The sequence below is a fragment of the Palaemon carinicauda genome, chromosome 16 (assembly GCF_036898095.1).
Source record: "Palaemon carinicauda isolate YSFRI2023 chromosome 16, ASM3689809v2, whole genome shotgun sequence".
Classification (NCBI taxonomy): Eukaryota; Metazoa; Arthropoda; class Malacostraca; order Decapoda; family Palaemonidae; genus Palaemon; species Palaemon carinicauda.
In genome coordinates this window covers 3,154,982-3,208,053 of record NC_090740.1, presented here as the reverse complement: position 1 = coordinate 3,208,053, position 53,072 = coordinate 3,154,982, and the positions used below count along the sequence as shown (strand labels likewise).

The 53,072-nt window shown below is 39.4% G+C and overlaps 1 protein-coding gene across 1 annotated transcript; it reads left to right on the top strand.

Annotated features, from left to right (window-relative positions):
- The first annotated feature begins 7,804 nt into the window (after positions 1-7,804).
- On the top strand, positions 7,805-45,133 carry Hmt4-20 (Histone methyltransferase 4-20). Its single transcript, XM_068389534.1, has 7 exons — positions 7,805-7,983; positions 28,077-28,250; positions 34,473-34,635; positions 37,476-37,594; positions 37,891-38,077; positions 38,299-38,435; positions 42,325-45,133. Exons 2-7 carry the CDS (start codon positions 28,093-28,095, stop codon positions 44,213-44,215), a joined length of 2,655 nt encoding a protein of 884 aa, XP_068245635.1. The 5' UTR covers positions 7,805-7,983; positions 28,077-28,092; the 3' UTR covers positions 44,216-45,133.
- Positions 45,134-53,072: the final 7,939 nt, after the last annotated feature.

The window sequence follows — 53,072 nt, the reverse complement described above, 5'->3', positions numbered from 1 at the left end:
TGACCAAGTTGTGGAATGATCTTACTAATCGGGTAGTTAAATTGGTAAAATTTCAAAAGTTCAAATTTGCAGCAAATGTTATTATGTTGAACAGGCTGATATAAGTATTTTTATAGTTTATATAGGAAATTTCTATTTTAATGTTGTTACTGTTTTTAAAATATTTTATTTTGTTTCATATTGTATATTTATTTCCTTATATCCTTTTCTCACTGGGTTATTTTTCCTAGTTGGGGCTCTTGGGCTTATGGCATCTTGCTTTTCCAACTAGGGTTATAGCTTAGCTAGTAATAATGATGATAATATAAGAAAGGATATTGGCCAAATGGAAGAAAAATCACATGGTAGAGTAGATGTTATTAATATCAGCTGTAATGAAACGGCCATGGACATAAAAAGAATTATATAGGTCTATAATGTATCGCCAACAAGGGCCTTGGATAGACTTTAAGGTAAGCTCTTATAGGCCTAGTACGTGTAAGCTTATTATTATTATCATTATTACTATCAAAGCTACAACCCTAGTTGGAAAAGCAAGATGCTATAAGCCCAGGGGCTCCAACAGGGAAAAATAGCCCAGTAAGGAAAGGAAATAAGGAAATAAATAAATGAAGAGAACAAATTAACAATAAATCATTCTAAAATAAGTAACAACGTCAAAACAGACATGTCATATATAAACTATTAACAACATCAAAAACAAATATGTCATAAATAAACTATAAAAAGGCATAAATAATATTTCCATGTATATTCATCATCATCATCCTCATCACCATCATCTCCTTCTACGCCTATTGACGCGACGGGCCTCGGTGAGATTTTACCAGCCGTCTCTATCTTGAGCTTTTAATTCAATACTTCTCCATTCGTCATCTCCTACTACACGTTTCATAGTCCTCATTCATGTAGGCCTGGGTCTTCTAACTCTTTTAGTGCCTTGTGGAGCCCAGTTGAAACTTTGATTAACTAATCTCTCTTTGGGAGTGCGGAGAGCATGCCCAAACCATCTCCATCTACCCCGCATCATAATCTCATCCACATATGGCACTCGAGTAATCTCTTACAATTTCTGGGCAAATAATAATTCCATCTACGTTAAATGTCATTATTTTAAGTTACCACTGATATGAGTATGCGTTTTAAATTAGAAAAATATATACGATAACAATAACCTTCTTATGCAGAGGGTGCACTATGATAGTGTGAATTATGTGAGTTTCCCCTTTTAGTTATGAATCCGTTTTCTTTGACGATAATCAAGATTAAAGTCTCAGAATTAAGTTTATTTTCATATCTCCGCTTAAAATCAAGTTACATAACCATAAATGAAATAACTGAGCATATGATTTTGGAAGTCTCAGCCTATTCTTTTTTACTATTTGATTATTTTGTTCTATAGGCCTATCATTTGCATCATTGCCAATATTTTGAAATTGAATCCTATTTTTTTTTTAATTTCTAATGTGGCTCAAATTTGATAAGTATGTCAGTTCATATCTTTAATTCTGGATGTATAAATAATACATATATCTTTTGGGAGAACTCTTCAAAACTGTGAAAAATGAAGATGTATAAGATTAATTTATAGCATTGAAAGTCTTCTACGTCGGAAGAGAGAGAGAGAGAGAGAGAGAGAGAGAGAGAGAGAGAGAGAGAGAGAGAGAGAGAGATAAGAGAAGACGATGGGTTTACGAACAAAGAAAGTCTGCGAGTGTGGACTGGCATAGAGACTCTAAAAATCGTAAGTGGAAGATGTCTGAGGCCTATGTCCTGCAGTGAACTAGAAACAGCTGATAATATGTTATTATTATTATTATTATTATTATTATTATTATTATTACTTGCTAAGCTATAATCCCAGTTGGAAAAGCAAGATGCTATAAGCCCAGGGGCCCCAACAGGGAAAATAGCCCAGTGAGGAAAGATAAAAAGGAAAAATTAAATATTTTGAGAACAGTAACATTAAAATAAATATCTCATGTAAACTATAAAAACTTCAACAAAACAAGAGGAAGAGAAAATAGATAGAATGGTATACCCGAGTGTATCCTCAAACACAAGAACTCTACCCCATGCCAGTGGTACAGAGGCGATGGTACTACCCAAGACTAGAGAACAATGGTTTGATTTTGGAGTGGCGTTCTCCTAGAAGAGCTGCTCACCATAGCTAAAAGAGTCTCTTCTAAACTTACCAAGAGGAAAGTAGCCACTGAACAATTATTATTATTAAATGCTAAGCTACAACCCTAGTTGGAAAAGCAGGATGCTATAAGCCCAGGGGCCCCAACAGGGAAAATAGCCCAGTGAGGAAAGGAAATAAAGAAAAGTAAGATATTTTAAGTATAGTAACATTAAAGAAAAATAATACATTGGATATGGAATTTTCAATTACGTTTTTAAAGTGGTGATTGTGAGACTAGGCCCTTTGCGTCAATATGCGTAGGAGATGATGATCATTATGAGTCTAACACTTTTATCCATAAATGTTGATAGGAATGTGTATAAGTACTTTCTCTTAGCGTCTTTCAACCTGATTACGTGACCAAAGAGGCTAATATAAGCTTAATCTACCTCCTTCATAAACAGCAGGAAGAGTGATGTAGTGATGCTGTTTCTTGCGCTTCATATAACTGTTATTATTATTATTATCATTATTATTATTATTATTATTATTATTATTATTAGTTGCCAAGCTACAACTCTAGTTGGAAAAGCAGGATGCTATAAACCCAGGGGGTTCCAACAAGGAAAATAGCCCAGCGAGGAGTGAAAACCAGGAAATAAAAGAAGTAATTAAGATAAAATATTGATAAAAATATTTTAAGAACAGTAACAACATTGAAATGAATATTTCATATATAAACTTTAAAAAAAAAAAAAACTTTAACAAAATAAGAGGGAGACGAATAGATAGAATGGTGTGCACGAGTGCACCCTCAAGCAAGAGAACTCTAATCCAAGAGTATAGAAGACCATGGTACAGAGGCTATAACACTACCCAAGATTAGAGATCAGTGGTTTGATTTTGGAATGGCCTTTAGTTGACATGGTTAGACAAAGTAAACTAGTCTACTAATTTCATGGCTATTTATGTTTCTATACTCATTTTTTTTAATGAGGCGCACTTGCACTGACTCCCAGGGTGGTGCCCTTTTAGCTCGGAAAAGTTTCCTGATCGCTGATTGGTTAGAATTATCTTGTCCAACCAATCAGCGATCAGGAAACTTTCCCGAGCTAAAAGGGCACCGCTGGGAGTCTGAGCAACTGCCCCATTAAAGAGAATTGAGTATAGTTATCCAATTCCGCACATATTCATTCATATTGGTAACAAAACAATTAAAATCAGAGAATTGATAAATGAGAAATATCTTGTTTGGGAAGAAACTCTTTAATGTTCGATAATGTGGATTTAACAATCAACACCAGTTATGCTGTGTGATATGCAAAATACACAAGAATGCATTATTGAAAATAATCCTATGGTGAGTAGGGGCCCCCTGCTCTCTGGTTACGGCTCATTTTAGCTTTGCCTACACATACAGCGAATAGTCTGGCCTATTCTTTACATATTCTCCTCTGTCCTCATACACCTGACAACACTCAGATTACCAAACAATTCATCTTCATACAAGGGGCTAACCACTGCAATGCAATTGTTCAATGGCTACTTTCCTCTTGGTAAGAGTAAAAGAGACTCTTTAGCTATGGTAAACAACTCCTCAAGGAGAAGGACACTTCAAAAGGAAACCATTGTTCCCCAGTCTTGAGTAGTGCCATAGCCTCTGTACCACTGTCTTCGGGTAAAGTTTTCTTGCTTGCAGGTACACTCAGGTACAATATTCTATCTTATTTCTCTTCCTCTTGTTTTTTTCTAGTGTTTATAGTTTACATATGAAGAATTTATTTCAATGTTGTTGCTGGTCTTAAAATATTTTATTTTAATTGTTATTTGCTTCACATGTAGTTTACTTATTTCTTATTTCCTTTCCTCACTAGGCTATTTTCCTGTTGGAGCCCTTGGACTTATAGTATCCTGTTTTTCCAAATAGGGTTGTAGCTTAGGAAATGGAAATCAGACGTACGTGCACACAAATCCACCCAGTGAAATTTGATGGCCATATTTTCTTACAAAAGAAAGTTTATTAATCTGCAACATTTCTTTTGGATACTATGGCATGCATACCATTCTCTTACAAATAAGACTATATACAGTAATTGATGTATAATATTTCCGTAACACAGATAAAGCTAGTGATTTTAACAATTGGAAAGTACCGTAAAATAAGACTATATACAGTAATTGTTGTATAATATTTCCGTAACACAGATAAAGCTAGTGATTTTAACAATTGGAAAGTACCGTAAAATAAGACTATATACAGTAATTGATGTATAATATTTCCGTAACACAGATAAAGCTAGTGATTTTAACAATTGGAAAGTACCGTAAAATAAGACTATATACAGTAATTGATGTATAATATTTCCGTAACACAGATAAAGCTAGTGATTTTAACAATTGGAAAGTACCGTAAAATAAGACTATATACAGTAATTGATGTATAATATTTCCGTAACACAGATAAAGCTAGTGATTTTAACAATTGGAAAGTACCGTAAAATAAGACTATATACAGTAATTGATGTATAATATTTCCGTAACACAGATAAAGCTAGTGATTTTAACAATTGGAAAGTACCGTAAAATAAGACTATATACAGTAATTGATGTATAATATTTCCGTAACACAGATAAAGCCAGTGATTTTAACAATTGGAAAGTACCGTAAAATAAGACTATATACAGTAATTGTTGTATAATATTTCCGTAACACAGATAAAGCCAGTGATTTTAACAATTGGAAAGTACCGTAAAATAAGACTATATACAGTAATTGATGTATAATATTTCCGTAACACAGATAAAACTAGGGATTTTAACAATTAGAAAGTACCGTAAAATAAGACTATATACAGTAATTGCTGTATAATATTTCCGTAACACAGATAAAGCTAGTGATTTTAACAATTGGAAAGTACCGTAAAATAAGACTATATACAGTAATTGCTGTATAATATTTCCGTAACACAGATAAAGCTAGTGATTTTAACAATTGGAAAGTACCGTAAAATAAGACTATATACAGTAATTGTTGTATAATATTTCCGTAACACAGATAAAGCCAGTGATTTTAACAATTGGAAAGTACCGTAAAATAAGACTATATACAGTAATTGTTGTATAATATTTCCGTAACACAGATAAAGCCAGTGATTTTAACAATTGGAAAGTACCGTAAAATAAGACTATATACAGTAATTGATGTATAATATTTCCGTAACACAGATAAAACTAGGGATTTTAACAATTAGAAAGTACCGTAAAATAAGACTATATACAGTAATTGCTGTATAATATTTCCGTAACACAGATAAAGCTAGTGATTTTAACAATTGGAAAGTACCGTAAAATAAGACTATATACAGTAATTGCTGTATAATATTTCCGTAACACAGATAAAGCTAGTGATTTTAACAATTGGAAAGTACCGTAAAATAAGACTATATACAGTAATTGCTGTATAATATTTCCGTAACACAGATAAAGCCAGTGATTTTAACAATTGGAAAGTACCGTAAAATAAGACTATATACAGTAATTGATGTATAGTATTTCCGTAACACAGATAAAGCTAGTGATTTTAACAATTGGAAAGTACCGTAAAATAAGACTATATACAGTAATTGTTGTATAATATTTCCGTAACACAGATAAAGCCAGTGATTTTAACAATTGGAAAGTACCGTAAAATAAGACTATATACAGTAATTGTTGTATAATATTTCCGTAACACAGATAAAGCTAGTGATTTTAACAATTGGAAAGTACCGTAAAATAAGACTATATACAGTAATTGATGTATAGTATTTCCGTAACACAGATAAAGCTAGTGATTTTAACAATTGGAAAGTACCGTAAAATAAGACTATATACAGTAATTGTTGTATAATATTTCCGTTACACAGATAAAGCTAGTGATTTTAACAATTGGAAAGTACCGTAAAATAAGACTATATACAGTAATTGATGTATAATATTTCCGTAACAGATAAAGCTAGTGATTTTAACAATTGGAAAGTACCGTAAAATAAGACTATATACAGTAATTGCTGTATAATATTTCCGTAACACAGATAAAGCTCGTGATTTTAACAATTGGAAAGTACCGTAAAATAAGACTATATACAGTAATTGCTGTACAATATTTCCGTAACACAGATAAAGCTAGTGATTTTAACAATTGGAAAGTACCGTAAAATAAGACTATATACAGTAATTGATGTACAATATTTCCGTAACACAGATAAAGCTAGTGATTTTAACAATTGGAAAGTACCGTAAAATAAGACTATATACAGTAATTGATGTACAATATTTCCGTTACACAGATAAAGCTAGTGATTTTAACAATTGGAAAGTACCGTAAAATAAGACTATATACAGTAATTGCTGTATAGTATTTCCGTAACACAGATAAAGCTAGTGATTTTAACAATTGGAAAGTACCGTAAAATAAGACTATATACAGTAATTGATGTATAATATTTCCGTAACACAGATAAAGCTAGTGATTTTAACAATTGGAAAGTACCGTAAAATAAGACTATATACAGTAATTGTTGTATAATATTTCCGTAACACAGATAAAGCTAGTGATTTTAACAATTGGAAAGTACCGTAAAATAAGACTATATACAGTAATTGTTATATAATATTTCCGTAACACAGATAAAGCTAGTGATTTTAACAATTGGAAAGTACCGTATTGTGTTTAGCTCGGAAACAAAGTCAGTCACAAAATTCTACCTTTCTCCCATCTATGTCATTACGCAATCCTCTTATAATACTTTTTTTTCCTGTCTAATTTTATCAATCTCTAACCAATCATCGAGTAACTTTTATTCTTCTACGTCTCAATATCTTAAAAGAAGTGATTTTTAAATGTTTCGATATGCACAGACCCATTGTCAAACGTCAAACCCATTTTGTTCGTTAGAAAGGCAGACAATCTAGAACATCTATCCTTCACAAAGTATGCTAGAATTTAGTGTCATTTGATGGTTTTAATTATTCACGATTTCAATATAATATAATATAATATAATATAATATGATCTCTTGTTCCGGAAAATTCATTTGTTTATTACAACCTATGGCTATCCGCCAATGAAAGTAGTGCGGTCATCTACCTTACGTCACTGGTAATCCCAGTTCTGTTCATGACAAAATTGACATTCACTACTCATTAGTAGTATATATTTATGATAGATTGTAGGAAATGGAAACATACATTCGTTCAAAATATGAAATTCTAATTTTCCATGTAAAACAGGGGTTTAAGCCTCGGAGTAATCGCGCAGCAATACTGCGTAGTGCGGTTTCGTCTCCTCAGACATGCCAACCTAAGGGAGTTCTTCATTTGTGAATAATGATGAATGAGATTTTTTCCAGCATTTCATGTAAATCTTTAAAATAACAGTATTTGTAACTTATATATGAATACTAATAGAATAGCCTTTTTATTTCTATTGATTCGTGCACCTGCTTCCAGGTGATACTTCATAAACAGGTGAAAATCCTTAGAGACGAATTGCCATAATTAGATAATGTATTAGATCGCCCTTTCGGTTGTAAATTACAATTAGTATAATATTATCTATAAAAAATCTATGATTTTTCTATAAATAAGAAAAAAATGTCTAGGATCAGAGCTAGGATTTCCGATGACGGTTGGTACCCCTGCTACATCAAATAGTCAGCCATGATGTCTCTATAGATTCACTTTTCGCTGTGGGTGAAAAATGTAAATTCTCGGAAATAACTCTCTGTGCTGCCATTATGGAAGATTAAAAGTGCATGAACGCGTTCGCAAGTGACCCATCGGTACTCATTTCGCCCGCAAGAGGATCCAGGAAAGCGGTAAGGCCCTGAAATAAGGAAGATAAAGGGGCCTGGGGGAAAGTTCTTTCCGAATCGGGACGACCATAGAGTTTGTTGCACCCAAAAGATGTCCTTGGCCTTTAAAAATTTATAGTTTTTGGCAGGACCGGTGCGAAGTGGGCGTGGGGGGCGTGCGGGCGTTGCAGAAAATGTGAAAATGTGGGATTTTGTTCTGTCTTGAGCCCACCCAAGGGAAAGGAGTGGGTGTGTGGTCATCAGCTGATGTGAAAATGGACGATTTAGGTTTTAATCATTTTTTTGTGATGTTATTTCTATAATTTATATTCCAAATTGAGTGAATAATTAAAATTAATAATTAATTGCTCTTACAGACTTACCTAGATACTTGTCTTCATATCTGACGGGCCATAATTTTCCCGACAAAGAAATTACGTTATGTAATTCGTAATTTAATGTAATTATTAAAGGACTAATGGCCAGTGAATTACTGCACAAAGAACCAAATTGAGTGAATAATTGAAATTAATAATTAATTACTCTTACAGACTTACCTCTGTGTCTTTATATCTGACGGGGCATAATTTTCCCGACAAAGAAATTACGTTATGTAATTCGAAATTAAATGTAATTATTAAAGGACTAATGCCGAGTGAATTACTGCACAAAGAAAATAATGGAATATACAAAATTACCGAAAATAATTGTGCCCGACTTCAAATAGTTATAATGCTCATGGGACAACAAACTACCGAGTTCCAAAGGCATACTGTAACAATTTCTTTCGTTTTTAGATAAAATTCTAATTTTAGTTTAATGTAAGGACTGTGCTGGTATATACTATGCGCCATTGAAAGCCCGCCATAGGTCATTTATAAAAGTGTGGTAAATATTTCCCCTTGCACCGTTTGTCGTAACCAATGTGGAATATGATTTTCAGAGATGTTTTCAAGTGATCGAATCGAATGTTTCTGGTATCTATTTGTTTTGGAAATTGATATCTCTAAAATGAAGGCGATTTTTTTTTTTTTTTTTTAATTTTTTTTTTATTTATTAATTTTTTTTTTTTTTTGGTGAAGAGTCCAAAAACCTAAAGGTTGTAGATCGGTGGACGCATGTCTGCTAAGGTATTGAAAACTATGAAGTTCCGTCCATATAGTTGTATCAGAGATGTGGCCTTAATCTGGAATACCCCTACCTAATTTTAAATTGGCATCCCTTTACCTTGGATGAGGTAACGACCCTTAGTTACTTCTATAATAATAATAATAATAATAATAATGTTTATTGGACAAAAACATATTTGCATACAAAATATTTACAAAAAAGACTCGGTCCAAGCCCATGTGGAGCAGAGCTCTTCTACTAAGACCAGTTACTGATTGAATGTGCCGGTAAATGAACTAGCTCCAAAATCTAATTTCCATTTTAAACTTATCAAAATCGTCGAGAACGCGTGAAAATATACCCTGAAAATCATATTTCATTGGCGAAATGTCGTGTCCATGGGATTCTTTTAAGTCCCGATTTCAATGACGTCTACCTTCGGCGTTTTGCTCCAGTCTTACGGTAAGGAAACTAAGGGAATATGCATGAAATTAAGGTACTCGCACCTTATCTGAATTGGATTGCTGTCTCCATTTTTCAGCTGGAGAGGGCGTTGCCTTTCCCTCTCCCCATTCGGCCTCTTCGTACCTTGAGAAAATGCTGTAAAACAACATTAATTACCTTATCATATGAAGGTGCTTTGGGGTAGTTTGTAGCGCTACGGCCAAGCATCCTAATTTATTATCGCTCCGACTGTTATCTTGTATAGAATAAAAACGTTTGGAAATGGTCTACGGATCTTAAATATATTGTGTAATGGGGGGTCTGGGGGGGCGCAGCCCCCTTGGGTAAGGACACGGCTTTTAGCATAGGTTAGGTGGGTTTTTTAAGTTAGCTTCTCCCGCCAAAATCGTTTTTAGAACGACGGCCACAGTTCAGAATATTCCTGTTTTCTACGGGATCTGGCCGTCACCCTACAAAGGCTCCGTGCTTTGTCTAGGTGTTGGGTGATCAACGGACAATTCTTCTGGATTATCAATTATAGTTTTATGATTAAAATTGTAACTGATGAAGTACAGAATGTCCCCAAATTTACAAATATTCGACATGAACATTCAGATACGAATACATCCAACTGAAAATAACAGATAGCTTTAAGGACTATTTTAATAAAATATATTATTAAATGCAGTTAGCAAAGCCCTTGTAGGGTGCCGGCCAGATCCGTTTTCATTCATAGAAAATGGGAATAATATAGTGGGGTGGACTTTGGCCGTCATTCTAAAATCGAGTTCGTAGAAAACTGAAATATTCTGAACTGGCCGTCGTTCTAAAAACTATTTTGGCGGGAGAAGCTAACTTAAAAAACCCACCTAACCTATGCTAAAAGCCGTATCCTTACCTACTACGGGAGCGAGAAGATTCGTGGCCGGAGTAAGAACTCGAGCCACAAATTTTCAGGTAATTTAGGGTTTTCGGCAAAAAACACAAAAGTGTGCGTTTAAGCACATATTTAAGATCCGTAGACCATTTCCAAACGTTTTTATTCTATACAAGATAACAGTCGGAGCGATAATAAGCAATTTAGGACGCTTAGTCGTAGCACTACAAACTACCCTAGCTAAATGCCATTTGTAATAACCTGGTACCTATTTCATATGAAGTCTTATTTGTTGACTTCTGTAGCTGGAAATCATAGGCGTGGGAGATTCATGTTAGTTCTGCACTAGGCCAAAATTCATCTTACAAACAGCAGAGCCTTTGTATATCAGCGGCCAGTTCCTCCCATTTGGATTAAAAATTGACATCAACCATCCTGAATTTTCCCCCCTAACCTAACCTGCAAGCCATCTCCTTAACTACTTACCTAACGGGGGAGCTAACGTCCCTCTGTGACCCCCCTTACACTATCGTATTCTAAGTTAGCCGTTTTCATACATACAGGTGGCCGCTATCGTACATGCAACCCCAAACAACTTCTAGGGACCTATTGAGGACCTTCTGTAGGTGATAGATTATTTATCTAGATAGGTGATTTTTCCCTTTATAGAATACATCCTTGGAATAGAATGAAATACAAGCAATGGTGTCATTTCTTTGTCTTTTGGACAGGAAAGTTTTGTAGGATCTCCAAATAGGTTTTCTTAAAAGTAATAGGGGTGTATGTATGATTACGGTTGCCTAAGGTGGTCGAAGCCCCCCTCCCTGTTAGGTAAGTAGCTAAGGACATGGCTTGTAGGTTAGGTTAGGTAGGAAAATTTAAGTTATGCTGTTTGTTTTTGTAGAAAAAACAATTTTTACTACAGCCAAGTCTTACGACTAATGTGGAAAGAAGATTCCCATTATCTCTGCATGCGGAGGAACTGGCCGCTCATATACAAAGGCTCCAATATTTAATTACTACCATACTTTAGGTATTCTACAGCAATTGAGTTGTTCTCAAGCCTAAAAGTAGCTACTTTGATCTTGATTAAACATCCCAACAAGCGCATGTCAGCTATAAACTACGCTTCGTTGTTGGAAAATTGCCTTTGATAACGAACTAAGTTGAACCATGTCAAATGGCCGCTGACAAGTCTCAAATTTGAAACTAGAGTGTGACTTCCCAAGAGAAGTTAATTTAGAGACTGACGTTGTAAGATGATTACCGTTGGCTAGTTTGATGAAACTTTTGAAATATAGATACAACAATAAGCTAGCCTTGTTTTAGAGGTTGCACGCTTAAGTTAGGTTCTATTTTAAGGGTTGTGTGTTGTTGCTTTTTTTTGGGGGGGGGGTACGGGGGTTGGTTGGGTCACCAAATGTTTGTCTGCCAAAATACTCGGCCAATGCGTGTATTGCTTGTCAGAAAAAATGATGTGTATATGCAAGCGAAGCGAGCTACAGCTGAGCAAAGACCAGTTAGTGAATGGTTCTTATTAGTTCATTGAACAACATCTTAAATACACTATTACTGTGGGTGAAGGAGTCTCATTTTCTATGCAAGCGGCAGGCCTAGTGACCCAACGATCTTCACGTACTGTACCAGTTTTTTTTTATATACAAAAAATGTATGTAAAGGAAATTTGTCTCGAAGAAACTAGATTTATTGGCCGGAACATGTCAATGAAAATGCTTACCAATTCATATTAACCAACCTTGTATGAATACAGTTTATACTGTTAAAAGTGTTAACTGAATTATACTTATGCTAGGCTTGTAACGCTGAGGTTGAAATATAGCGTAAACAACTTATACTTAATGTAATCTATTCAGAGTGCATGTTAGGTCCATCCTATTGATTTTATATTAATTGCTAAACTGTCTGACCTATAGAAGTTTCACATCTGATGGCTGAGCGATCTTGCACTGGCCGTACGACTGACGTGGGCCGAGTTCGGAAAGAAATAAAAAATAATCAATCTGGCCGGGTCGTGGTGGTTTCACTGTGGAACAGTATTTAGGGTGGCAGAGTGTTGGCGTACCATTGACACACTGAATACGTATAGGGGCCACGTAAGGGCTTGTGTGGAAAAAGAAAGTTGATTCTTGAGATAAATTAGATTAACTGCGTACAATCTCAGATAAGTTCTGAGTGGTGACGTAATGGTCTCGTACATGAATACGAACAATTCCTGACTAATTGCGCGTGAATTTGGATTGAATTCGTACCAGACTATGCAAGCCACTCTGCAGCCATAAAATAAACAAGGTAAATTTTTCTGAAATCGGCTTCAGACGGGGTGGGAAAGGCCAGTACCACCACATCGAACCGAATACAAAGCATCTCGTACTCCAGTTCAGATGGCCACGGGCAGCCAAAATTTTCCGTCTGAGCCTGTACGAGGTTGTACGTAGTCTGGTGTTAAACCTCAGTTACCACCACGTGAAGCCACATACAACCTCGTACTGATTTTGTACCATTTTAGACTCCAGTTCGGATGGGTATCAGTGTAATTTAATTTTTGAACTTATGCTTCCCCACTTTGGTTATAGGGAAATATCTAAAGAAAAATTTTAGAGTTCATGTTTTTCATATGTTGATTTAGCAAAGGCTCCTTTGTCTTATCAGATATGTTCACGCGAATCGTTTTGCTGTTATTGTATGATGCAGTACTTGGATTTCTTGTCAAAACTGAATTCTGCTTAAAAAAAAAAAAAAAAAAATTCTTTTCTTCCCATGCGTCCAGGTTATCACTAAATGTGTATGGCTCAATAATGGTTACCTTTTGTAATGTAATTCAGGCTTCGAGTCTTTCACCTGACAAATGTCTCGTAGTAAAAAATGAAATTGATTTGACTAAATACCAGGATTCTCCCTCTAGTCAGACTTCACAAACATTAAGGAAATTGTTAACCTGTGTAATGCAAAAAGGTATACAGTGTTTTATATTGGGTCTCCCTTCCAGTAAGTGGACTCTGCTCAGGGCAGTTTCATTATAGAATAGTGCAGTATTAGTTAGGGCATTGAAATACGCATAATTGAATAGATCTTTGCAAATACACTATTTTGAACCCCATATACTAGTGGCGGAAACTGTTATTAACAAAGTTATAGCTTTTAATGAAAAATTTCCAATTTGCTCCTTTAGTCTAAATTCATACCGTAGTAGCCTTCATCCTCCAGGTAGTTCAGAAAAAAATCTGATGGTGCTTCGGTACTCAGTTACTTGTCAAATACTATGGTAGAAATGTGATTTATTTTGTACCGCCTACCAGGACAGTGCTGCAGTGAAATAATTTTAAATCGTGATTGAAGCGAGCCAAGGCTGAGCTAAAACCAGTTTGAAATTAGTGATCAAGTAGGTGATTAAAGTACTAGCCTATGGGGCTAACGCGAGTAACAAAACGTGTTCCGTTAGCCATAACATACGAATGGTGAGATAATGTTAAGTTGCAAGCTACTGCTGAACAAAACCAGTAAATATTTATTGTTCATTCGCCGTATCAGTGTACACGCCTAATTAACCCTTTTACCCCCAAGGGACGTACTGGTACGTTTCACAAAACTCATCCCTTTACCCCCATGGACGTACCGGTACGTCCTTGCAAAAAAATGCTATAAATTTTTTTTTTCATATTTTTGATAATTTTTTGAGAAAATTCAGGCATTTTCCAAGAGAATGAGACCAACCTGACCTCTCTATGACAAAAATTAAGGCTGTTAGAGCAATTTAAAAAAAATATACTGCAAAATGTGCTGGGGAAAAAATAACCCCATGGGGGTTAAGGGTTGGAAATTTCCAAATAGCCTAGGGGTAAAAGGGTTAAGTAGGTAATTAAAGTACTATCCTATGGGGCTAACGTGAGTAACAAAACATGTTCCGTTAGCCATAACATACGAATGGTGAGATAATGTTAGGTTGCAAGCTACTGTTGAACAAAACCAGTAAATATTTATTGGTCATTCGCCGTATCAGTATACACGCCTAATTAATCAGAGGTTTTAGTAGTACTGTAAAATGAACATGGCTACGACTGACTCCACGGAAGATGGAATTCAAGTCACGTTTTCTACGCGTCTGAAACCCCTTGTAAAGAAAAGTTATGGGGGTTTGTTTACAGTAACTGGTTTTTTAATACAATGTCTTGTTACTTATGATGATGACTAGTGGGAAACAAAGTTTTAATATAATTTATACAATGAGACTAGTACATGGTGTTTAAGGTGTTTCAAACTTTATTGATGACGATACCTATTGCAAATCCATAGCTTGTCAGTTATGGTAGTCAACCCACCATAACTCATAAACTATAGATTTCCGCCAGAAATCATTATCAAAACCGTTCAAGACATTGCATAAAACACGACGTTTGTTGTACTATTTTTTAATTTTCCAATAAGGGCTATTGCTTGCTATAGCTGTGAATGCCGTACGAGACCAACTACTTACTTATGCAAATGTCATTGTACTGTTGCAGTTTTACTTTGTAAAGTTAACCCTTTTACCCCTAAAGGACGTACTGGTACGTTTCACAAAAGCCATCCCTTTAACCCCATGGACGTACCGGTACGTCCTTACAAAAATATGCAATACAAAATTTTTTTTTCATATTTTAAATATTTTTTTTGAAAAAATTCAGGCATTTTCCAATAGTATGAGACCAACCTGACCTCTCTATGACAAAAATTAAGGATGTTAGAGCAATTTAAAAAAAAATATACTGCAAAATATGCTGGGAAAAAAATAACCCCCTGGGGGTTAAGGGTTGGAAATTTCCAAATAGCCTGGGGGGAAAAGGGATAAGTCTTGTGCTTTAGTTTTCAAGTGTATTTTTTGGTAATCGATGTTTGCCTGCTTCCCGTCTTACTTCCCACTCATTGGTTTCTATCCAGTCCGCTATGCTACTATCAACTACCTTGCGTGCCCAGTTTGCTCTTAATTTAAGCCGATTCAAGTCGATCAATAGGCGCATATACACAACAGGATGATCCTAATCTGACCGGGCACAATATACTTTCATCTGAATCATGACAGGTGCTATGGTACATTGTAAGGGCATGGCACCTTGAGTTGGACAAGGTTGGGGTACAGTACTTTAGGTTATGGTGTATCCTGTGATATGCGGTCTGTACATTAGAATTAGCTCTGATTGCACCAAACGTTTGATTTTTAATATATATTTGTTAACCCTTTTACCCCCAGGCTATTTGGAAATTCCCAACCCTTAACCCCTATGGGGTTATTTTTTTCCCAGCACATTTTGCAGTATATATATTTTTTTAAATTGCTCTAACAGCCTTAATTTTTGTCATAGAGAGGTCAGGTTGGTCTCATTCTCTTGGAAAATGCCTGAATTTTCTCAAAAAATTATCAAAAATATGAAAAAAATAATTTTTATAGCATTTTTTTTGCAAGGACGTACCGGTACGTCCATGGGGGTAAAGGGATGGCTTTTGTGAGACGTACCAGTACGTTCTTTTGGGGGTAAAAGGGTTAATTGAATCTTGAAAAATGGTAGCCATGTGCAACTATTTACTGGGATTCGAAAATAGCCCGGTTTTCTATTGCTTCTACCGCAGCGCATTAAGTTGGGTAACGATTCCAGGGTGATAAAACCCACCACCTTATCAGTTAGATAAGGACTCATGATAGTTAATTATGTTTGGGCATATCCATGTATTTTCTTTGACTTTGGCCAACCAGGTTAGGATTCTACACTACCCTCTTTTGTCAAGGAATTTGAGCACTAGGTTAGGTTACTTTAGAAGACATCCTTGTAATTGCTCTCTCTCATTGCTACATTTGTGTGTTGTATGTACAGTACTATGTTAGCAGGGTAGTGTTTAACTTCACTCTCCACTTTAGAAAGTTACTAAGGTGGTTGGGGGAGTAATAAAACGACATCTTATGTCTTTTTCAATTTCTAGTTAGTTTTGTGGTGCTGGATGTTAATCCAATACAGTGAGCAAAGATACAGCTTTGTAATTTTAGGTTGAGGGGAATGAGGTTTTTAATATATATTAGTGATGGCGAAGGAGTTAAGAGTTACCTAGAATTGTTATTGATGACGCGTATGAATCACTGTATGCATTTGTCCCTACGCAAATAAGAACCTTCCGCCCTTTATACAGTAGTCTGAATGACTCCAGCATAAGGTTGAATGGTTGCTGAATTGGGACCAAGGCAATTTTTACGGGAGGTGATGCAAAGAGGAAGCCCTGCCCCCTGCCCAACTTAGTCAAGACATTTTTGACTGCCCGCTTGGTGCTCATTTCTCACAGGCTCTGTTGGATCTTACTGCGGCTTATAAGCGTGGGTTGTTTTTGACTGCGCACTCAGTTGTGATAACAAAAACTTCATGAAAGTTCATATAGGTTTTAAAAGGGTATACAGTAGTTGTGAATCCCCATATGTTGTGTGCCTTTTGTGTGGGGCAGTCTGTATGCAGTCGCCCTGTAGAGTCGTTCACACTACTGTATTCCTGTCGGGAAGATGATGACCTCAACTCAAAGCACGGGTTGGCATGCGTCTTGAGTACCTCGTGTAGAGGGTTGTGAGGCAGCATAGCAAATTCTTATAACTTCCTCCGGTGTGGGAGTAATCTTGTTAGTCCCTCAGACCATGACGCAAGCACACACCAGGGGAATGGTTATAGGTCTTGGTACGTTCTTGAACCATTGCGTATCCTGGTTTGACAGCCAGCATTGTTTTCAACAGTTGCGAAGTGGTGAGCGGTCCTACCCAGATTAATCACCAGAAATGTACAGTAGGTAATGAAGGTATTGTTCTCTACTTCCTTGATCTGCTATGGATCTCACTCACTGACCAGAACCTTCAGGGTTGGTCTGTGATAGGCAAGTCAGATGTGACAGCTGCCTTTGTTTTCATTGGTTGCAGCAGAGCTTTGTCCCCTGGACTGAACACCAGCACCATAGGTCAATGAGAGCAAGGGTAAGTTACTAATAAATGCTATCCTCCGCGGAAGCAAGAGAAAGACGGTTACTCCTTAACTGGAGTGTGATTTCTGTTTGACAGGTATTGCTGTTGTATTGGTAGCAGTCAAGTGGCTCGTCCTGTCAAGTGGCCCCTCCCAGGACAGGACAAATACCCGACACAGTCCAGCAAGTGAAGGTAATCTTTTGTCCTCCCCCTGTAGAGGACCATGTCTGTCCTATCCCATTGTTGGTGCCGGAGTGCCACTAAGGGAAACAAATATCAGGTCCTGTATAAAAGGGAAAGATAGTCCCGTCCTGTGTTTGATCTTTCCCCTCTCTCGAACTCCTTCCTAACGCTAATGTGGGCCAGACACGTACAACCAATCACCATGCTCTGTCTCCTGATTTCAACAGGGACGAAGAGGCTTGGACATATCTGACCTTGAAGGTTTCTTTAGTCAGTCCACCGAGCCTGAGCAGTTCTAGGCAATTGTGGTGCACGTGGTCTTTTGAAGGATGTGATCAGGTTAGAGTTGGGAATATGGCACTCTTTCAAGCCACTTTCCTCCTACAGAAGGGAGTGACTAAACTCAATTGGTATACAGTAGTTCCCTGTGTGAGCCCAATATGACTGGTGCTTCTTACATACTGGCAATTGGTAACTGTCCTTAAAGGAACCAGGAACATCTAGGTGAGGTGGAATGCATTCTTCCACTTTCCTGATCCCTTCAGGGAGATACTGTGGTGTTTTTTTGGGTAGATTAGTATACTGTGTATCCCTTTCTCCTATGCCTTTGGATCATTGGTTGGTCCTGAGAGAGAGGTATCTTGGTCAATTCTTTCCCCATCCATGAAGTTTCAGTACTTTAGAGATGGAGACTTTCACACATTGAGCTTTGTGAAGAATGTCTGGATATCTGTGCACTCCTCTGTGACTATCTTAATAGGGGAGTGGGCCACTGTCTACAAGGGGGGTCACAGAGGGCATCTCCATCCAAAGAACCTCTAACAGATGGTGCACTTGTTTGTCTTCTACTGCCGAAGAAGCCCTTTGACAGGGTTTTGAGTGCCCTCAGGAGAGTGGTTCATGCTCAAGGGAAGCTTCAAGTAGTCTACCCTGGGACTTCAGTTCTGGAGTGATATGGTCCTTGCCATCATTGCCTTAGGATCACCTCCTGCTAATTTAAGTGCATCATGGGGATCTTTCACTCAAGGCTCTGTTCTGCATTGGAAATGAAATATGAGGGTTTTTAAGCTTTCATCGTATTGTGTGCAGGGAGGTGTGGTTCTGTCAACTACGCTGTCATACTAACTTTGTTAGGAAGACCCAGTACCTGTGAATTTGACAGGAGATGCATGGTTTTGTGTAAAGGCCTTGCAGTGTTAAGTAGGGTCTACACGATCAAACGGTTCGTCGAACCCGGTTGACAAAGCTGCTTGTCAAACGGTTCGAAGAGGTGAAGTCAGCCACAAATGCATAAGGTTTGTGGACAATGAAGCCCCACCCAAAAAAATCAGGCGAGAACAGGCTTTCTGTGAATCATTTGATGAGCGTGTTTGACAAGCGAATACCCCTTTCATACGTTCGAACATCACTTCAAACACTTGTCTGTCGAACCGCGTTCGACTGTGTAAACCCCGCTCTACTTGAATAGGATTCGACTTATGTTCTCAAGTTTACTGTAGTCCCTTTTAATTACCATAGTAGGAACAAGAAGGTGGTGTCTAGACACTTCCTTCTGTCTTTGCGAGACTTTTTTTTTTTTTTTTTTCTGCAGATCCAAACTGCAGTTAGTAAGGACCTCTGCCATTTCAAGGAAGAACTCGCAAGGCTAGACCTATTAGTAGCCTTTTAGTTTACCTGTTGGTGTCCTTGAAGTTGAAGGTTGTGTCTTTGGGCCATCCTCATAAGAAGAAAGTTGGGCCAGTATCTTGCCAAACATTTCTCTTGATAAGCCTGGTTTGACACTTTTCAACATCATATTCCTGTTAGGGAGGTAGGTTTTCTGTGACGTAGGACATTACTGTGCTGACTATTTAAAGCCAGTACAGGCCGAGGCCCTAACGTCCTCTGCATCCCTATGTTGAACTGTCAAAAGGTTGTTTGAATTAAGTTCCTTGCTCTTGTACTGAACCAGGAATTATGACTTATCCAGGAAAGAAAGAAAACTTTCTAGTTTTATTCAAGGAGACTCCCTTTCACCAAGGAACAACTCTTTACTTTAAAGGGTAAAGGGTTAGTCGTTTAAAGAGCTTATGATTTTTTAGATACAAGAAATGAAAATTACTTTTAGGATTTGGTGTTTTCCAACTGGTCGTGGTATAGAGTAATATATTAGTTTGTTCCTACACTAATATAAAAACCAGGGTCCTTTAATAGGGGTGTGACTTGAGCAAAGCTGGAATGTTGGTTTAAACTTTTAATGAGGTAAACATAATTGCTGGTGGGTTAAGCAACCCTCACTCTTAAACTTCAGTCACACTTCAGTACAGATTTAGTTTCCTTCTGCCTTGAGATAATGGAGGCTTAATGCTTTTCTCATTTCATAGTTTCTATCATAGGTTTTTTTTGCTTCAGCGGGAGTCATCGGTATCTGACCTGGGACGATGTCAGGATGCCAGAGAACTTAAGTCATTCATTCATTCTTAAGTGGGAATGTTAAAGCTGCTGACGAAGCATCTCTATAGTGCCTTCTCTTCTTCAAGGTTGAACCCCTGTGTCTCCCTTGGGTTTTCTGGAATAGTTCGTAAGATGAAGGGAGACCCCGCCTTTCCCCAGAGGCGCGTTTTAAAAAATGCAGCGGTATCGCCTTTCTCTAGCAAACGTAATATTCTACTGCATCTCTCAATGTATGCCTATCACTGCCTGACGATGACACTCATAAGGACTAGGACCTAGGAAAGTTTTGGTCTGTCTTAGAAATTAACAAGGCCTTGTCAGCTGAGAGACAATAGCTGTTAGCAGATGCTATAACCCTTTAGTTTTCCCTTACTGTGCCCTCCTATTTGGCTTGGCTGTTCCACAAGCAGAGGAGACATATGACAAGGTGCCCCTAGACGAGGCCTTATTTGTTGGAGCAGAGGAACCTGTTTCTTCTCCACTTGCTACAGTTTTCACCACCAGCCTGGAAATGCTGAACAGTCTAGTTATCGATATCAGTGGAGCGTGATCAACGGAGACTGGTAATTGATAACTCCTTAGAGGAACCAGGAACATCTAGGTGAGGTGGAATGCATTCTTCCACCTTCCTGATCCCTTCAGGGAGATACTGTGGTGTCTTTTCACCTGTTCCTGCCTTTTCTCCCTTGCATGTTACTGAGTCTGCCACCTCAAAGAGAAGGAAGAAGTGGTCAGCAAAAGGACATTGACCGATCTTTCCCCATATACGCGTTGGTGAAGCAGTGCTAAAACTCAACCTAGGCCACATCTCCTTTGTTCAAACTTTACCACCATCATAAAACCCCAACGCAAGTTCCGGCTGCAATCCAAGTGAGTTTGCAGTGGGTTAGAGATGGTACGGTTGCCTACCCTCTACTGGCAGGTTTTCGGCCCAAAATTCGGTCGAAATTTTCGAAAAAAATTTCGGAAAATTTTCGGCCCGAAAATCGGTCAAAAACCTTACTGGTAGTTTATACCTCGTTAAGTTTTGACTGCTGTATTCCAGTCTTTGCTGTTATCTTTCTCCTATAGTAAGTGATTCAGATTTGTATAGTTGGGGAAAATACAAAATATCTTAAAAATTGTCGTATTTCTTTTTGAAATTAAAGATTTTTTTTTTCATGTGAAATTTCCATACTGAAACTATTATTAATGTTGTGTTGTTGGTAATCGTGCTTAAAAATTGTATGGAAACTACTTTATTCCATGATTCTGCTTGACAGTATGATGTAAAAAAAAAAAAAAAATTCTTTTTGTCATTATTTTAAATTAAAGCAAGTGTACCTATATATTTATGAAATTTATGCACGAGACATGGTAGCTGGAATGCTAAAACAGTTTAAAAGTTTTGAAATTGTGGTATCTTCGTAATATATAAGCAAAATTTGGACAGTAACTCCTTCACTGGTCCAAGATTTGTTGAAAATAACCTCTACAGTGATTCGTGATTGTTCCAACACGGAGTACTTAGGCTACCTCGAATTACTTTCTTAGGAGTATCTGGGATCTCCTCCCAACCGACCAGAATTTTGTGTAGTTTACCCTACTCCCATTTTCTATGCGGGGTAACCTCTGGCGGAGTGATACGCGCCACGAGGCGACCCCGGGTCAGAGAGCATGCTTGCTCAGGTCTCAATCCCCAGAAAGTTTTCTGGTCGCGTCGCGATAACATCCCGACGCGCTCTCCTTACCCAGTGCGACCCTTTGTGTCCCACGCGGTTCCCACATGGTCCCTTTGTGCTCTTCCTTATCCTTTTCCCTCTGTGTTCCTGTGTCTCGCGGTGTCTTACTAGTGCGTAATTGAGCATCCCCGTCGTTGCCCTGAGCCTATGGCCGGTAAATCGTGTGGCGCCTTCCTCTCAAAGCCTGAAGTTGACCTGCACTCCTTGTGTTCTTCGTGTAGGGGCAGTGTTTGTTCCTCTACAGCCACGTGTCCGGAGTGCGAGTCCTGGAACGAGGTGCAGTGGGTGCGTTACGGCACCAAGAAAAAGAAGTCTTCCAGGAGATCGCCTAGGAAACCGAGCGTCTCTTCACCTCTTGTTTCGCCCGGCGCATCGTCAGATAGTTTCTCAGCCGCCTTCCTCTACCCAGAGTAGGGGACGAGGTACAGTAAGTCAGTTGCGGGGAAGAGGCCTGTGGCTCTTCCCCAGGAGTCTGAATTACCTGATAGTGGTGTTGTCGTTGATCCAGGCAAGTAGGAGGCCTGAGGGAGGGACGGGTGTGTGTTCGGAGGATGAAGTCCTGGTGCAAGCAGGGCCCGTCTCTTCTGACGATCCTATGTGGGGAAAGACTGCTGCAGCCTCTTCTCCCGCCTCTTGGGCATGTGTTTCAGGTACGTCCGCAGCCGAGGGTGGCGCCGAGAAGGAGGACTCGCCGCCGTCAGACACCCTCGCGTGGGCGCCTCCAAAGACGCCCTTCAGATCACCCTTGAGGCTGGAAGAAGAGTTGGAGACCTGGTTCCCCAGTGAGGAGCTGCCTCGCTCCCCTCCAGCGCCTTCAGCTACACTCCCGTCCGTCTTCCTGGAGCCTTCATCGCCGGCCGATCGACGCTTGGACCCACCAGCAACGCGGCACGACTCAGACCCTTCAGTGAGGTCCAACAATTCTTCGGGCTCCTTGGTCGAGGCCTGCTCCTACTCCTCGCAGGATGGAGCCCCGAGGGACCATAGAAGACGGCGAGATAGGTCACGCTCATGCTCCCGTTCCAGATCCCGCCACGTTGGGAAGCACTCTAGATCCCCCAGGAGGAAGTATAGGAGAAGCTGCTCCTCGAGAGAAGAATGGGTGCGGGTCGTCATCCCACGTAGACAACTCCTGGAAGCTTCAGCAGTCCCGGGCACCTCGGGCTGGCTCCCAAGGGCTCCCTCGCCAGCTAAGTACGTCCCCAGCAGCAGGTATGATCGTCGGAGAGAGTCTTCTCTTCAGGCCTTCCACGAAGGTTCTGACTCCATCTGGCCAACGGAGAGAGTCGCCTCTTTGGTCTAGCAGCCGCGTCCCGGCCTCCAAGTCCGCAACGAGTCGACCGGAACGTGAGAGACGCCTTCCTTCTACGAGCAAGCCTGCAGCCTCCTGGACCTCCGTAGGCAGAGATAAGCCCAGGACGCAGCCCTCCACTCAACGTCGATGCCCGTCCTCCAGCCTGAACCGCCGAGAGTAGACCGCGCCAGGAAGATGCCTCCTCCCCAAGCGGCACCCTCCGTCGGAGGTGCCCCGACACAAGCAGAGGAACATCCGACGGAAAGTATAGATGACGGCATAGAAGGTTCGGCGGCAGAAGTTTCGGCCTACAGGAGAGTGATAGGCCTCATTAGGCGTCATCACAGGCTGGACGAGCCTAAGCCCTCCACGCACGAAGACTGGCTCTCGGGCCTCAGCAGGCTGGTCGGTGCACCCGTGCAACTGAGGCTCTCACTAGCTCTTCCTTTAGCTAGGAACGTTAGGCTGGGTATGGCTCATGTAGACAGGATAGTGGCCAACCACGCAGAAGCCCCCAGAGTCAGAGCACCTCCAAACTTCTCCAGGGTCTCAAGACCCAGAGATGTTTCTACCTTCCCGAAGGGCACCGCGCGGGTCCCTGTACGGTAGAGCCAGCAGTCGCCATCCTGGGCCAGGGAGCCGCAGAAGAGAGAGCTACCACCGCCCCAGTTTGCTTCTCCCCTTCGAAGACCTCCATGATGGAAGAGCTAGCCAGGGACCTGGTATACGTATCGTCGTGGCTAGATGGTGGCCCTGCACACTGGTGGGTTTTCAGGCCTCGCACGACCTCGCAGTTCCGTAGAACCAGGCCTTGCTGAAAGAGCTGATTAGCTTGGGGGGTAAGGTCCTGAAGTTCCTCTCTTACCAGTCCATTGCTCAGGCCGCCAATTGGGTGCTGCATAAGAGGGATACCATGCTCAGCAAGCTCGTCAGGAGACTCCCGGACAGAGAAGCGAAGGCCCTTAGGAACCTACCCCTGTGGGGCGACTCAGTGTTCCCCTTGAAGGCAGTGGAGGAGACAGTAGAGAGGATCGGGAAGCTGAAGGATGCGGGAGAGCCCAGACCCTCTACGAGAATACCTGCCCATAGAAGGCCATCCTCCGACGTCTCGCTCCCTCCTCGCGCCTCACCTAGCCAGCCCAGGAGAGATGCCCATACTACTGCCTTGCCTCAATCTTTGCACACACACACACACACACCCTGTAGAGGAACGCCTGCTACGCAGTCAGTCTTCAGGCCTTCTTATTCGGCCGCCAGAAGAGGGCGTTCAGGCCGCGCCTCTCGAAGAAGGTAGTGAGAGAGGCCCCCTACTCCTGCCGAAGCCTCAGGTGGGGGGATGCCTCAGACATTCTTGGCAAGCATGGCGAGACCACGGAGCAGATCCGTGGACCGTAGCAGTACTAATGGAAGGGTACAGGTTGCCCTTCCTGGCGACCCCCCCACCTCTGATACCAGACCTACATGCGGAGTGGTTGGCACACAAAGACCCCTTGAGAATGACGGCCCTACAAGAGGAAGTCTCGGAAATGTTGGCGAAAGGGGGAAATAGAACCAGTCAAGAACCTGGGTCCAGGGTTCTACAGCAGACTCTTCCTGGTGGAGAAAGCGACAGGGGGCTGGAGACCAGTCATAGACCTCTCAGCCCTCAACAGGTTCGTGTGCAAGACCGACTTCAAGATGGACACCCCGAAGTCGGTCCTAGCGGCTTTGAGGGAGGAGGACTTCATGATGTCCATAGACCTCAAGGACGGATACTTCCAAATCCCTGTTCACCCTGCCAGCAGGAAGTACCTAAGGGTAAAATGGGGTACCGAAACGTTGCAGTTCAAGACCCTCTGCTTCGGTCTGTCCACAGCCCCTCAGATCTTCAAGAGGGACTTCGCAACAGTCTCAGCCGGGGCACACGAACAGGGCATCCGCCTGATTCGGTACCTGGACGACTGGTTGTTACTTTCAGCCTCAGGGGAAGTACAGTACTGAGGGAGCAAGGCGCGAAGCTCCTGCAGTTCTGCAACGTCCTGGGTATCATCATCAACCTGGAGAAGTCCCAACTGATACCCTCCACCAGGATGAAATACCTCGGAATGGTCCACGACTCCCGGTTGGCGAGAGCCTTCCCTTCCGCGAAGAGAGTGGACAACTTAGATCAGATCCTCCGGCCCTTCTTGTCGGGCTAGCCCAGGAGAGCCAAGGACTGGCAAAGACTGATAGGCCACCTCGTGTCGTTAGAGAAGTTGGTCCCCCAGGGGAGGCTCAAACTCAGGGGAGTACAATGGAACCTGAAGGAGCTCTGGAACCAGAGAGACTCCCCGCACAAGGTGGTCCCGTTGTCCCCGGAGATGAAGAAAGTCTAGAGTGGTATCTCGTCAGATCGAACACCCTCAAAGGAATGCCCTTCGCAGCCAACCCTCTGGAGATGCTTCTGTTCACGGACGCATCCAAGGAGGGTTGGGGTGCCCATCTCCTCGACAAGACAGCAAGAGGAAGTTGGATAGACGTGGAGAAGAACCTGCACATAAAGGTGCTAGAGATGATGGCAGTGCGAAGAGCGTGCCTAGAGTTCGTCCATCGGCTCCAAGGAAACACCGTGGCGTTGATGTGCGACAACGCCACGGTTGTGTCCTACATAAAGAAGCAAGGAGGACTGAAATCGAAGGAGCTGTGCGACCTCACGATGGGGTTACTAGAATGGGCCGAAGTAGAACAGATCAAGATCTCGGCCAGATTCATTCCAAGGAAAAGAAACATCCTGGCCGACGGCCTCAGCAGAATGGGTCAAGTGGTAGGGTCCGAGTGGTCCCTGCACACTGAAGTGGCTAAGACTCTCATTCAAAAGTGGGACTCGCCGGTGATAGACCTCTTCGCCAAGAGACTGAACGCACAGCTCCCCGTGTTTTGTTATCCTGTGCCAGATCCAGAGGCGGCGTTCGAGGACGCCTTCCAACACCCTTGAGACAACCTCGACGTTTACGCCTTCTCTCCCTTCGGGATGCGCAGGCAAGTCCTCAACAGGGTGAGGCGAGTGGACAACCTGTGGATGACTTTGGTAGCGCCCTGGTGGCTGAAGAGAGAGTGGTTCGCAGATCTAAAGGAACTGGCGCGCCTTCCACCTTGGCCCCTTCCGGACAGACCAGACCTTCTCCAGCAACCGCACTTTCAAAGGTTCCACAAAAACCCTCGGTCCCTCTTGCCTTCACGCGTGGAGGTTATCGAGCGCCTCCTGAGGAAGGAAGGATATTCGTCGAGGACGGCAACAAGGATGTCAGGGTACCTGAGACGTTCGTCAGCCGCAGTATACCAGGCAAAATGGGCTACCTTCACTAACTGGTGCGTCTCAAAGAACATCAGGCCGTTGCAGGCTTCCATCCCGGAGATAGCAGACTTCCTGGTCTATCTTAGGGACGAGGTAAACATGTCCATCCCAGCCATCAAAGGAGCCCGGGCTGCTCTGGGCCAAGTCTTCCTCCTGAAGGGCATCGACCTGGGTACCTCCAGACATATCTCGATGCTCATCAAGAGTTTCAAGCAATGGTGCCCCCCTCAGGCCGTTAGGGTGCCCCAGTGGGACGTGGCTAGAGTTCTGAAGATACTGTCAGTACCTCCCTTCGAACCCCTAAAAGACATCTTGGACAGAGAGCTCACCCTCAAGACAGTTTTTCTGTTAGCTCTGCCATCAGCAAAACGGGTAGGGGAGATTCATGGACTGTCGTACGAGGTATCACACTTGAAGGGCTGGCGTGAAGCTACCTTCAGGTTCGTACCATTCTTCGTGGCCAAGACTCAGAATCCAGCAGTTTGGGACCCCAAGTTTGAAGGCTTCTCAGTGCCGGCAATCCCTCGTTCGGACAACCCGAGGGACTTGCTTCTGTGCCCTGTCAGGGTGGTACGTAAGTACTTGGAGAGGACAGCCAGGCTTCGACCCGAAATCAAGAGTCTGTTCGTCTCCTCGGAACTAGTAAAGAAGCCAGTCTCCAAGATTACAATTTCCTTCTGGTTACGGCAGGTGATCGTCAGGGCCTACAATAGTGCAGGGGTCCCCCTTCCAGGAAAGCCCAGACCCCACAACATTAAGGGTCTAAGTATTTCATTGGCTTTTGAGATAAACATGTCAGTGGGCCAAATCCTGAGGGCAGGTACATGGTCTAGTCAGTCTACCTTTACGGCTCACTACTTGGAGGACAGTTTGAGGAAGTCCCTGGACGGTTTCTCGCTTGGTCCCGTCATTTCCGCGCTCCAAACGATTTAAAGGTGTAGCCCCAGTGGTAACTGCGGGCGGTAAGTCCAAGAGAGACAGGTTCCTTCTTTACCCCCCTTTCATCCTTCCCCTATTACCTTCCTGGAAATGACCCCAAAAACCCCCTAACTGCCATGGGATACACTATCAATAGAAGGACGAGTCTCCAAGGATTTTTTGCAGAGGTGAGTTACTTAGACACTAAGATAGTTTTTTGCGTAGTTTTCCTTGGGGTCAGCAGAACCTAGTCTCCTATCTAATTTCCTCTTATATACTTGTCACGGTCTCTAGGTCCTGAAGGACACTCCCACCTCCTAAGGTATAAGTCTCCTAAGAAAGTAGTTCGAGGTAAGTACTCAGTGTTGGAACAAATCACAAATTTTAAGTAATTTGTATTTTTCCTAACAGTACTTACCTCGAACTACTTTCGGGTCATTGCCCGCCCATCCTACCTTGAGTGCCTTACTGAACTTCATAGAAACCTAAGCTCTCAAAAACTTACTGGGGATCGAGACTTGAGCAAGCATGCTCTCTGACCGGGGGTCGCCTCGTGGCGCTTATCACTCCGCCAGAGGTTACCCCGCATAGAAAACGGGAGTAGGGTAAACTACACAAAATTCTGGTCGGTTTGGAGGAGATCCCAGATACTCCTAAGAAAGTAGTTTGAGGTAAGTACTGTTAGGGAAAATACAAATTACTTAAAATTTGTGATTTTGTGTGATCCCAGGGATTTAGAACTATATTTTAAAAACATGTCAATGTTACTTTGTTTTTGTATTACATTTTAAAGTAGATTTTTTTTTTTTCCGTTTCAATAATTCCTATTATTTTTTTTCCAGTGACAGTGTGATCAAAATGGTGGTGGCTCAAGGGGGTCGGTTAATGCGTGGTGGGGGCACTGCAACCACAGGCTGCGGCATGACCCCCAAAGAGCTCTCTGACATTGATGATTTAGCCACAGCCCTAGTACTCGATCAGTACCTTGGTTTTGTAACACACAAGATGAATGTAAGGTAAGGCCAGTTTCCTTTCTGTTGGATGGTTACATAAAGAAATTGGGAGAGTTTATAACTTGCAGGTTACAATACAGAGACCCTCATGTGACTTGATTAGAGCCTTAGTTGTTGTCATTTATTAATAAGGAAATTTTGAGATTTTATAACTTGCTGGTTACAATACAGTGAACGTTGTTATCTGACTTGATTAAAGCTATAGTTTCTGTCATACATACATATACCAAAGGCACTTCCCCCAATTTTGGGGGGTAGCCGACATCAACAATGAAACAAAACAAAAAGGGGACCTCTACTCTCTACGTTCCTCCAGCCTAACTGTCATATACAGTATAGAAAAAAGTTGGGAGATTTTATAACTTGCAGGTCACAATACAGTGAACTTTACCTGACTGATCAGAGCCTTAGTTTCCGTCATTTATTGAAGTGAGAGCCGCTTTAGCAGAAGTTGCAAATGGGCGTATTGTTGACAGGTAGAAGAGTGACACGGTCCATCCTGTTTTCATAATACAAGCTTTTCCCTTCTCTAGCATGACCGACTGCTGCGTTTATAGAGTAATTCAATATTTTTATTTGTGCATCTTGTTTTTCATGAGTTGACCAGTCATATGCTGCTCACCTATAAATTTCTTATGATTAGGTTTGGAAATAAATTTATTGATAAGCTAGGATTCTTATGCCTTTAATTAGAGCATACAGACCTGTTCTCAGCAGTTACTGCATCTGACTTTCCTTACTGGTAATATATATCCTTTGTCTTAAAAGAATAGGGAACTGTTAAAAACTGGAATGGTATTCATTATATATCTATTCATCCATCTATTCACCCATATTTAGAATATTTAAAGATTATAAGTATATACTGTACATACATATATATAAATTTTTTTTTTTTTCATTTATTTATTTTTTTTTCCTTATCAATTGAATTTTTGATAATCTTATATTTCTTTATATCCCGATTTTTTTTTCGGGCCAGCCCTGTGAGAGTCAAGCTTGACTCATTGGGCTGGTAAAACTCCTTCTTTTAATAATAATAATAATGGAATGGTATTCAATGTAAATTAGATTTGTAAATAATTGAGTAATAGAAAATTATTACTGTTGTTTCTTATAGAAGAGACTTAAGGGCAAATTTAAATGGCTGTTGAATTATTAACAAGGTAGTTTGGCGAGTCTAGCCACTTTTGACTTTGATCGCTTGGTGAAAGGATGTGCTGCTGCTCCTCGTTCATCGCCAAACTATTGTATCTTTCGTATTTGTTCCTACACTAATACAAACCATCGTCCTTTAGCCCTCAGCTGATCGTGACCATGATGAAACAACTGTCAGGCTCATGACATTGGTTAGGGAGTATTGACGTCGTATTTCATATCGTAACTAACAAAGGAATAAACATTGAAAGACTAGAGAGGTGCTCAGTAGAGCGCAGACTTCTATTTTGGCAGCTTATTTCTCAACCTTAACCTTTGACCTTAACATACATGTATTAATTGCCGTGGATTTTCACACCCTCAAATAAAAACCAAATTTAAAGTCTCTTGACAATGATGTCCAACCTTATGGCTGATTATGTGAATAGGACATTTTGCTTGACCATGACCTTGTCCTTCCAGAATTTAATCATTTCCAGCTTTTTACATTATAGTTAATCCCCGCAAGTTACATTAGTTTCCTAATTCACCCATTAAGGAGCTGGAAAGTGTGGTAACTTCTGCTAATGAAGCATTCCCCCGTTCAACTGCTCGGTTTTAACAAAGACGAGTACAGACACTCCCAGTAAAAATAAAGGCTTCTACCCTTGTTTTCCCTTCTTAAACATTAATTTTCCATGTTCTTCAAAAGAGTGGGAAGCAGCAAGGGCTTTCTCAATTGAGAAATTCATACCTGAACAGAAGGAAGTAGTCACCGAACTAGAAGACTACCAATTGTAACGTCTCGTGAAAAATCCACTGATCCATTTGCAAGTGTTTGTGGGATGAGTAGTACCACTCCAAGCTTATAAGCTTGATTCTGGAAAGGATTAAGATATGAGGTATAGAAGGTCATGCTTACTCTACCTTGGCTAGGTTTCTTACAAAACTGATCATGAGCATTACAGGTCAGGATGTTGGCAGCTTCTATCATTCCTCTCCTGCTTCGGGACGATCTCAAGAGGCTTCGGTGACTCAATTACCTATGTATCGATTCAGTAATGATGGTAATGATCAAGGGATCTATTGCCCAAGAAATCGTCCGAGACGGGTCTCCTGGGTTCTACAGTCTACTGTTCCTGGTGGAGAAGTTGACAAGAGTATGGAGACCTTTGATCGACCTTTCTACTCTGAATGATTTTGTTCTACATTTTCCGTTCAAGGTGGAATGCCACCAGAGGAGAGAACTTCAAATTTGCTCTGACCTTTATGACATGTATTTTCAAGTGCCCGCCCATTGATCGAGCAGAAAGTACCTCCTTGTCCTCAATGGAGTGGTGCATCAGTTCAAAGTCTTGTGCTTCAAACTATATACCAATGCTGGTGTTCACGCTAGTCTCAGTCAGCGCCCGTTTGAACGAGATTGCCCCCAGAAATATCTTGACAATTGGATGATCATCATTTTTTCAGGAAGATGGTTGCTCCAGGATTGAGACAGACCTTTTGCTACAATCGGGCGTTGTTATCAATTGGAAGAAACCTCGTCTCAAGCCCAAGAGAAGGACCGACTACCTGGGGATGGGGATAGAAACGGTAGCAGCAGCAGTCTTTTCAAATCTTATTGACAGGTTCGTAATCCATGTTTTCTTTCAATTCAATGTTTACCGGTATGTCGGTGTCAACATCTTTTAGGACAACTTTCGTCATTGGAGAAACAATTTCCCTACGGCCACTTCCACCAGCAATAGCATCACTGTTCAGCTGTCACCATCCCTTCCCACTACTGGGTTCTGGTGAATACAGCATTAGGTGAGGTTTTTAAGGGGGTGGTTTGTCGACAAAAACCCCTTTAGGGAAGTAGAGGACTCACCTCCTCTAAAGATGCTCCTGTTCCCAAATGCTCGAAGGTGGATGTGGGCACATGCCTGAGGAACGGCACTGTCTCAGGACTGGCTCCGAAGAAGAGGTCTGCAATTCATCCTGCTGGAAATGTGAGCCATGCTTTTAGGCCTGTAAGCTTCTCCAACAGAGTAGAATAGGGCACTCGTAGTGTTGATGAGGACAACATAAGCTTAGATGCTTCCATCAACAAGGAACAAGGGCTTGTTCCACAGTACCTTTGTGAGTTGATAAGGGAGACACGCCCTTGGCCTTTGACAAAGCATCTGAGGCTGTAACCAAGATAGATTCCAGACGAGGAGTGTATTAGCTGTTATGCTTAACTGCCAGGGGCAGATGGTCCCATCTACCAGCTGAATGGATTAACTTGCTCAAAACACAACCTGAACAAGAAACTTTGTGTCGTCATTCAATCCAGACTAAACAGCAGTGATGGAGGACACATTCCTGCTTTCTGGATGCTTACACTTTTCCTCCGTTCTGTCTTGATTCGTTGGATCATTTAGACCCCGAATGCCAGGTGACCGTTCTGGTTTCCAAGGGGCCAAAAGCTGAATAGTTCAATATCTGCTGATGCTCCTCATTGGGATACCTTGAGAACTACCCTAGTGGACCAACTTTCTCAGTCAGCTCCACCTATAGGGATTCAACAACTGTAAGGGTGTCTCTCTTACCAAGCTGGGCTGTTATCCAGTATCCTTTCTGAACAAAAAATTTTCTCAAGGTATAGCAAAGTGATGTCTTGATATCTGCACAGATCTTCTGAAGCAGTCTATCAGGAGGAATGAACCATCATCTGAGATTAATGTCATAGGCAGGATATTCTCCATTCATAGCATCTACAAGCTTATTTTATAGTCTGTCTTCGCCGGGAGAACCACCTCTCGGGCATCGCTGTAAAGGCCTATCACTCGACCCTGAGCCAGTCATTCAGATTGAAGAGTCCTAGATTGTTCTGCTTTGTGGCCATTGTCCATGCTTCAAGGAGCTTTGAAGAGTCTTTTACTCAAAAAAGGAACTTGTACCTCCTGAATAGGACATCACAAAGTGCCCTTGGACCTCTTGAGGGGTGTCAGATTGCAATTTGAGACTATAGACCGTGTTCCTGCTTGCCTTGACATAAACAAAGAAACTCGGAGAGTTACACAGCATCTTGTATACCGTTGGTCATACAGAGGGATGGAAGATGGTCATTTTCTCATTTCCCCCACAATTAACGCAAGAACATAAAACCGAGAGATTAAGGATCCTAGGTTTAAGACCTTCTCCATCTCATCCATCAAGGAACCAACTAGCAATTGAGGATATTTGCTGTTTTGTCCTAGAAGGGTGTTTAAGGTGCTAACTCAAAGAAATTGGCTTGTCAGACATATTGACCAGAGACTTCCTAAGATCTGGAAAGGTTAAGAGATTGAAATATCGTGAAAATTGTTTTTGTTTCGTTTTGAAAGACAACCTAAACATTCAGAAACTAGGAATTCAAGTCGTGAATTAAAAAAATATAAAATATTTAAACCTAAGTAGCGTTTAATTTTGAAAGACAACGTAAGCATTCAGAAACGTAGGTCCCTAATCCTGCACCCGTGTAAGTGTGGCTGCCACCGTCAAGCACCCTGGACAGGTCTCCTCAGTTCCAGAGGGAAAGTTTTCCCACTTAGTGCAGGAAACCAAGAGAGACAGTGAATGTTTGCAGAAGTAGTCTGGACCTGTGCTTAAGCTGTGTCTCAGCTAGCCACCATGTCGAGGCATGGTTTCGGGAAAACTATCAGACGCTTCTATGTACCACCATGAAAACTATCAGACGCTTCTATGTACTGCTTGATGCGAGTGGAAGTTGACCCTTCAGGAGAATTGGCTTTACTTTAGCCTTCACGAAGAATCTGTCCATGGTGCAGGTCATGAAGTCCAGGAGACATCCTTCACTGTCCTTTACCTCCAGGAATATACCGGATACCTTTCCTCTCAACAGTTGGTGTAGCGAACTCAGCTACCTCACGAAACAAGTAGCATCTCGTCGTACATAACGGTTGCGGCGTAAGTCCAGAATGAAAGATAAGCGACTGGCAGTTCTTCCTTTACTCTTCCCTTCTCGTAGTTTATGGCAGTCATACCGATATGTTGCTAGACCGGACGTTGGATGCAGGTAAGCTATGCATCAGAGCTACTTTTATTTACAATTTTGGATTGTAATGAAGCATTTCCCCCATCCTCTTGAGCAAAGCTGGCAATGAACCTGTTGTATACTCATTTATCTTATGATGCCAGTATACTGAAGAGCATATCCTGTAGGATATTGATTTGTCTTCGACTTAACATTAATGGTAATGGCCTACCTTGACTCCTGTTGCATCCCTATGCACTGGATGTTAGCTGGTTGACAGCTCTTCCATAGTTCATTGACAGATCCTGGTTTAGTTTACCAAGCCAGTTTTAGTCATAAGGACTTGCCTCCTTAGGACAAGTTATTATTATTTCTAGCTAAGCTACAACCCTAGTTGGAAAAGCAGGATGCTATAAGCCCAAGGGCTCCAACAGGGAAAAATAGCCCAGTGAGGAAAGGAAATAAGGTTGAGGGTTTGTATCATGTTGAGGAACTTTTTCGTACCTCTACAAAGTTGAGACCCCTCAAATTTCAAGGCCCACCTCGACCACCCCTTAAAGTTCTCAAGCCAAAATTCAGGTGGGTGGTGCTTCCACACCACCTGGTGATCAACGGTGTTTACCTTGTTAAAAGTTTAAACGGCCAGTTTCAGCTCCGCTGAAGTCCAATTCCTATGGAAGATGTCAGGTCTGTATGGATAGGAAAAATACACATTTAAATTTGTGATTTTATTTCTCTTATCTTTCCCACCTTTATCCCTATATTAAGGGGTTGGTTCCCTGACGCACCCTCTGCAATGCCTTGATGCCTTTTATTAAAGGCATCCTCTTCCACAAAACATCGCTCCATATCATCCTTCACCTTATCTCGCCATCTAATTGTCTTCCTCCCTCTCGGTCTTCTCCCCCTAATTGGTTCCTCCAAAGTCCTCACTCCCTCTTACTATCCATCCACAGCATGTGCCCACATTCATATGAAAGGATTTTTTGTACAAAAATATATTTTAAAGACACAAAGGGGCTATGTTACAATGTAATGATTTTAGAATAATTTAGTATTTGTCCTTATTACTATCATTTGAATTGCAGATATAGGCCACTTCGAGGTAGTAAAGATGAACTCCCAACAATTATTGAAGACTTTATTGTACATCAAGATTATGAAAAGGCTTTCAAGCAGCTTGTATCAGGAGACTGGATGCCGTGGACATTCTTCATTACTAAAAACAAAGCTGTGCAAGCTGCTTTTAAGGTAAATTTGTTATTTTTTTATTAGAATAATCATCGGTACAATTGTTTGATGCCCCAAGTCGAGATTAGTGTACTTTTGTTGTTGTTATTATTATTATTGTCATTAGTATTATTACTAGCCGAGCTACAATCGTTGTTGGAAAAGCAGGATGCTATAATCCCAAGAGCGTCAACATGGAAAAATTGCCCAGTGAGAAAATGAAATGATATAAATAAATAAACCACAAGAGAAGTAATAAATAAGAAATGTAAGAACATGAAAATAAATCTTTCATATGGTTTGGTTTTGGTTTCCATGCAAATACAGACCTTTGTCTTTTATTCAGACAGCCAAAATGGTTATTGAGGCTTGGTAACCTGTCTCTTGAGGAGGTCAAGCAAGTGAGGTACGGAGATATCCACTCACTTGACTTGCCATATCTTCTTTTTTTCTCTTAGGATGTGCTCCTATTACTAAGTCTCGGTTGCTGATAGATTTCTTGTATGATATTGTATGGTAATAGTGATTGCTAAGGGATATTGGTTCAGATCCAGTGTAAAAATGTCAAGCGTAAATATCTTGGGAATGAGTGTATTATTGCTACTAACCAAGCTCCAATGCTAGTTAGATAAGCAGGATGCTGTAAGCCCAGAGGCTTCAACAAGGAAAATGAACCAGTGCCATATTAAATGGAGATTTAACTAAACTTTTTATCCCTTCTCTCACTAAAGTAAGCACTAAGCAATATCTTTTTGATTTGAGAAATGGCTTTTCATATCGTAGGTGCTCTTAAATTTTGTTGTTATTGGTGATTTATTGGCTCTGCTGGTTTGTTACATCACGTGATTACTCTGGGTGGGAGTGTGTATCCAATCGATAGTAATGTTGGCCACTAGCTCATCATGGGTTTTTTATTTGGGTAATTTATAACATTCTTGTTTTTAATCCCTGCAAGAGTCTAGCTAAATGTTTTTATTACCCTTGTGAGTATGGCCAAAAAACATTTAGAAATGTTGGTTTATTTGAATTTAGCTAAGAACTAAAGTTTATAATAATAATAAAGATTAATTCCCAAATTGAATACATCGCCATCCCTCAGGAGGTGCCATTACAGGGCATCTCTAGCCCCTCAGGTGCTGCTGTTATATGTTGTGCCTTTAGGCCATGAGCCTCAACATACGCACAACACTAATTTGCCATTTCTAAGTAGATTAGTTTTAGGATTCTCCGCGCTGCTAATGACCACCGCCTACGTGCGGTCGGCTAACACCCTTAATAACTCCCATTACATGGCTAAATGGTTTAAAAGTTAAGGTAAGACGACTCATAACGCTATGCAACTTTGAGTATAATTAACAACAAAACACAACCCTAATGCTTATTGATAAGCTACAACCCAAGTTGGAAGGGAAAGATGCTGTAAATTTATGCCCATGGGCTCTTAACAGAAAAATAGCCTAATGAGGAAAGGAAATAAATTACAGTAGAAGTAATACATACATACATACATACATATACCAAGGCACTTCCCCCAATTTTGGGGGTAGCCGACATCAACAAATGAAACAAAAACAAAAAAGGGACCTCTACTCTCTACGTTCCTCCCAGCCTAACAAGGGACTCAACCAAGTTCAGCTGGTATCGCTAGGGTGCCACAGCCCACCCTCCCCCGTTATCCACCACAGATGAAGCTTCATAATGCTGAATCCCCTACTGCTGCTACCTCCGCGGTCATGAATAATTAAAGTAAAATGTTTAAGAGCAGTAGCAACATTAGAATAGATCTATGACTTATAAACTATAAAAATGACTTAAACGTCAGCCTTTTCAACATTAAAACATTCGCTGCAAGTTTGAACTATTGAAGTTATTATTATTATTATTATTATTATTATTACTATCCAAGCTACAACCCTAGTTGGAAAAGCAAGATGCTATAAGCCCAAGGGCCCCAATAGGGAAAAATAGCCCAGTGAGGAAAGGAAATAAATAAATGAAGAGAACAAATTAACAATACCTCATTCTAAAAAAGGCAACAACGTCAAAACAGATATGTCATATATAAACTATTAACAACGTCAAAAACAAATATGTCATATATAAACTAAAAAGACTCTTGTCCGCCTGGTCAACAAAAAAGCATTTGCTCCAACTTTGAACTTTTGAAGATTTCCTGATTCAACTACCCGATTAGGAAGATCATTCCACAACTTGGTAACAGCTGGAATAAAACTTCTGGAGTAATGCATGGTATTGAGCCTCAGGATGGAGAAGGCCTGGCTATTAGAATTAACTGCTTGCCTAGTTCCATCGATTCAGTTGCTGGTTTAGGAAGATCATTCCACAACTTGGTCACTGCTAGATTAAAACTATTAGAATACTATGTAGTATTGAGCCTTAGGATTGGACAAGGAATGACTATTACTACAGAACAGCTTAACCCTTTTACCCCCAAAGGACGTACTGGTACGTTTCACAAAAGCCATCCCTTTACCCCCATGGACGTACCGGTACGTCCTTGCAAAAAAATACTATAAAAAATATTTTTTTCATATTTTTGATAATTTTTTGAGAAGATTCAGGCATTTTCCAAGAGAATGAGACCAACCTGACCTCTCTATGACAAAAATTAAGGCTGTTAGAGCAATTTGAAAAAAATATAAACCAAAATGTGCTGGGAAAAAAATAATCCCCTTGGGGGTTAAGGGTTGGAAATTTCCAAATACCCCGGGGGTTAAAGGGTTAAAAGCCTCGTCTTATTTATCTACTTTGCAATAGATTTTAATTGTTTTCAAGTTACTGGCTTATTTGGCCTTGTGACTTTTAATAGTTTTGTAATTATCCCATTCTTTCCTTTACAGGAACATGTGATTCGCTATTTACGTGTATATGATAAAGAAAGTGGGTTTGTGGTCAGTCCATGTTACCGTTATTCAATGGAAGGCTGTGTTGGAGGGAAGATATGTGCAACTAAGAAGTGGTAAGGAAGCGCTCTCTCTCTTTCAGTTTTGTTATAATTACAATTATTATTATTATTAGTGTGATTAATTTGTAACAAGACCCGAGTCACAATTATAGATTAATAAGAGTTAATTCAAAGGTTTAGTTTCAAAGCATCAAGGTAATATAGTTACCAGACACCACCAAAAGAGTTTCTGGGGAAATTGAAATCTAATGCAAACTGGGACTAAATAAATCAAGAACTACAGTATATATAATGCATTTCTCATCAGTAAAAGATCAAATAAGTATTATTGAAATGTTTATTAATTGCAGGTATAAGAATGAGCAAATTGGATTCCTGGTTGGGTGTATTGCTGAGTTAAGCGAAGAGGAAGAGACCCAGTTACTTCATCCGGGCAAAAATGACTTTTCCGTCATGTATTCATGTAGGAAGAATTGTGCTCAGCTGTGGTTAGGTCCCGCAGCATTCATTAATCACGATTGTCGGGCTAATTGTAAGGTGAGTATAATTTGTCTGCTCAGAATTCGTAGACTTTCCTTTGGTATGGAAAACTTAAGTTTGCTAACCACTGAAATGCATCCGCTAATTCACATATGTCTTTTTGGATTGTCATATTAATTCATTGTAATAAGTTATAATATAAGGGAGTGGTTCTTAGTCGAAAAGTTATTTCTACAGTTGGTGCTGAGTAAGTAAGATTTATTTTGCCTGTTCCACAGTTTACAGCCACTGGAAGGGGAACGGCGTGTGTTAAAGTCTTGAGGGATATTGAAGAAGGAGAAGAAATTACTTGCTTTTATGGGGAAGACTTCTTTGGTGATAATAATTCGTATTGTGAGTGCCTGACTTGTGAAAGGTAAGCCTCCTAAATAAGTTGCAGATTTTTATCTTCCATACATAGGGAAATAATGCTAACAAATTTCTTTCTATTTTCCAATTTGTTTTGTTTTCTAATTGGAAATATTTTTTGAAAGTTTTCACCCTAGAAAATTTTTCTCCTAAAGGCATAATTTTATGGTTAAAATACCGTAGGAATAAGATTGCCTCCTCCTTTTTTTTTTTTTTTTTTTTTAATATACTAAACTTCAAAGGGAACTCTGACATTGATAGCTGTCCAAAATAGCTACATTGAGTATTGAGTGAAGATTGAATCTTGCCAAATGTAGCCAACAATGCTCAAAGCAGTAGTTTTGAATAATAGCCTAACATGATCAGCTGCAGTCTCATGCTTCATTTCATTGTGTGACTGTATGGTAGACAACCAAACAAATTAAAATATTTGTCAAATCTAGCCTTACATAGTACATACCCAATCATTAACCTTGGTAGGTAAACAAAGAATTAATTGCTAAACCTATGTAACCTTTAGTCTTTGAGACATTTTTATATCCACTGTACGTTAAGGTGTTTTGCGCAATTTTCTTAATGTCTTCAGCGATATTATAAGACCCTTTGAAAGTATGTGCGAGATGTTATGCTCTTAGTATGTGTTTCTGGTGAAAGGGAAAATGAGAGTATTGATTAACCCTTTTACCCCCAAAGGACGTACTGGTACGTTTCACAAAAGCCATCCCTTTACCCCCATGGACATACCGATACGTCCTTGCAAAAAAAGGCTATAAAATTTATTTATTTCATATTTTTGATAATTTTTTGAGAAAATTCAGGCATTTTCCAAGAGAATGAGACCAACCTGACCTCTCTATGACAAAAATTAAGGCTGTTTGAGCAATTAAAAAAAATATACACCAAAATGTGCTGGGAAAAAAATAACCCCCTGGGGGTTAAGGGTGGGAAATTTCCAAATAGCCTGGGGGTAAAAGGGTTAATATAAGATTTTATTTGGTCTGATATATCATTGAATGGCCATGTACAGCGCACTTCACATCAAGATGTGAACCATCTCATACCACTTTTCTCCATGATCGTATAAAGTCTTATCTTCAGTGTCAAGCAGCCTTTCTTTCTGCGCAGAAAAATTCACCTGATACATACTACGAAAGTTGGCGTAATATTCTGTTTCATATGTTCACATACAGTGTTAATGCCACACAGTCCATAGTTGTTCCGACATATAGCCTACTGGAGAAGTGCTTTTGATTTTATTGTAAACTGTTTATCTCTCTTTAGCCCTGTGCTTTTTTTTTTTTTTTTCCTCTCTCTCTCATCAAATCATCTAAATGTTATTTCACCTACTTTCAAACTTGGCTTTCTTTATGTACTAATTTTTTTTTTCTTGTTCAAGAGTTGAGATAGGGAGGGTGCCTATTGAAAGATATGTTCTAGATTGTTCAGTGGTACAGTTTTTTTTTTATATGTATATATACCCTTAACAGAAATTTTGTTGCAAGGTATCCCAATATGAAAAGGATTTTATTAACACATTTGATGCCAGCTTTGGTGTCCATCGTTTGTATATTTATTTTAGCAAAAACCAATACCACTGATTTACCTCCAAGCACACACTCGCACAACACATGAGGTGCACATTTATTACATACATACATACATATACCTAGGCACTTCCCCCAATTTTGGGGGGTAGCCGACATCAACAAATTAAACAAAACAAAAAAGGGGACATCTACTCTCTACGTTCCTCCAGCCTAACAAGGGACTCGACCGAGTTCCGCTGGTACTGCTAGGGTGCCACAGCCCACCCTCCCACATTATCCACCACAGATGAAGCTTCATAATGCTGAATCCCCTACTGCTGCTACCTCCGTGGTCATCTAAGGCATCGGAGGCAGCAGCAGGGCCTACCGGAACTGCGTCACAATCGCTCGCCATTCATTCCTATTTCTAGCATGCTCTCTTGCCTCTCTCACATCTATCCTCCTATCACCCAGAGCTTTCTTCACTCCATGGTTGGGGGTATTGCTGAGCTAAGCGAAGAGGAAGAGACCCAGTAGTATAAAACTTACAATCAATGGAGGTCCTTGATTAGAGAGGACATGAACCCTGCAGGCCTTTCCTTCCAATCACATTAAACCCTGCAGGCCTTTCCTTGCAACCACATGCATATAAGCTTGGGCATTCTGGCAGTTTTCAACTAACCCAGGCAAAGCCTTATGTCTGGCATCTCCCGTTGCCAGACACTCGCACACAAGTAAGAATTAAGATTGAAATAGGAAATGCAACTTTTTTTTTTCTCCTCTTCCTTAGCAATACAGCTATAATACAAAAAGGATAAGCAAAATTAACAAAACATATAAACACAAAAAGTTATTTGTATTCTTATCTCTTTGGGAACTGATGGATCTCCCTGCTGTTGTCAAAGTTATGACCCCTTTACTACAATTTTTTTTAAAATATTCATTGAAAATAAAAAAGAATTACTCCTTAGAATGAAACAGACCTGTGCTTGAGTTAGTTTCATGTGAACCACAGCACCTGTGGTCCCAAGTAATGATAGGAAAAAACTCTTGTTTTCTACTGATCGCCGTTTTCGTGCTCGGAAATTTCTTTATTTTACAATTATTTTCTTTCGCAATTTATGTAAGATATTCAGGTTAAATTGGAAAAGAGAGATTCTATTGATACAGAATCAATTCTGGAATGAAATGTAACAAACTATTCCCTCTTATCATATATAATTTTTTGCGTGTGTGTCTGCCCTGGTAGCCTTTTTTTACCCCTCCACACAACTCAAAATTTTGTTTATCTAGGTTGCTAGTGCTATCCTTGCAGTTATTCCTTTAGCTACTAACTACAATCTTGCTTTATATCTTCCGACGATATCTGTATCCACTTCCTTTCTTCCTACTTGCTGTCCAACATCCGACTTTCCTTTCCAGTTTCACTTGGGTACTGGATGACATCTAAAGTCCCACTGTCTGGCTATTATTATTTGCCAAGCTACAACCCTTGTTGGAAAAGCAGAATGATATAAGCCAAGGGGCCCCAACAGGAAAATAACTCAGTGAGGAAAGCAAATAAGGGAATGAACTACAAGAGAAGTTCAAGAACAATTATATTAGAATAAATATTTCACATATATAAATTATAAAAACTTTAAATAACAAGAAGAGAAATAAGATAGAGTAGTGCCTGAGTGTACACTTAAGCAGAAGAACTTAATTTCATAAATCCAAATATATTCTAGTGATGGCGTCTGTCCATAATTTCCAAGTGAAATTTATGATTGAGGACCTCATTTTTCGAGTAAGAGAAGGTCTTATATTTTTATAATGAAAACATCTTGGCCACTCCTCTTCAGTCGTGATAGAATTTTTTCTTTTTTTCTCATTGATTTAGAGTACAGATGCAGTGAACAAATATTAAGTTTAAACGTTTATGTTAGTCACCCATGTTACACATAAATAGGCTAAATTTTCTTTTAATTCTTTGAATTTCTAAAACTTTATCAGATAAATACTGTTACAAGAGTTATTTTCCATCTCTGGCGAAAAGTGTGATTTTGCTTTTGATTTGATGGTACAAATCATGGAAATAAATTTATTTTTTTTACCATCTATGGCATAAAATAGTGCCCCTCCTCTCCTCCACTTGGTGGTGGTATCATTTTAGTTCTAAGTTGTCAGAAGTTGAATTGATGCAATTGTGTCAGGTGATCTGGCACGTTAGTTCCGATCGTTTCAGGAGGGAAGGATGACATGGAGAATAATTAAGTTCTTGAAGGTCGGGCATTTGAATTAATAACTTATGATTAAATGGTAAGTAGGGAGATAATTTTTTTTCAAGGTCATGCTTTTTTATTTTCTTAGCCAATTTTATCATTACAGGAGAGGAACAGGAGCTTTTGCCAGCAAGAAGAATGAAACCGGTGCTGAGAAAGGGTATCGGCTTCGGGAAACCGATCTGAGGCTCAGGATTAGTCGACAAAGATTGCGTAATCAAGAAAACAATGGGGAGGAGTTATCAAATAAGACCAAAAGTGAAAGAGCTGTTAGTCTTAAAGAACCTGTTGGTGATAATAAACTGAAAGTCAATCTCTCGGCAAAGGTTAATGGTGAAAATGTGCGACGCGAGCTTAGGACTAGGGGTGGATCGAAAGATTCAGACAAGTCAGATGTTAGTACTGAAAGTTCAGACCAACTAACTGGCAAGCGAACCAGTTCTCAAGCACGGTTACATCTAAATGGACTTTATCCTAAAGCAAAGAATAGGAGAACAAGTTCAGATAGTGCACAAGAAAACATTGATTTTACTAGTGAAAACAATGAGGAGGAGTCTAAGACGATTTGCTCGCCGAAATGTATGAAAAATGGTAACAAGGAGAGGCCGCACACAAGGAGTCGTGTAGGGTCGACGGATGAACCTCTCAAGAGTGGCACTGTCCTCAGTGATATTAGCATAGAAGAATGTTCCAAACAGGAAGGACTTCACAAAGTCAAAGGAATCAAGCTCCGCAGCCGACGTCAGCTGAACACTGCCATGACGGAAGGTGTGAATGACCGAACTCTGAGAGATCATCCTAATGATGAGGAAGTTAAAGCTCCAACCGAATTGCACTCAGTAGAAGGAGAGGTGACCGAGCCCGACTCTTCGGCGTCGGATGATAGATTAGTACCACCGAAGGAGGAATCTAGGGTTTTGGCGAGTGACGTTCCACCGAGAACGGCTTTGCCGCTCGACGATGCGGAAGAATTACCCCAGAGGGAAGGAAGTAAAGATACAGCACCCAGCTCAAACTGTTTTGTAGATCTCAGTAGAGTAAAACTTACAGATGGTCTCCAGGTTGCTGATGTTGCTGCCTCCCAGTGTACAAGTGTTAGCGGGAGACCACCTCTTCGTAGACTCCGTAGACCTCCTGGTGAAAAATGTGATAATTCTAGTTTAAGTTATATTAGTGTAAGTGATAAGTGTTCTAGTAATATTCTTAACAATAACATAGATAAACCATCAGAACAATCACTGCCAATCTCTCATTTACCTCAGCAATCTAGTAATGTTCAAGACCCGGTCGTTGTTCCCGTGGAACCCCTTAGTAAAAAGGCCAGACATTCTAAGTGCAAAGAGACAGCTTTAAAAGACGTGGACAGTGCAATAGTCTGTCAAACTGTTTCAAGTGAGGAAAAGGACGTAAGTAAACATTCACCAACAAAAGATGTTTATGAATTTGAAGAGGAGGATGATTCAACTTCGCCAGGATCTCTCAGAGTTGGCAAAGTAGGTATCGGGTGTGGTAGGTGGGGAAGGAATGTAACCGGTGAGTGCAGATCTTCTCCGCAGTGTGAATCTCCACCGCATCCATTGTTAGGTTACACTCCATCGTCCCCACCGGCCACTTTCGTCACTCCGGAAAAGACTACTCGCGTCGGGGTCAAGTTAAAGTTACGCATGAAAAGGTCACCTGTCCTGGACGAGGTAATAGAAGTTGGGTCGCATCTTTCGGATTCCGGCGTGCCCTATGAGCCGGAGTACGAAGTTTTGACAGTCGAAGGTATTACAAGTCAAGATTATCAGACAGATAATCACCACCACCACCACCACAGACGCCACAGGAAAAAGCACCACCGAGAACACCGTCGCCGATCTGACATTTCTGAGGGGGAGAGCACTGATGGAGATAGCACAGCATCACCTAGACCCACCATGAAACGTTTGCGATTGATTTTGGGCAATGAAACTCACACGATCACAATCCCGGACACCCACTTAGACCGCAAGTAGCTTGCGAAACACCCGCGATCCAATCTCTGTGATTCGCCAAGAACTCTTTCACAAATCCCAGTTCGTCGTGGGCGTAGCATTTGGGAAGCGATTCTTTGTTCGTTTCATTCGTGTACTGTACTTTAGGAGGTTTCAGAAGCAGTTGGTTTTCCACTCTACAACACATTTCAGCCATACCTTTCTAAAGACTCAAGTCCTGTACTGTAATCTTGAGATAAACTTATGAATAAGGTACTGAGAAATAGCAGTATCTGGTTTTGAAGAACTAAATGCAGAAATTATTTATGTTCATTATTTATTATAAATCATGTCTTTATGAAGCAATGATCGCGGGTGTGTGTGCGTGATAAAAAGGTACTTGCAATGATTGTGACCTGTTTGTTGACCTGCCTGTTTTGTGCTTTTTGTCTCTATTATTTGGTTAGGTTGGATTAAATGTTTAGAACGGTGCATGTGTTTCTCTGTTCTAATTTTAGTTAGATTCCTACGGAGTAAAAGTCAGTATGCTTCAGTTCAACACTGCCAGGGTATTTATTTTTCTCCCGGAGAAATTTGAATCTTGTTCTTGCTCCTGAAATGTTATATTTTTGTAATATATTTAATACTACTGGTTCTTATTGTTTAAATAGATTTTGTAGGCAATTTTCCTTACGTATCTTCGTACAAACCTGAAGATACGCAACCTCCACATTTTCAATTGGATAAAAACACTTTGTACTGTACTAATGGTTTTCCTTTCATCCAGCACTAGTACCTGATTACAATTTTCTTACATGGGTTCTGCATAGATTTTATTTTGTTAATTTTTCTTTTGACAAGGTTTGTTAATACTTATGATAACATTTGCATGAGCATCAGTTGTAATTGTTTCAATGTTTTGTAAGGTTATGATTTCGATAAAAGAATTTCTAAAGATCAGTAGCCACTTTTCCTCGTCCTTCTTCGAAAGGAAATGAAGATTGTTTCCGTATGTACAGTAAGGAGCACACGTATATGATTATCCTTTACGAACAGATGTGCGTTCTACTAATGATTTTTTTTTCCACCTGCATGCAGAATATGCTTTGAATAAGACTACATACGAATAAGGTCACTATTGTAACGTATAGCTGTATTATTTGTTACCAGATTTTTAATCTATCCATATATTTCATAGATAAAAGAAAAACTCATTGGAAATGTTGTAATTATTTCTTACTGGAGATTTACCTCAAGATTTAGCTGCTGAAAGTAATGGACATTAGAAAATGTAATTGTGGTTCTAAATTTCTAGAAATTCAGTTCAGGATCTATTGGATTCATTTATTTATAACTCTAACTTCTTTTATATATTATGGCAACAATCTCAACCAATATATCTTGGAATAATTTGTGTAAGAACAACTAAGCAAGCACTAAATTTTGCAAAAAAAAAAAAAAAAGAATCACTACAAGAGTACATACTACTATGGTGTAGAAAATATATCTACATGAAATTGATTCAGTGTTGTTACATTGACTCACTCATAATGTAATCTACAGCATAATTTTTCTTGTACATTTGTTGACCATCCGTGTTGAAAAGTTTCTTAACTCAAATGACAGATCTAAGGCTTTGCTCTCTAGTTCCCATTCCACATTTCCTTGTCTGTATTTGCTCATTAAGCATGAAGAGCTCTTCCATATTTGTCTCCATATACATTTCTTGTATTTACAAATAAAGGCATCTGACTCTGATGTTCAGAATCTATTTAGAATTGAGTACAATATAGACATATCATCATCTGCCTTTTCAGTTATAACAGGAAAACCAAATTAAGGACTAACATTTTAGTAATTCCAGGTTTGTGTAGATAAGTATACTATGATGCATGGTTTGAGATATAATTTGGGAGTACCCTTTCCAAATAACGGTTCATATAATTGTCTGATTTATGTAGTTTTATCTTTTTTCATAAAGTTTCTTATTGCACCGATATAGTTGGTACTTGAAAAGATAAAAGAATTTCATTTTACTACGGACAATTTGGAGTTATGTTTTAAGATATGTACGTGTCTGGGACTGATCTTGAGACTTGGAAATTAAGGCATATGTCTTCTTTAGTTAGAAATTATTCATTTGATGTACAAGCTTCTTCTTATTGCACCGATATAGTTGGTACTATAAAAGATAAAAGAATTTAATTTTACTACGGACAATTTGGAGTTATGTTTTAAGATATGTATTTGTCTTGGACTGATCTTGAGACTTGGAAATTAAGGCATATGTCGTCTTTAGTTAGAAATTATTCATTGGATGTACAAGCTTCATTTCTTTAGTCATGCGATGAATGATAGGATATGCATAAATAAATGAAAGATGATCCAGTATGCTTACAGGATATTTTATTTAGATAATTACAAGGTGGAAATCTTGATCTTGTAAGATCAATTATTTTGAAGCCTCGTTCAAAACAGGTAGTTTGCAATGGCAGTAAATGATCCAGGTTTGGTGAAAGCTTGTAAGAGTCATGAGTTGGAAAGCCCTGTAGAAATAGGTGCTTACAAATTGTAATTTAGATTAGAAAAGTATTATTAGAATATGTGAAGGTTTGTCTTTTGATTGGTTTATTTTCTCGCATAACAAAAAGAAACGGTGAACATTTTTGTAAGCAGGTTTTTAACATCTGTAATAAAATCCGACGAGAATTTTACGTGTGATGATAGAGAATTTCTTTTTCATTACTTATGCCAGTATGGCTCTCTCAGTCAAAATATTGATTATTCTCTTTTTCATTACTCGTGCCAGTATGCCTCTCTGTCAAGATATTGATTAACTGAGAATTCACTGTTGAAATTTGTTCACATGTAATTAATTCACGTACTCAATTTCCTTATGTGAAACATTTAGTTCCAATTCATTTCTGATACTATCTAACAGAGGCCCTTGGCGTCAGTAGGCATAGGTGGTAGTGATGATAAGGATGAAACATGTAATTTCAGCAATTTTTATTAAGTTTCTTTTAATGAATTAGAATAAAGCTATTAACTTGCTAAATTTGTTAATATACTAGATGTAATACAGTATTTTCTTTCCCCTGACCTGTATACAATGCGAAATAAGTAGGTTTTGTTGATAGTGATTGGCTCGATGGAATTTATAAGTTTAAAGTCTAAGGTCAGTATAATTGTACCATCACACCATGGTTGAGAATACCCATAAATAACATAGAATTGTAATATGATGTCTTGAAGGAAATGTTCAACTATATATACATATAATTTATATCGAACCTTGCTTGCACTTTTAGAAATGGAAGCAAATTTTGGAAGAATCGTAATGGAAGTTTGTGTGGAAATTACAACTGTTGCACATTCTCTCTCTCTCTCTCTCTCTCTCTCTCTCTCTCTCTCTCTCTCTCTCTCTCTCTCTCTCTCTCTCTCTCTATTGAGCAAGTACCTAGTGGTAAGATCATGGGTAAGTGCAAAAGTGTTTACATATATTAGTTATTTCAGAAAATTTTGCCATTGGTTAGTGTACTTATTATTTTGTTATTGCTCTTAGGTAAACTGTGAAGTGAACATGTTTTATTATATTATTACACAGTATATCATATCAAAAGAGAAAGTAGGTCTAACTAGCATCAATCTACCTGAAGCAAGTTCCTCGCAAAGGACTACTTTTAGATATGACTGTACTTTGAACCCCATAGAGAAAAGCGATAAAATAATTGTGGTTTTTTATTACATTATTTGTTATAGTATTTGATAAATGAACAATAATTGTGTTACTTAGTTCACACAGAACACCAGTTCCCATAATGATTTAGACCGTTTTTATTATACTTCCTAGTAAGTGCATGAGGTCCAAAGGGTAATGTTTTCTTTTCAATACTGTTGAACTTTGTTAAAATTTATTGACTTGGAGATATAGTTCATACTGTATGTAAAGTGACATGAAGGTACACTTCTTTATGTATTACAAAAGCTTACGAAAGACTAGATTAGCACCAGAAAATTCTAGGGCATAGGTAGGAAGTTCTTATTTCTTTAAATAGCTTATAGAATTGAATTCTTATTTCATAGTACTGTACTATACTATTGCTCCTCTTTCCTCTGTCTCTTGTAGATTTTATCAGATGTTTGATTTACTTGTTACCAACCTTTTTCTGGGATAATGTAGTAGTAACACTTAGGAAATATGGTTTGCCTGTATCAACTTCAATTGTAGTACCTGTGAAATTAACTGGACTAATGCGGCATTGAACCAGAGTTGCAGTTGCAATACTACCTACAAATTAGTCCTAGGTTATGGATTGTATGGGGTCCCTTAGGCACTAGTAGATACCTATTGGTCCTGTAGTGCAGATGGAGAAAGGTATTGGCATGTACTGCTATCTGTTTTTGTTTAGGATATCATGCCACACCCATGACCTGTCCCTAGCCTCTACTGCTTAACAACAACCCTTAATATTTAGTCACAGTATGCTGTAAGGTAAACGTAAGATAAGAAAATATTTAGAAATATAGAATTTGTCATTACTGTATTTGAGGAAAGCAATGTGACGTGGTTGAATTTTATGAAAAAATCAGCATTGAATGCTTGTCTTTGTGGCTATGAAACTTCCTTTCATCTACCATGCTATCCACTTTCTCAGCTTTGACTTTCTAAGAGGGGAATGAGCTTTCTTCCTGTTGCACCTCCTCCCTAAATTTTGGGCCACATGGCCTAGGCTCTATAAAAACACATTTAAAAAATTATATCTATATACCAAGGCACTTTCCCCAATTTTGGGGGTTAGCCGACATCAAACAAATGAAAAAAAATGTTTGGTGTTGGGTACCGAAGTGCCTTGGTATATAGATAGAATTCTTTTTTAAATTAACCTGTTAAAAGGTTTGTATAATTTGTCCAAGTCATTATGTAGTTAAATGCTGTAGTCATTTGCTATCTCTGTTGGTGAGGAATAATTTCTCCATGAAAAGGCAATGTTTGTAATACAAGTGATCTGAATATTATAAATACAGTATTTGTTTTTAGGTATTGTGCATACGACTTCTGTATCAAGTTAGTGTATCATAATATTATTGCCAGCGTCTTTTGTTACCAAGTTATGTTACCTGGTTGGTTTTATGGTTCCCCAGGGCTTGATTATGTATTGTACTGGTTAGCAGGATGCTATCAACCTTTTAAGGGAAAGGGAGAACTTCTTGTCCATCTTTACTGGTAGAAATTAGAATGTGAAGTTAATTTGATGGGGTAGTTTGTTGTACTTGGGAGTTAAAACACCTTTTTAAGTCTAGGCCTTTCCTTTGCATAGATAAGAGTTCCTATTGTTTTTATAATTTGGTATGTGTTATTAAAGTTTTCATATGCTATATGGTGTATCTTGTGATTAATTCTTAGGGTGTTTTGTTGTATGATTCACGTTATGTTCATTTAAAATAGCAATATCTTGTTTTTGTGGTATTTTCAGTCAAATTAGCAATTGATCTTTTAAATGTGTCCCAATGTAGAAAGCTCCAAACTTGAAAACTGTCCAACAGATGTGAAACTTAAGGTTTGGCACCATGGTAAACCAAAGTTATGTACTGGTCAGGTACGCTAATACAGGTTGAAGTGGTGAGGAATAGCAGGTTCATAGATCTTTTCAGAAGGGTGAGTAAAATCAATGCGAAGGCATTACTGTGTTCGTAAGTCCTTGTCCTTGTCACATTTGCCGAGCTCTGAGGAGGATTAAATGAAGATCGTTAATAATGGATGTGTGTGTTATTAATACAACTTTGGTTGTAACCTATCTAGGTTTATTGATATCTTGAAGTAAAATGCATTCTGGTAATCAATGCAAGTACGGTAATGAAGAAAGGTTATATATGTTCAGATAGTCGATGACAACTTTTTTACTTCAAAGAGATAAAGCTAGTGAGATAATTTTTTGTAAATGTTTAATTTGTTTGGAATTGATAACTATTTTAAATAGTAATTACATCAGAATACTTTCCAGCTTTACTTCGTTTTATATTGTAATCTTCATGGCACTGTATGCTTGGTAAATAAATTTACTGATTTGGTGTATCCGATTATATTTCTACTTGTGCAAAAAGTAAAAGAGAGCCAGCGTAATTACATGCTGTGTTATGACCTTAGAAATTCGTGTGTCATGCCCTACAAACTACAAGTCTTAAGTTTTGACATATGCACATCAGCTTGCATAAAATTCTACCATTTGAAGTTTTTTTTTTTTTATATATTAACTTTAGATAGTTGATTTTAAGTACTCCATGATTTAAGATTTCTTATCTTTATTTTAACTATTATTACAGTACTACTGACATGAATGCGTTCTTATTAAATAAGCCAAAAGGCTTATAATGCATCCAAAAGTATTGTATACCTCTATGGTCATTTATTTCTTTTTGTCATTGTTCTCTTAAGCAGTTGTTTTTTGTTTGTTGTTCATTGTACTATGTTATTAAGTGTGAAATAATTGTGGTAATCTAAAGAGAGGGAGAATTCGATATCTGCTTTTTTTCTGTATCCCCAAAAATCTTTAATTATTTGAGAAATGTTGATTTTTCCTAACTGGTCATCCTCCTTTGCTTTTTCCCAGGCCAGTTACTTAACGTGTATTTGTTATACGGTTTATGTCATAATATACTATCTGCAAAGTTCTTACAAGGTTTTCTTTTTTGTTAAATTGTTTATGATATGTAAGTATTTTTTGTGACTGCTGGTTTTCCACATTTTTCTTATACATGGGTTCATTTAACACAAAACTGTATAGCATTCCAGTTGAAATATATAACAATCATTTCTTTAAAAGGTTAAGCCAGGCAGTAAGACAGAATACAGTGTTCCATGATTTGCCTTAGCTGTAAATTGTATTTTGTAATTTCCCACTGCTAACCTGTTGTAGCATGCCAAAAAAAAAGTAGATCGAAATACAGCAGTTGCATTTTTTCCCAAGTGTAAATTGTAATTAGTCTTTTTTTTTTTTTCCCTGAAGTTGTACTGTTGCCCCGTTGGTAGAGATAATTTTTGTGTCATGTGACAGTGCTGGTCACAGCAATCATTGCAAGTGCCTGATGTGTAAGTTCAATGACTAGAATAGATGGGATTTCCTCATTGTTTACTTTTTTTCTTTTTTTTTTTTTTGCATAATTTTGCATTATGGTGATGTCTTTGCCATTACATTACAAAGTAGAAAAGGATGGTGTATGTGTGTTAAAAAAAAAAAAAGCTCTTTGTAGGTGTATGCATGACTCATACAGCACATTTATAAAAAGGCAATGTTAATGTATTTGAAGTTTCAAGTCCAGTTTCAAATTTGTGTAAGAATTAACATTACCCGAATTGGACACCCTGTTCATGGAGTGGCTTGCTTTTTCCAGGAAGGGCTCTTGTAACATAGCTGGTGTTGACTGAATTTGAGAAGTTGATGATCTAGTGTATGAAGTGACGACTGGTATGCACGTACCGGTACGCAGTGAAACTTTTAATGTTACTCAACAGTGGGGGTGTGCTGATGATTCATAATACTGTAGTGGTGCGCTGAGGCAACGGAAGGTGGCATTGATTTAATTGCTGTGATTCTTTGTAATTCCATTGATTCAAGAGAAACAAAAAATTGGATCGGTTAAGGCGTATTTCATTGGCCGTACCTTGATGGGCCTTATGGTTACACTTCGTCAGCACCATTCCGCTCTTAATCTCTTGTCAATACTTTTTTATTTTTCTTTCTTTTTTGAAAAACATCACTCAATACTGTGTATTGATGTTGATTACCAAGTGATTGGTAACTCCTTAAATGATGGTGTTAATAAAAAGTTGTAGAAGTGAGTTGAGTTTTGTTTAAATGTATCCTTGATATCACCCGTCAAGCCTCCATTTTGACAACATACCAACATGGTATTGCTCTAATTTTACAGTAGCAAGATGAATATTAACCTAGTAGTGAATAGATGTTTGTTCCTACGTAAAAACAAAGCTTCGTCGCTTAATATGGTTGTACTCTATCGCGTAAGGTTTTACGGCCAGTGAAGATCATCGAATATCAGTCAACCAGATATGGGCTCAGGCTAACGTCTGGACGTCCATTGGTGCCCTTTTAAAGTTTTCATTGGTTTTTTTGTTAATTGTTCTCATCATTCAGAATAAGTATTAAGTAAGTGTGTGTGTGTGATGAGGACTTTTCCTGGTGTGGATGGATGTCCGTGTGGTACTATCATGAGTCGTGTGAAAGTTGATCCTCAATCTTTGTGTCTTATGTGTAGAAGACATTGACGCTCCTCAGTCTCCCTGTGCTACTTGAGGGGAGTGGTCGTCCTCTCAATGGTAGAAATTTCACAGGAGAAGAAATCTTAACAGGATTGTTCTTCGACTGCTTCATTGACGAAGGAGTAGTAGTTTAGATTTCCTACTCTGACTCTAGAAATTCCCCTAATTGAACCTTTGTCTTCATGTCTACCACTAGGCCAACCGATGAAGGACGACTGCCATGTAATTCTCCAGGTTTGTCCTGAAGACATAGATTCTTCTGCCCTCCATACTGAGGTAGGATATCCTGTGTTAGAGGCTGATCCCCTCACTCCCTCTTCATCTCCAGTCGTTGAGTGTGCTCCGACTGATACTCTCCGCAGGACAGCTGAAGAAGTCATCAATTTTGCCACCTTTCATCCCGTTCTGAACTCGTAATTATGACCAGCTCTGTATTTCTGGCCAGGATCTCAGAATGAGTTCTCAGGTTATACACTTAAAGGCATTTTAGAGCATACTCCAGAGAAATCTCTTGTGTTCATTTGAACGCATGCCAGATCACCAACCATCACCTGAATCCCCTCCATTAACCTCGCTTGCTTCGACTCCATATCGTTGCCTTTCTTGACATCCTACTTCATC

Excerpts from the sequence above, each read along its gene's own strand:
- Hmt4-20 (XM_068389534.1), top strand. The coding sequence starts at position 28,093 with ATGGTGGTGGCTCAAGGGGGTCGGTTAATGCGTGGTGGGGGCACTGCA. Across the intron at positions 28,251-34,472 it reads ACACACAAGATGAATGTAAG|ATATAGGCCACTTCGAGGTA; the intron begins GTAAGGCCAGTT and ends TTTGAATTGCAG. Across the intron at positions 37,595-37,890 it reads ATATGTGCAACTAAGAAGTG|GTATAAGAATGAGCAAATTG; the intron begins GTAAGGAAGCGC and ends TATTAATTGCAG.